At 41.4% G+C, this 72089-nt stretch overlaps 1 protein-coding gene across 1 annotated transcript; it reads right to left on the reverse strand.

Moving 5' to 3' along the window:
* Positions 1-1854: 1854 nt before the first annotated feature.
* Positions 1855-33203, reverse strand: ngfb (nerve growth factor b (beta polypeptide)). The gene is made up of 3 exons (XM_015958643.3): positions 33072-33203; positions 9024-9165; positions 1855-4362 (listed from the first exon to the last, which is right to left on the reverse strand). The coding sequence occupies exon 3, from the start codon at positions 4349-4351 to the stop codon at positions 3758-3760; it is 594 nt and encodes a 197-aa protein (XP_015814129.3). The 5' UTR covers positions 4352-4362; positions 9024-9165; positions 33072-33203; the 3' UTR covers positions 1855-3757.
* Between the last annotated feature and the right edge of the window lie 38886 nt (positions 33204-72089).

Here is a 72089-nt window from a genome sequence, read left to right on the forward strand (position 1 = left end):
TCCTTTTTAAATAAGGCGACCACCACCCCGGTCTGCCAGTCTAGTGGGACTGCCCCCAATGTCCACGCGATATTGCAGAGCCGCGTCAGCCAACACAGCCCCACAACATCCAGAGCCTTAAGGAACTCCGGGCGGATCTCATCTACCCCTGGAGCCTTGCCACAGAGAAGCGATTTATCCACCTCAGTGACCTCAGCACCAGAGATTTGAGAGGCCAACCCAAAGTCCCCAGACTCTGCTTCCTCACTGGAAGACGTGTTGGTGGGATTGAGGAGGTCTTTGAAGTATTCTGCCCACTGATCCACAGCGTCCTGAGTAGAGGTCAGCAGCACACTGTCCCCACTATAGATAGTGTTGGTAGTGCACAACCCCCCCCCCCCCCCTCCCCCGAGGCGCCGGATGGTGGACCAGAATCTCCTCAAAGCCGTACGGAAGTCTTGCTCCATGGTCTCACCAAACGCCTCCCATGCTCAGGTTTTGCCTCTGCGACCACCTGAGCCGCGTTCCGCTTGGACTGCCGGTACCCGTCAGCTGCCTCTGGAATCCCACAGGCCAAAAAGACCTGATAGGACTCTTTCTTCAGCTTGACAGCATCCCTAACCACCGGTGTCCACCAGCGGGTTTGGGGGTTGCCACCACGACAGGCACAGACAATCCTGCGACCCTCCAGTCGGCCTCCTCAGCAAAGGAGGCACAGAACAGGGTCCATTCAGACACAATGTCCCCCGCCTCCCCTGGAACATTTTGGAAGTTCTGTCGGAGGTGGGAATAGAAGTTCCTTCTGACAGGAGACTCTGCCAGAAGTTCCCAGCAGACCCTCGCGATACGTTTGGGCCTGCCTGGTCTTACCGGCATCCTCCCCCACCGTCTGAGCCAACTCACCACCAGGTAGTGGTCAGTTGACAGCTCCGCCCCTCTCTTCCCCTGAGTGTCCAAGACATGCGGCCACAGGTCAGATGAAACAACAAAGTCGATCATTGAGCTGCGGCCTAAGGTATCCTGGTGCCAAGAGCACATATGGACACCTTTATGTCTTCTTTCTATAAGTGAGAATTAAAGCAATTAGCTTTTCAAAGGCAAAGTGGATGCTATCATCAATTTTTGTTATGAACAAGCCCTCAGTGATAATTCATTAAAAGCAAAATGTTCTCTTGTTACAGCTGCAATAGCAAATTTGGAAAACATATTAAAACAGTCCTTTCAGGCTTCCTAACAATGCTCTGACATTCCATTATTTTTTTTTCTGCACACAGCATAATAAACATTTGTTTCTAACTTTTTGCTGACAAGTTTTGGCTAACTCTGCAGCCTTCCTCAGAGCAATGCTGATCGGTGTGCATAAAATAACTAAATAATGTAATGAGTGGTGTTTTAATAAGGTTCAATAGATCAAATAATGATAATTATGATCGCCACATGTCAGAAAAAGACTGCAGTTCCATAAATTCACCTTCAGCTAGCTGGGTTTACCACTCTGACTAAACCAAAACCATTGTGTTGAACCCAGTTACATGTGTCTGGTTTTAGGCTTTTAGAAACAGCGCTGATTGCTTGGATTCAAAGTGTCTAAAGAGATCCTAAGAGTTTGTTTTGTTTCTATGTGATCTTTATTTACAAAATAAAGCAAAACATAATGCTTGAATTAGCAGTTTAGGCTAGTCTAAGCCTAGCCAACTCGTGTCAAAGTCATATTTGTTGTTATTGGTGCTCCTGACAACATTTATTGTTCACAGACAAAAATGGAAGTGCTTGTTTTCTTTACCTTCGTCATGAAGTATTTTTTTTTATAAAAGATACAATATGCATGTAGTAAATTAGAAATAGCACCAGTATGATGTCATGCCACAATACTTTTTTAACTGTAGCACAGGCACAGTGAGTTTTTCCTTAAAACACATTGTTTCAGTGTGCATGTGTGCTGTAAAATTCTTGCAAGTTTTATTTTGAAGACATCGTGTATTCCAGCTTTTGTCCACTAGAGAGAGGTATTGCATTGTTCTTTAGAGTGCATCACTTCTGGTAACTTCAACGTTGAGCAAACAAATGTGTATGACAGGTAGACACAATATGTTGCATTTTAGTTAAAAAACACTTTTCAGAAACATAATCTTCATCATATGCTTGTTTCGTTCTTTTCTTTTTCTTCGTTTCAGTTCCAGCCTCATTGAGTCACACAGACAGCCTTGGAAAACAAGCTGTGATGCAAAACTGGGCTCTGAACCCAAAACAATCAACCAATGATGACTGAATGCCAGAGCAATTTGTTGTGTGCTGACAACAGTGAAATTCTACTGCCAAAACAAATAATACACCAAGCCATGATGTAATCAGTAAGTTAGTCACATTAATCACTGACAGTCTTTGTTTTAATGTCTGACTTTAACCATTTATTTCATGTTTGAGGTGGAACGAAGACCAGTAGAACAAATGCAATAAAAAAGCCAAATAAATTAAATTACTGACCACTAAAAGAGGCCCTATGTGCTTTATCCACATTTTTCCACACAGGCTGCAAATTTGTATTAAAAGTTGTGTAGGATTTCATTTGAGATGCAGAAACAAGGTCATAAAACACTCAGAATTTTTTAATATGTTTAATAAATAACATTATAAACATCAACATTCATAATAATATTAAACGTTTTGTTCCTAACAGTCCTGGGTCAAATTGTATTTACTGAGGCCTAGTCCACACGTAGCCGTTTAAAAAAAAAAAAAGAATATCCGCCCCTCCAAAAACTTGCATCCACACCACCGCGTTTTAATAAAAAACTCTGTCCACACGTACCCGGATAAATACGTTGTTAAGGACATGCCAGACCTGTAGGCGGCAGTACTTCCCCCGTTCTTAACCTCGTCCTTCGTCTGTGGTCTTCCGCAAGGAGCAGTAATTCCGCTTGCAAAAACAAACAAGCAAAAAGCGCTTGGACAATTGATAAAGCGAGCGCAGCTCTGAGAGCATCCATGCTGTCAGCTAGTGTAAACACAGGTCGCACACGTGATGTCAGCATTTTTTTGTCGCGGAAAGTGACGTTGCGGACCTTAAAACTCCGGTTTTGTCTGCCCACACACAGACACCCAAAACGGAGAAAACGCAGATCTTCACTTTGGCCGGAGTTTTTAAAAAGATCCGCTTTCGTGTGAAAAAACTCTGTTTTCGTGTGGATGACAGGCCAAAACGTAGAAAAATATCTACCCCGGCTACGTGTGGACAGGGCCAGAGTCTCTGGGACATATTTGTGTTTTTTTCCTGTGCTTTTGGGTGTAAAGTCTCTCGTTATCCTAATTAACGAAAAAGCATGGTAATGATGCAAGGGTGGTTTGGTTTAGGAACAACTTCCTATCCAGATGAGCCCATACCGGTACGTCCATGCAGTTATGCAAGCCTGTCTGCATCCAAAAGTGCAATCTCATGTCTGTTTTGTCTTCATCCGCCTTTATAGTGGTGTCTAGTGGTAAAATGAAAGATTTCAACCAACCGAATCAATGCAGGCAAAAAAAAAAAAAAAACCAAACAAAAACAACCAAGAGCAAAACAAACAAGACTAAACATTACACAAACCAAATGCAGATACTCTTTGACCCAGGTCTGGTGTGTATACTTTGACATATTCCAATAATTTAATCTGTGCAGAAGTCTTTGGTGATAAGTTATGTGCAGAAGGACACAGCTGTCTGGATGTTTCTGTGTCTTTGTGTTTGCTGTGGATCATTTGTGTGAGCCAGCACGTGTGTGTGTGTGTGTGAGACTCATTCTTCACTGTCGCCACGACTTGCGGCTGAGCACACACACACATGCCACATTGATGCGTATGAGCCTCCACGCCACCATGTCATTGAATGAAGTCAACGCTCGAACAAAAGTGTGTGAGTTGGTGCAGTAGGAGTTCCAGTGTCTCGCATCGATTCCTAAACAGCCCGAGCTGCCAGGTCGAGAACTGTGACACGTTGTCTCGAAGAAATACTGCTTCTTGTTGACATTGTTGATGTTCACATCGGGGAGCACCGTCACCTCATTGCCCGAGATGTCTGTGGCTTTGGTCTTGTTGCCCACCCAGACGCTAACACTTTCACACACAGAGTATACCCCGCGGTGCTGAGGTTGTCCTGCTCGCCTGCGGGTCCTTCTGCCGCCCCCTTGCGACCCTGCTGGTTCATCATCAGGAGGTTGAGAGCTGAAAAGCACCCTGGGGGAGAGATGGTGGCGCTTGATGAAGAGGCTTGGGTCCACAGAGGGGATGGAGTGGGCATTGATCTGCTGCAGTGTTGTGGGGCTGCTCGAGTCCCCTCTGATGTTGGCCACTACCTGGGCACTGAAGAAGAGGAACAGGACCAGCATGGATGACCTCATGGGCACACAATCTGAGATTATCAATGAGAACAGAAAAAACTTCTGTTAAAGCAGTTGGCTGACAACATTTATTTTATCTTTTATAAATTAGAAAACCAATTAGCTTTAATGTGCATTTATTGAGAAATTAATAGGGTTTATGCCTCGGACCCCTGGTTTCTGAATTTTAAGCCAGCTGAATAATCACTTCCGGGTTGCAGTGATGTTAGCGTTCTCTATGGAGGGGTCCATCGGCTAGCACACTGATGCTAACCACTGAAACATTCTCCCTCTCCTGATAATAACATTTTAGTCTCTTTGACATGGAATGTGCTACTACTAGTTTACCCATTTAATTGTAGATTCACTAGGAGAAATACAATAAAGTTTATCTCTTACTAAATAGAATATTTACTGAGAAATCACAACGTAACTATAGAAATACTACTTGTATATATGTTGTGTGTGTGTGTGTGTGTGTGTGTGTTTGTGTGTGTGTGTGTGTGTGTGTGTGTGTGTGTGTGTGTGTGTGTGTGTGTGTGTGTGTGTGTGTGTGTGTGTGTGTGTGTGTGTCTGCTCTGTCTTCTCCATCCCCAGTGAGTCGTGGTGGATGAATGCTTATAGTGAGCCAGGATCCTCTGGAGGTTTCTTCCTGTTAAAAGGGAGTTTTCGTCTCCACGGTCGCTGCATGCTTGCTTAGTATGAGGATTGCTGTGAAGACTCTGACACTAGTCAGTGACTTGATGCAACCTGCTGGGTTTCTTATATAGGAAACCTTTTACTGATTGGCTTAATGAACTGACCTGTATTGGAATGTTTACTTTGTCAAGTGCCGTGAGACGACTCTTGTTGTGATTTGGCGCTATATAAACTGAATATAATTGAATTGAATGTCTTTCCCCAAACCTTGAAAACAGATTTTAAAAACCGTACAGAGTGGGGTCACTCTTTTCAAAGCTTTGGACCCACCACAGAGAACACATCCACTATATATATTTATATATCCCCAAACTCCGACAATGTCAAAGGTCAGACTTTAATTATCAAGGAGATTAGAATTTCCTTTCTGCATGGGAAACATTTTGCACTTGACTTGAACCATAGAAGCAACATATTTTTCAAAGGCTCAAATAGTTTTACAAGAAAGTTTCCTTTACAAATCCTAATTAGGTAGGAAGGATACTGAACACTATTTCAGATGCCCAGAGGACATCCATGTCCCCAAACGGATTTATACACGTAAACAGGAAGAAGCAGAACGTTTGACATCTAATTTTTATAATCATGTGAAATTATTGTAGAAATTACAAGAGCAGAAACGGCACTGTGCTAACACGCACTCGTAGAAGGGCAGGCTTGGAATTGTCCATGGGCTTCACAGTGATACACTCTGATATTTAGCTTTATTTCACAGGAAAAAAATAACAAGTTTTACCTCATTTAATTAGTTTTAGGCTCAAGATGTTATTGTTTGGACCTGTGAGATGGGCCTGGCTGGGATCTTAACGCACTTTGCCACTGCCGGCACTCTTAACATTTGAATTGGAATAAGTTGGTCTGCCATTATGGCTTATAACTTCAAAAACATTGATTATCTTGCTAAAAGTTGCACGAGAAATATAGTTGGATACTTTGCATTACATAAATGTCCTATTCTTGGAGCTGATGTGTTTGAGTTGGTCTGCTCTGCAGCGGTTAGGATCCCTAATAGTGAAAACTGGCACAGGTTGAGGTCAGGGTACAGGTTAAGTGTTGGTTCCACGGAATTACAAATAGAATTGCTGAAAAAAGGTTTTGAGCAAAACATGTAACTATGAAAATGTTGGGGATGAAACTGTTATGGGGTGCCATTTGGAAAGTCAAACAGTCATAATTTAACAGCAGTAATTTAAGTTTTTTAGCCTATCACATGCAAAATATTTCATTTAGTGTCAAATATTATTTTTATAAACAAAATATTTAGGTCAGACCTAACTATTTTGTTTATAAAATAAATATTTAATTTATGAACTTAACATTTAAAAGTACAGCAGAGGATCTTTTTCTTCTGGGTGGATCATCTGAACCATTGGTCCTCATAGCTGTCATTCATTCAGGTGAACCATTCACGCAAGGCCATTGTCATAAGTGCTCATTGCTGGGTGGTTTCAACTTCCTTCGCTTTGCATCCTGTGCAAAGCGAAGGCTGGGCTCCCCACAGACTCCTCAGTCGCCAGTTTTGTGCTCGACAGGTAAGCTAAAGTTTGGTGTGCTATTTGCAGAAATTTATTTCAGATTACTGCTAGAAGAAGTTAGCTGCAAGGCCGGCAGTTACTTATAAACAGAGCATGCACAAGGATAACTTGGCGCTCTCTCTCATGCACACTTTTTTAAACCGTGGAGAGAGTTGTTCTTTCCTAAAATTCAAAAGCATCCTCGGCAACACCTTTAATTTGGAGCAAAAATTTAGTTTGTAAACTAAAATATTTAGCTCCAAATTAAATATTTGTCTTCCAAAATAAATATTAAGATCTCAGCTAAATTTTTATTTTCAAGCTAAACAATTTGTTTGCAAAATTAATACTTAGGTTTAGCCTCAAAATAAATATTTATTTTGTAAAATGCACATTTAATTTGGAGCTAAATATTTAGTTTGTAAACCAAATAATTCGCTTCAAATTAAATATTTTGTTAGTAAGTAAAATGTTTATTATACTAAACTAAATAATTAGGTCAGACCTAATATTTAGTTTTGTAAAATAAACATAACATTTACTAACTAATCCAATTATTTAGTTTGTAAAATAAATATTTGGTAAATGGCCTGTATTTGATATAGCGCCTTCTAGAATCCTGGAACCCCCCAAGGTGCTTTACAACACAATCAGTCATTCACCCATTCAAACACTGGTGGGGATGAGCTACGGTGTAGCCACGGCTGGCCTTGGGCGCACTGACAGAGGCAAGGCTGCCGAGCACTGGCGCCACCGGTCCCTCCGACCACCACCAGCAGGAAAGGTGGGTTAAGTGTCTTGCCCAAGGACACAACGACAGTGACAGACTGTGCGGGGCTCGAACCTGCAATCTCCCGATTAAGTGGCAAGCACTTAACTCTTGTGCCACCGTCGCCCACAACTCTAAACTAAATATTTAGCATGCAAACTATATATTTAGTTGGGAACTTTAGGATTTATAAATGTGTGACTAACATAGTGGAAATATGACTTTGAAAACAAAACTCCTATTTCTTTTCATTTATGATGGGCTAAATAACCCAAAATATTGCTGTTAAGTTTTACATGTTGGACTTTTACAAATAGCACCCCATAAACTGTGTGCCTGCATAGTGTGTGTGTCTGTGTGTGTGTGTGGTGGTGGTGGTGGTGGTGGTGGTGGTGGGGGGGGGGGGGGGGGGGGGGGGGGGGTTCTGACCCTTGACCAAAAAAGGTGCCATGAACACCAATCAGAAATGTGTTGTATATAGTCTGATAAACTTACCATCATCTTTAATATCTTTTTAAAAAGTGCTTACTCTATTATTTGAACAAATTCGTGAAAACAAAACATTTAAAGACAGATGTCAAAAGGGAACATATTTAATGCAGCACCACAGGAATCACAGGCATGTTAAAACCTGTGACGGCTCTAGCAGCTGGCTTCATCAGGTAGCTTTATTATATGCTACTTTTGCCTCGGGTGTCAGGATTAAAACTTTTGGCACAACACATCAAAGCCTGTATAACAGTACATAATGTGCACTATGATACACTAGTAAATACTTGTGAGGTCTGTCTAATTCATACAAGTATTTCTAACCACACCCCACAAAACTTCTGGTCTTATGTTAAGGGTACAACGTTTGAACGTGAAAACAAATGATCTTTATATTAATTATGGAACAATTTACATGTTTGCAAAACAGATGAGAGATTAGAATAACTCCCGTGATCTTTCATTTTCTGTCTTGTGCCTGTTTTTATTGCTGAAGGACACTTTGAGAGGTACCTACGGAAGTGTAGAGCTGCCACCTATGCAAAAATAAAATTTTGAGCTGCAGCTCTATATTGCCGAAGGTAGCTTCAGAACCAGAAAGAAGACTAAAAATCTCTGGATGAAATGCCAAAACTGCAAGAATTAAACAATAATTTGAATTTAAATTAGAATAGCATTTCCTCAGTTTGATGTCTTTTCATTTTATAACGCTTTTATGTGACAAATAAGTAAGAAGCAAGATTTTTCAGCGTACATTTTACTAAATTATGTATAGTTAAATAATGTTTTAGTTTGATAAGATTGATTCACCATTGCAAACAGTTTAGTTTAAATTCATCCTTATGGATTTTGAGGGTGCACAGGAGAAATATCCACATTCAAATGAAAAGAAATGAAACAGAAATACAACTTTTAAAACAAATTGTGAAGATAAAATAAAACAAAGTTTTTGAATTGTTGACGAAGTGAAGCTTTACGTTTTACAAAGTCATTCCAATAAATCTAAATGCTAGAGCTTATTGAGCTGTTAAATAAATATAAACACACACACACACACACACACACACACGCACACACACACACACACACACACACACACACACACACACACACACACACACACGCACGCACACACACACGCACGCACACACGCACGCACGCACACACACACACACACACACACACACACACACACACACACACACACACACACGGTCCATACCTTTCAGTGTCTCCACATGAACTGAATCACCTCGGAGGCTCCTAGAGGACGTTATTAGAACTCATTGAGTTTGGGGCCCCTCCAGCCATAAGGCCTGGCTGTGGCCCCCCATGCAGCACACCTCTGTCTCCAATCTTCAGCGCTGTTGAGAGACAAGTCGAGAAAGGGTCTCAGCCACCCCATAAACCCACTGTAAACACATTACTTCTCAAACTAATACAGGAAGGGAGGGTTCTTGTGTTTTCCCGCTCACCCGCTCGTCACATACTGAACATGCCAGAATAAAACAGCAGCCCTGCATGATGTTGATTATCTACACTGTAAACATTGTGCGTAGTTAACATTAACGTAGTAAAATTGTGTCAGTGGTTTTAATGGTGTGAGCTTTGACAGGTTTGTTGAGACTTATAAACACATCTGTGTCCTCTTGTTCACACCTTGACTTTGTTTTTACTCCTGATTTTGGTTACTATTGTTATCACTGCTATTGTTTTTATGATGTATTTATTGGTTTGAGGTATTTTGCCCTGATTTTACTCATGTTGTACAGCGCTTTGTGATTTATATCTGTGAAAGGCGCTATATAAATAAACTTTACTTACTTACTTAACTGGCAGGCCATCTGTTGATAAAGCTCATTTTAAAATAAAAACTATTTAACAAATGTTTTTTTAGATTCTTTGGTGTGAAAAATGTAACATCAGTACATCTCATTAATATTTCTTTGATACTTCTGTCTTTCATTTTATAGTGATGCTGATGACTAATTCCCATAACTAAAATGTTGCCTTTTTCTTTATTTAAAAGTCATAATTATAAGCATCCCATCAGTCCCCAATAAACAGGGTTTTATTACTTGCTTCCATTTTTTGTTTTGCTTACCAAGTGATGCAGTTTTCTAATTATTGTCAGTTAACAATATTTAAAAAGCACCAACAGATTAAAAACCTAGCATTCTCTAAAGGAACCAATATGCACTAAACTAAAGGATCATCTCACACTGAAACGTTGTCATCATGGTGACTCTGGTCAGAAACAACACAGTCTTGTGAAACATTTGCTATATTCTGTTCTTGTAATTTTAGTGTGTGTTGTGAATAACCATCAGCTATTTAGCTTCAGTTTTAGCTCTGGAAAGGCCTCAGCCTCACGATAAAAGTGCTACAACCAATGCGATTCTCTAATCTTGACCTTCGATTGCATCCTCTGTATATTCATGTTTGGATGCTAATCGTGCAATTATTGGACAAAGATGGCAGTATTGATTGCACCAACAGACCACCCAAGAAGTCTCAGTTTCATTTTTATCAGTAAGTTTAATTATATTTTTGTAGTTTATTTTGCTGATTGAACAGGGTAAAATGCTGTGGATTTAACCAAACACTGCTTGGTTAAAAATTGGTTGAAACATGACGTGCTGGTAGGAAATCATAGCTAACTGAGCTAACCAAAGCTAATGGAGGTCTGCAGGGAGTTTAACCAGGACAATGTTGTTGAGCCACTCTAATGTGAAGCATGCATCAACTCAATGAGCTGCAGGGTTTCATCTCCCTCAGAGAACTCCACAGCGACCTTGATCCGCAGCAATCAGACCTGGGCGACCAGGGCCAGACAGCTCCCTCTTGTAGATGCGTAGCTCTATTGATCAACGCTCTAGGCTGAAGTAAAAGATTTGTTTTGCTGTAGAAGCCAGGGGAGGGAGTTGGGTTAAATGTAAGTTATTAACCTTATTATTTACTTTATATTATAGAGCAAGTTCCGATGGTCACGTTTAAGCTGAACTAAATAGAACTATGCTTAAAATACTGAGTTTAGGACTTAAATTAAACTCTGCCGGCCTTTTGCATTTCTGCGATGGACACCGCCCTCTAAACTAAACTATGCGTCTGGAAACAGAACCACTCTGTTATTCTAACCAGTTTGTTTTCACGTGACTATTTTAAACGATAGGCAAGGAAGTAGTGTGTATGATGTGGTATGCTCGCAAAATGAAAGGAATGTAAGCTACATAAAAACAGAAGTCCATGGGCTATTAATCAAAATTACTGTGTTATATCCTAGAAACAAATCTGCACCAGCACAGGGACTGTTTAACAACACACCAGAGATGTTCCCTGGATTTCAGGGGACCCAAACGTGTGTGACAGCAGGCGAGCTGATTTTCATTTCTTTTTGTGCTTTAGCTTCTCAAATGTTCAAAGAAAACAATGTAAAGAAAATCATGTGCAAGAAAAGCTGGATAAGAACTGTGACTCACCAGGACTTAAACAAATATAGAAATAGAATTACAGATAGTTACCATATATTTATGATTTTATATATATAAATATGCAAATTCCCATCTCACCCTCCATGGGTGGTCTCATCCTTCCAAGCTCGGGTCCTCTACCAGAGGCCGGACAGCTTGAGGGTCCTGCAGTATCTTAGCGGTTCCTAGAACTGTACTTTTCTGGACTGAGATGGCTGATGTTTTTCCTGGGATCTTCCTTAGCCACTCCTCCAGTTTGGGGGTTACTGCCCTGATTGCCCTGACGACTACGAGCACCACCGATGTCTTCTCTGAGGCCCTGGTACTTCTGTGTTTATTTTTCCTGATGTTACCATCACTTGGTTTTGCCATATCAACCACAACAGCTGTTCTCTGTTGTTTGTCCACCACCACAATGTCCGGTTGGTTCACCATTACCATTTTGTTGGTCTGGATCTGGAAGTCCCTCAGGAGCTTGGCTTTCTCTCTCTCCAGTCAGTTGGTCGTGGTGTTTCATGTATGCTTTCTCTGCAAGCATCGTACACCCTGGAGTTATGTGGTGGATTGTCTCAGGGTTCTACACCTTGGGTCTTGTCTGGTGTGGTAGATCTTGTCCTCTGTTGCTCTGGAGTTCAGTACGTCACTGACCATGAGTGAAAAAAGTTTTTGTGTTTTCATTTATTTTCTTTGAGAAATGACCCAAAAGAAATCCGCCAGGGTGTGTAAATGTATCAGTACCACTATACATATACGTACATAGAATGATAGACTTGAAGCATAAGCAACATGTCTCTTTGGTTCTGGGATGCCTCGCGGTCGATGGAAATGCCCCATCCACTATAATGGCGGCTAATTGCTGCGTACATTTGGCGAACATCACCGAATGCTTACACGTCTAGAAAGGCGCTGTTAGGTTCTTTACAAGTACTGCAATTTGCCGGCTGGTGTCATATTCCAAATGCCGGCACTGCAGCGGCTGATGTTTGGCAACGACTTTGCAACTTTGTGGCCTCACAGATTGTAAACAGTAACTATGTCCCTCTTTGGCCATTTTGAAAGGAGGAAATTGACAAGCCCCCAGCCGGCTGACAAAAAAATCTGTTTGAATGTGACCTTCCCTCCAACATGACTGAGTCATAGACTGGTTTGTGATTATGTAACTATGAAATTATTACATATTGTTTCTTTAATTTGGCCACAAATCCAATCTGAATGCTGCAGTATGATGTGTTTCTGATGCAAACTGGAGTGAAAAACTGTCCGTTACTGTTTATAATCTGAGGCTAAAACTAAACTTTTAATAAGACAACCTAATGCATTGCACAAAAAAATAAAAAATAAAATAAACTCAGAACAGGCTTCTGGAAAACCCAATGTGGTCTGGCAGCAGTCTGCCTCTCAACTTCAGATCTGCCATGCAGCCTGACTGATCCTGAGTGATTCAAGAAGAACACAATATGAGACTCTTCCAAAGGAATGCTAACTTTGTTGAGTGACTCTAAAGGCAGACAGGAATGAATGACTGTAGGAAAACCTACACAGGATTACTGGAAATTACAATATTAAACAGAGAAGCAGATGAATTGAAGCAGCGCAAACTTTAGTAACCCTTTAGTCTGCTCCTTTCCCAGTTTCTGTTCTGTAAGTAAATACAGAAAACTATTACAAATACACATGTCTGTATTTAGTGTGTTTATTTAGAATTAAAGCTAAAGGAGCAGCTTAACATTTAAACAGGCAAACTAAATAATCTGGGTTCATTTAAATGTATGATCCAACTCCAGCCTTTTTATTTATTCTCTCAGTCATTTTCATTACCCTCTGGTTGCTGTGCAGTGTCACAAAGGGCTTTTGTGGTGTCTCTCCAGCATCAAACGCATCCGTTTAGCAGCACGGTTGATTAAATTCACCGACTTGATTCATTTAGAGGGTTTGTTTTGTTTTTATTTTGTTTAAAATAACCTGTGGATTATTTCAGATGTAATAAAAAGTAAAAAGCAGTATAACATAAAGCTGCAGCTCTCACACACATCCTCACCTGTAAGATACAGTACAATAAACTCAACAACAACAATAGAAACAACAACAACAACAACAACAGGGGAGTATTTCCTGAAAAACAAACTGATTTTTTTCTTTTGTTTAACTGGTGTTATTATGGATTATATTTATGTTTATGTTTATTCATTTAGCAGACGCTTTTATCCAAAGCGACTTACAATTTATAACCTATAGGGCATGTTGTGATCTGTGGGGGAAACCGGAGTACCCGGAGGAAACCCACGCATGCATGGGGAGAACACGAAACTCCACGCAGAAAGGCCGCAGCCGAGTTTTGAGCCTGCGAACCTGCGACCCTGGTGCTGCGAGGCAACAGTGCTAACAACTGCGCCACCATGCAGCCATATTTAAGGTCCACCTCCAACTCTGAATCCACATTAAAGCACTGAGGTGGGTGGTTTCAGTTGATAACTCAGTTCAGAACCCACCGAATATACTCGCACCACATTCATGTGTGGTATTTTGTGCTTTGATCTTATAGGATTTTCTTTTCTTATTGGATATTATTAGGTAACAAAGACATGCAGCTCTCTTTCTATAAAGTGAGAAAGAAAGAAATCAGCGGCCCAGTCAGTTATGTGGTCTGTTAGTCCTGAATGATGAGGCCACCCATAACCACCGACCTACAACACATTAGCTCTAATGGAGTGGGTTTAATGAACCCTGGCCGGGTTGACTGACAAGCAGCTTGGCACACAATCCTGGCTGAAAGACCCGGAACAATCCATCTCCCTCTGGAAAAAATAGCCGTGCCTTTATTCCGAAGGTAAAAGTCACAGACCCCCCCACAGGTAACCTGATCCACAAAGCTGGCTCTCATTCAAAGAGAAAGGAAGGTGCAGGTGACTTTGTCTGAAAGCCACCCGCTGGCTTTGAATGACATGCTGCTCATTACGCTGCTGAGGTCGTCCGTGCAAAACTTATCAGCAGGTTTGAAGATAAGCCGTCCAGGGAGCAATGCAGCTGGCTTTGGCTGCTTGTCTTTCTTTCCTAGTGATGAGTTTAACCCTCTCAGGCTCAAAATAAGTTTTGATAAAAGGACAAACAACTAAGTCCTTCAGGGGTACTTCTGAGTTAAAAAATGCTCATGAAATACGTGTGTGGAGTAACCAGGTAGGTAGGTAGGTTTTAACGTTGCAAATCTGCAACGCCTGCCTCCAGAGGGTTAAACTTGCATATGTGTGTGTATATATGCCCCAACCAGATGGACAGCTCCCCCTGCTGGCCTCCAGCCCCGGGCAGCCAAACGAGAACAGAGGTGTGATAAGACCTCTAGTTTCCCTCCGCCTGCTCCAGTGTGGTGTTGATGCCTGTTGTTAAAGTGCGTTCTGTGGTTGGGAGGGGGAGGGTAGTGCAGGCATCATCTAAACTACACCATCTGGCGCCAGCACACAACCACAACTCCCCCCAGAACCCTCAGTGTCTCTCAGTGTCTAGGTGCGGATGAAAATTGGAAGTGGGCACCAGCACTTGAGGTGAGGCTGAAAGATCCCCCTGCCAGGTGCCGTTGAGTGTGCTCACCCCCAAGGCCCTAAGGGTGCATTTGTGTGGAATGTCGGTGGAAGTGTTTAATGTGAAAATAAAACTGGGGTGTAGGCTGCCACAGGGCTGCGGAAATGGGAACCATACCTGCACCCCTTGACTTATTCACACCCCAAGGCCCTACAAAAATGCTTTCACTAACTATTTAATTGTTTTTCTTGCCACAAGTCCATAAATACAGTTAAAATCCCATTAGTCATCACACACTGGCGTGGCCTGTATTTGTACAGTTGCTTCACGACACAAGCAGTCTTTCACCCATTCACACCCAGGTGGGGATGAGCTACGATGTAGCCACAGCTGCCTTGGGGCGCACTGACAGAGGCGAGACCTGCCAAACGCTGGCGCCACTGGTCCCTCCGATCACCACCCGCATCATCTCTGCATTTGACCCATCCCCATGGCGCCAATCGAGCACCTTAATGCTGAGTGTCAAGCAGGGAAGCATTGGGTCCCGTTTTTAAAGTCTTTGGTGTGACCCGACCAGGAATTGAACCCCGATCTCCTCGTCTCAAGGTCATACCACCAGACCACTGAGAAGGTACATGAATTCACTCAAAGGCTGCGTGAATATTTAATGTCTGATTTCTAAGTAAACACATGTAACAGTTAACTTTTGAAAAAAGCTTTGTTGCTTTGGATTCAGTAAAAGTGTATGTGTAAATATCACTTGCAGCTGCAAAATGCACCCACCCTTTATGAAATATTTGCATTTGAATGGAGCTTTTTAAATCTGCAGCATCTTGCTTTGGATGTGGGTAGGTTGCAGCTTACGCCCACAAACAGATGAAAAATTGTCTTTCAGTTAAATTATAGTTTTGCACAGTGAGTTTTTTCACGGCTCAGACTTAATTGCAGAAACAATCAAGTTTTGGAGAGCTTTATAACTATGTTTTTTGTGCAAACGTTCAAACATTTTAACACTATTTAGCAAGCATGTTGCTCCATCCTGGTGCTTGCCAAACCACAGTCTGAGAAACCACAGTAGTTTTTTTTTATCCAAGCATTACAGTCTGCATCACTTCAGTATTTCCTTTTTTTTTTTCAGACACACATTCAAATTGACGAATGGGAATCTTTTAATTGACGGTTTCTCCTGTTCTGCAGTGGCGGTTTTATGGCTGCAGCGCTGACAGGATCTAAACATCACTCTGGTTGTCTGTCAGAGGTAAACAGAGCTGGGTTTTGTTGCTATGGAAACTGTACAGTAAGTTTCTTCTTGACGCGTTTCGGTACATGTCCTGGAGTGTAACTGCACAGGAAGGAGTCACGATCACATTTTGTTAACGGCCATCAATGTCATGAATTCACCCTTGTTGAAAAACTCCCAGTTTTAATACCTGGATTACGGCAGAGTCAAAGAAGGCTTTCAAACACAGATTCAGATGACTTCAACTTGTAAAAAATGTTTTTGTTAAGTTTTGAGCCAAAAAATTGATGGATTTTCTTTTGATGCCCCATTTGAAAAAGTGGTTGCTCTCTTAGAACACAGACCTTGCATCAAGCCGCCCACTGTGTATTTAATTTAGACTTTTTTAGAGAAAGCCCAGCACACCCACACGAACATAGCAGCAAGGGATGGCTGGCAGCATGCTAACGACAGCAAGAGGCTGTATCAAATTTGTTTCCAGAATGATCGCGGAGATCTGTTTTACCTGGCATTTGCATGTATGAATTCATTTAAAGCTTCATAGTGATTAATCTCCAAACATATTAGAGTCTTGTTGCTACAAACAACTGCATTATTGGGCAATTAGCTCAACAACAGATGGTCGCTTTGGTTCAGAGGGAGGTTAAATAATGACAGCTGAAATCTTTTTTGGAAAAGCTCTGTAAACACAATCTTTCCTGGAACAATTGGAAGAAATGTCCTTTTTGTGCAAGAGCATCAAACTATTTCAGTTATGTTAAAGTTGTTATTTTTAGTCAAAATGACTAAAGAGCTGGCTGCAGGGGGGGAATTGAGAAAGTTTTAAACTTCATTTTTAGTGATATGATCAAAACTTACCCTCACATGAGCTGAGAAGATGAATACGTTGGCGTTTAACCTTTTTTTAAACTGTATTTTCCTCAATTAGCCTGCAGAAATGCTTTCCAGTCTTGGTAATATGCCTTGGCTTGTCCACGAGTTGTAGGGAAGTGAAATCCTTCCACAAGTAAAATTTAACCTGCACTGGTTACTTCATTTTAATATTACTACTCACTTTTTTTAGATATATTTATATTTAGTCATCTATACTTACTTATCTATTTAGTAAGCTTTTACTTTTAGCAAGACTCTCTAATATTGTGCTTTTACTGTATTATACCTTGTTCTTTTTTTCTATTGTATTATGCTGCTGAGAGACCGCTGCTCGTCAAACACATTTCATTGCAATGTTGACCCTGTGCTAACTTGCATATGACAAATAAACTAAACTAAACTAAACTAAACTAAAATGTCATATTTTACTTTTGGCAAATAGTCAGAGAAAACATGCAAAACATGCAATTGAACCTGATGAATTGCAACTCCACCTAAATGTTGCCCTATTGCGTCAGCCCCCCCGACCCCTTCTACTGATATCAGATGACTGCAGGAAACAGTTTCAAACACATCCTCTAGTTGAGTAACGTCAGCTCGGCTGGCAGTCAGCTGTGATCTAAGGCAGATGTGTGGACGTCTCGTTGACACAGACAACCTGAGACTCCTTCAAGTCCAAGTCAACACCAAACTGTGTCAAAGCAAACAGCACATCAAAGTCAGGATCAGTCCGTCTGCAAGTGCTGAAAACTAGGATCCTGATTAAAGTGATGAGAGGAACTTTAATCATGCTGATGAAAGAGTCTGATCGTAGCGTTTGATGACGGCAAATTACTTTTTATGTTCATGCTAAAAGATAAACAGCATTTTCTCGTGAAAAGCCCAGATAAACTGGTCACACAGGAAGCGCTGATGTAGCACAAATCTACAAATCGACATAATAATCTACCATAAGAGTATTTTATATTCTAGAAGGCAGAAAATATAAAGAATTCAATGAAAATTGCTAAATGAAAGCAGTTCTCTGCACTGAGAGGTGACCCCGGAATCTTTATACAGCAGAACTAAACACGACTGCAGCAAGACACAATCTGCTTCAGTTCAAACGTGCTCTTAAAGCAGTGAGTCAGGAGGGTTGAGGTATGCCTTGTTTTCATCATCCAGTGGCTCACAATCAACAATAGACTTTTGTTTTGAGTTGAAACTGAGCAGATGTTGGTCGTCTCAGGCGGACCGTCTCATCATCATCATCATCATCATCATCCTCATCATCCTCATCCTCATCCTCATCCTCATCATCATCATCATCATCATCATCATCAAAGTCTCCCTGTGACAACTCATCAAAGCAGGAGTTGTTTTCTCACTGATAAAACAGGCATTAAATCCAATATGATTATTGGAGAATAAAAAATTTCAGATGTTGCTTTTAGTTCTTGGACTGATTTATTTATTTTTTTGTTCTTAGGAAATTGTTTGGCCAGACCTTTACATCCTCCTATGTCCCCACTTGGCCCATGTTGATTCTGTCATAATAAAAATCACAGCCTTTAACAAACTGTTTGCCAGACAGATTTTTTACATTTAGGATTTTTGATGAAAAACACTGACTGTTGTTTTGTATGTTGGGTTAAATCTCCTGTTACTCTGCTGCCTTGGGTGCAGGATTTGTCCGAACATGTTAATTATCAGCAGTTTTCGATCTATTTTCTCTAAATATTGATTATGCTGCAAAGCAACTGTTTTGGCTTAATAAATAAAGAAAACGTCTTTATTATTGGCAACTAGAGACAATACTTGGTCAGTTTGTTAGCTTGCTTTGATTGAATTTTTTATTTAATACTTAGCAGTGCTCAGAATTAAGATTCGAGAGTTGGTTAAATTTAGTTGATTCAGGGAGAAATGTGCATCTGCTGTTGTTACTGGTTAGCCTGGCCTCTGTTTAATTCTACACAGAGAACAAGTCTGGTTACTCACAGGCAGAGAGGCACATGAGGGGTGGGACTAGCCAGGTCAAAAATAACCAATCAGAAAAAAAGGCGGAAATGCCGACTCTACCGCGCAATGGTGGAGTTTTTTAGCTGTAGTCAAAAATGGCATCAGGCGACGGCCAGGCTGATGTAGAAGTCTCTCCGTTCTCAAGTTAATCCATGACTGGACCCCCAGTTTGCCATTGCACCTACATCCATCTAGATAAGCCTTGGGGCTTCATGAGCATTATGTTTTTTTATTTAATTTAATGTTTTTATTTGTCCTGTACATTAAACACCGTCCAGCCTTTGTTGCTGGGGGAGAAGTTAAGAAACATGCAAGTTGGTACACTAACTCTTGGGACTACCTCACTGACCACCCCTGTGTCTGCCTGTCGAACTGTGTGTCTGGCACAGGCGCTCCACAGGGAACTGTTCGGCTCCCTTCCTTTTTATATTTTACACCTCTGACTTCATGTACATCTCAGAGTCCTGTAATCTTCAGATGTTCTCTGATGCCTCTGCAGTTGTGGATTGTATCCAGGGGGTGACAGTACTAGAGAGTGGTGGACAGCTTTGTTAAAATACACGAATAATCAAATCAGAAAATCTTCAAGAAAGCACAGAGCAGTTTATGCTTCTTGAGGAGGCTTGGGTCTTTCAACATCTGCAGCTATATGCTGTAGGTATGTTGTGACTCGGTGGATGCCAGTGCCATTGTTTCTGCTGTGGTCTGCTGGGGCCATGGACTTAGTTTTGACTTTAGAAGTGTGTGTGTGTGGGGGGGTGGGTGGTGGTGGTGGTGGGGGGGGGGGGGGGGTGTAAAACATTACAGTAAGTATACAGAAATGATGTAATGGGAAACTGGCTTCAACACAAGCAGGTTTTTTGGTCCTATTCTTGGTCTTAGTGCTCGTGTCTATTTAATATAGCGTAATATTGTTTTTGGATGGTAAAAAGTGTAGGGGACAAATTTGACTTTGGAAAAAGTGGGTGGGACATATACCCCCGTCCCTCCCAAAACTACGTCCGTGGCCTGGGCAGCAACATGAGGGTAGCAGACACGGGGCTGGCCTTGCTCTGGGGTTACGGCTGAACCCCTAAATGCTGCAGCGGATAAGCCAGAGTGATTATGTTTATGTTTATGTATTTAGCAGATGCTTTTGTCCAAAGCGACTTACAAGTGATAATCGGCATGTTGCCCTTGAGGCTAACAACACCAATAACAACAACTTGACATCAATCATGGAGAGGAGGGAACAAAGGAGTGGATGGTAGAGAGGGGGGACGGGTGCAGGGAAGGTGCTAGTTAAGAAGATGCTCTCTGAAGAGCAGGGTCTTCAGGAGTTTCTTGAAAATTGAAAAGGAAGCCGCAGTTCTGGTAGTGCTTGGAAGGTCATTCTACATTTGTGAAACGATGCATGAGAAGAGTCTGGATTGTCCTGAGCGTGGTGTAGGCACTGCTAGCCGACGATCCTGTGATGACTGGAGCGGCCGGGCCGAGACGTACGCCTTTGCAAGAGGATTCAGGTAGATGGGAGCCGTACCATCTCGGACTTTGTATGCTAGTGTTAGCAATTTGAATTTGATGCGTGCTGCTAGCGGTAGCCAGTGGAGCTCAATGAACAGAGGGGTGATGTGTGCTCTTTTTGGGTGATTGAAGACCAGACGCGCCGCTGCGTTCTGGACCATTTGAAGAGGTCTCACAGTATAGGCTGGAAGACCAGTTAGAAGGGCGTTGCAGTAATTGAGGCAGGAGATGACAGCAGATTGCACCAGGAGCTGGGTGGCATGTTGTGTTAGGTATGGTCTGATCTTTCATATGTTATACAGCGCAAAGCAGCATGAACGAACAGAGGTAACATGATCTTTAAAGGTCAGGTGTTCATCAATCACAACACCCAGAACTGCCTTTGAAGGAGCCAGAGATAGGAAGTCATTTTGGATTGAGACATTGTGCTGTATGGATGGTTTTGCTGGGATGACAAGTAATTCAGTTTTAGAGAGGTTGAGTTGGAGATGGTGGGATTTCATCCATTTTGATATTTCAGAGAGACAGTTTGATATTCATGCAGAGATAGTGTGGGCGATCGGTGGAAATGACAGATAGAGCTGGGTGTCATCTGTATAGCAGTGGTAGGAGAAGCCATGTGATCAAATGATCTCACCCAGTGAGGTGGTGTATGTGGCAAAGAGAAGAGGTCCTAGTACTGAGCCCTGGGGACTCCTGTGGCAAGATGGTGCACGGTAGAGGACTGTGCAAGCCAAGATACACTGAATGATCATCCTGTGAGGTATGATTCAAACCAGGCGTGTGCTTTCTCCGTGATGCTCATGCTAGAGAGTGTGGACAAAAGGAAGCCATGGTTGACAGTGTCAAATGCTGCCGATAAGTCGAGCAGGATAAGCACTGAGGATTTGGCAGTTGCTCTAGCTTCTTTTAAGGATTCTGTCACTGCTAACAGAGCAGTTTCAGTGGAGTGGCCCTTTTTGAACCCAGATTGGTAAGGGTCAAGCAGACAGTTTTGTGAGAGGTATTCTGTGATCTGCTTGAAAGCCACCCTTTCAATGATTTTGGACATAAAAGGGAGGAGAGAGATAGGTCGGTAGTTCTCCACATGATTTGGAGGAAGAGATGTTTTTTTTTTTTTGCAGCGGTTTAACCTGAGCATGCTTGAGAGAGGTGAGAAATGTACTGGATGTCAGTGAAGTGTGTCACACGTGCCGGCGAATGGAGCGGAGAAGATGTGAGGATCCAACGCGGGTGAGGAAACCAGGCAGACAGCTAAGAACCTTTGACAACACTTTAATCAGAGGCACGCAGGACAATGAAACAATGATCCAACAAACAACAGAGAACAGAAGGGGTTTAAATACACGAGGGCAGGGAGTTAAGGCGATTAGGAAACGAGAGGTAGGTGGGAGCAATAAACGGAGACACAAGGCTGAACCAAACGGGGAGACAGGACAGGGTGTGACAGTACTCCCCCCCCCCCCTCTTGTGGAGGCAACAAGAGAGGAGAAGTGGTTGGGTGCCAGATTGCAGAGGTTGCGGCGGATTGAGACCATTGGGGAGGAAGCAGTGGACCTCCCTTGTAAAGTCGTGCTGAAATGGATGAAGTAATGATCGGAAAGTTGCAGCAGTTTGACAGAGATTGTGTCTATGACACAGTTTCTGGTGAAAATGAGGTCAAGTGCTTTTCCAGCTTTGTGAGTTGGAGGGTTTTGTACTAGTTTTAAATCAAATGATGACATTAGTGACAGGAAGCCTGATGAGCTTGGATTGTCCAGGTGAATATTCATGTCTCCAAGGACCATTGTGGGACAGTCGTGCTCAGGAATGGAGCAGAGCAGGGTGTCGAGTTCATCAAGAAAGTCTACGAGTTGACCTGGTTGGCGATATATGACAACCCAAAAGAATTTTTTCTGTACAGTTACCTGGATGGCATGGTATTCAAAGGAGTTGTATTTAGTGATGGGTAGCAACTGACTGTATATCCATTTATTGGAAATTAACATGCCCGTTCCACCACCTCGGCCAGATGCACGAGAAATGTGGAAGAAAGTGTGGTTAATAGAGAGAGCAGATGGGGTAGCATCGTCACATGGTTTGATCCAGGTCTTAGTGAGAGCCAGTGCATTGAGTGACAGGTGGTTTGCGTATGCGGTAATGAAGTCTGCTTTGTTTACAGCTGATTGGCAGTTCCAAAGTCCCATAGACAGGTGGATGTCTTCGGGGGGAGCTGGTTTTAACGAGCGGAGGTTTTGAAGGTTGTGAAAGCGGTTTGCTGTCTGTGACCTTCCTCAAGCCAGTGATCACGGTATAGGACAATGGCACATTTTGCAAGGTGTCGATGGAGCAGCGTCTGGGTCAAGCTTTTTTGCTCTGTGTACCTGCTCTGCGGACACGCGCAGGTAGACACGTATGTCTTTACCCCGAAGTGTCTTCACACCGGAGGGACAGTTGTTGTTTTCAGTTGGCCCATCAGGTACCCCACTTAGTGTCAGTTTCTCCCCGTGGCTGTTAAACTGTCCCTATCTGTTCAGGTGAGAAGTGTTGGTCTGTCACTCAAACAGTTGGAACGTCATCTGTACATCTCAGCTGGACCATCTGTGATTCTGACCTTTGCTTTCTGCTCTGCATCATCTACATTTATAACACATTGAGTATTTAGATTTATTGGTGGTTTGACTTTGAACGGCCTTGTCCCTTCATATTGGAAGTTTTATACTGGTCTTTATTTTGCATTGAATGTTTTAATTGGTGTTGTATTTTTTTCTTTTCTTTTGTAATGTGATCTGGTGTAACAAAGGCAAAAATAATATACCCCTGAGGTAATAAATTCTTTTGAATTGAGCTGAATGGAATTTTACTTAGTCTCTTGCATTTACGTAACTCAACAGTCATGGTTATTTTATTTTCTAATCACAGTTGATGTTTTGGCATCATTTGGTTCTGGGAAGGACTTGTGCAACCATGCTGAGCTCATCAATGAAATCAGGCTGGACTTTAAAGTTTCAAAGACTCACATTTTGTGCAGTGGTTTCTAAAACTAATAACCGCGGCGCAGAGAGACATCTTCAGGCTGCAGACTGGATGAACTTTATTCTCCATTATTCTGCCAAAGACATCTAAGTTCTGCTGCAACTTCAAAATAATTACATCAGTTTGTGTTTGGAGTGAAAAAAGACAATTGTTACTTTCATTAAACTATTTAAAGAAAGCGCAGATGTTCAAATATCTCCATCCATCCATCCATCCATCCATCCATCAATGAGGCAGTGAGGCTCATCACCATTTATCTGTTCTCTGGAGCTTTCTGATTTGGAGTGATTTTCTCATTTGGTTATTCATTTATTTTAAGAAGATCTATTTAATAAGTTTCCTTCATCCCTCATTTCTATCATACTGCTAAACAACAGTTTTACTTAAATCTGAAACTTAAGTAACAGATTATGACGTTAAACTTTAAATGATGAGTTTCTAAACAGTGACTGTTTTTTCATCTTCAGGGAAAAGAGAACTCCTTTTTGCATGTTTGACTTTTGTTTCCGTCTTTGCTTTTACTTGGTGTGATGAACTTTTCCACAGCCGCTGTTTAAAGTCTCGGCTCACAGAGTGAGTTACGTCGACAGCTTACTGACCCACCGGATTTCATCAGACACCTTTGCGGCTCTTTTGCTGAAACAGCTGATTTTGACACTGCAATTTACTGCATCCTTCTATTATGGTTCCTCTTTTTCCAAATAAAGTCATTGCTGCTGTTATAGAAAGCCAACAAAGCATCTGTACGAAAGCAGCAGTGTGCATGTTGGGATGCATATGTGGCGCTCTGTTTGACGTCTGCTTTTTATAGCAGGGTCACTGTTTGCATGCTGTTGGTTTAGTGGTCCTTTGAGCTTTTGACTCATTTGCTTTTACAGCCTCACATCAAAATATATTTTACTCGGTTTGTCTAAATTTGGATTCTGAAAACAACCCAACGTTTTGAAAGAAGTAAAAATGCAAGCCAGAGAAAATGAATTATAAAGTCAGTGTATCTCTCCAATGTTTGCTGCAAAACGTTTATTATCAGTGTCAGTTAATTTCCTTAAATATGAATGACTAAATATCCTAAAAAATATCAATAATTAAAATTCTGTCAATAATTCTTTCTCAGTGATGTGTTAGTGAACCTGATCAGGAGTTCTCACTGTTGTAACGCTCACAGATTCCCGTTTATAAAGCTTTTTAATCATCTATCGCTCTTGACTTCCACTAAAAGGCTGAGTTAGGATCAGCTGATTCCATTGAAAGTTATGTGATCCCAAAGTGGAGAACCTACCCAGAGCCTGTAGGTTTTAAACTACACTACACTTCTCTGTGTGTTTGAGTTGATATCTAGCTCACTGAACTCTGCCCGAGGCTGCCAAAGAGGATCTGACATGTCCTCATGGAAGGAAAGATGTTGCTGCAATTATGTGTGAAAGGTGGACAATCAAGATTGATGCCGATGAGGGGAGGTGGAACAGAGTCCTTTGAAATGGAAAAGTAGATAATTACAGTCAGGCTTGTTTAAAGGAAAGCTAAAGGGGAGGAGAATGATCAAAATATGTGCCTTGACATGGAGGGAGATACAAGACCAGAGAGTACACCAAACACAAAAAATATCAGTGGTGGAAGAAGTACTTGATTACTTCACTTTAAGTACATGTACAGATGAATGAGTGAAAAAAAAATACTTGCATAAAAGTTAAATGGTAGATGATATAGCGTCTTCTAGAGTCCTAGAACCCCCAAGGGCACTATACAACACAATCAGTCATTCACCCATACACACACACACACACACACACATTCACACCCTGGTCATAGCTACAGCTGCTCTGGGGCATACCAGCACAGGCACCAGTGGATGTATCCAAGGATATTTGGACTTGCGTCTTAGTACTAAAGTATGCTAATTCAAATGTACTTAAAAGTAAACAAGTAAAAGTACTCTATTAACATGAGAAGGAAGGCAAAGCTCTCAATTTACCAGTCGATCTACGTTCCTACCCTCACCTATGGTCAAAAGCTTTGGGTAGTGACCAAAAGAACAAGATCGTGGACACAAGCAGCCAAAATGAGTTTTCTCAGCAGGGCGGCTGGACTCTCCCTCAGAGATAGGGTGAGAAGCTCGGTCATCCGGGAGGGGCCTGGAGTAGATCCGCTGCTCCTTTACATCAAGAGGAGCCAGTTAAGGTGGCTCGGGCATCTAGCCAGGATGCCTCCTGGATGCTTCCTGGATGAGGTTTCCCAAGTACGTCTGACCAGGAAAAGGCCTAAAGGAAGACCCAGGACACGCTGGAGAGTTAATGCCTCTCGTCTGGCCAGGGAACACCTTGGGATTCCCCCGGAAGAACTGGCCCAAGTGGCTGGTTAGAGGGAAGTCTGGGCCTCTCGACTTAGACTGCTGTCCCCGTGACCCGACTCTGGATAAGCGGAAGAGAATGGATTGATGGATGGATTCTACTAACATTAAAAAATGTGTTGTGTGTGCAAAAAAAGTACCATTCCCTTTGGAGCTGCAGCCTAGCATAGACAAGGAAGCTTGCTGCTGGTCTCCAAAGAACCGACGGTGGGGTAGGGGCTAGAAATAACACTAATTAAAGTACTTTCACTTCTGAAACTGTTTAGAGGAATGTAGTGGAGTAGAAAGTACAGATGAAGGCTTTAAACTGTAAGGGAGTAAATGCAAAACAAAGGCCTCAAGAAAAGGATTTAAGTAAAGAACCGATCCAAAACAATTAAGTACAGCTACAAAGTACTTGTGTTTTGTTACATTCATTACTGAAGAATATATAGTAATCCTGCAATCTTTGTTGAAGATGAACACCTTTTGACAAAAATTTACCTTTTTTTCCCATAATCTAAAAAAAAGTGACTGTCCAGCTTTGTATCTCATTTGAATTGTAGTTTTCCTAAAGGAAGCATGTAGCTTTGGTTTATGTTTTCTGTATTAGACACAGACTAGGGATACAGTTAAAGTTAAAGTCCCATTAGTCATCACACACTAGTGAAATTCATCTTCGCATTTGGTCCGTTGCTGTGGGGAGCGGTGAGCTGCAGCTGTAGCAGCACTTGGGTGGGTTAACCCCCCAATCCAACTCCTTAAAGCTGAGCATCAAGTAGGAAGGCTTTGCATCCCATTTTAAAAGTCATTCTTCATATCAAAAAGATTGTGACACTGAGGAGAAATGACTTTTTTCAGTGGTCCATGCTTGGGTTCATTTTTTTGTTACACAAGAAACATTTAAACTCTGATTCTCTTTTGAACAAATCACACAATATCTGTAACTTGTCATGTTAACAAGTACTAATTTTCCAAATCCCATTCAATCACCTGTGTAATGCATTGTTCATCAGAGGAAAAGACAGCTGGTATCTTAGGAAAAATGTGATATTTTTCAGCAAATGAAAAAAAAAAAACCAACATCTGCTATACGTACAATCTTGTGTAATTCAACACAAAACCAATACTTTAAACAAAGGAAGGACCCCTTCTGGTCGGCTCCATGGGGCCCCTGAATGGGCCTATAAAAGTTATTTTCTGATCTGCTTTGCCCTATGCAAATGATAAACTTTTATGTGCGTTTTGGCTAGGCCTGTTACGTAGGTGGAGATTTGTTAGCTTGTAAAAATTTGTAATTACTATCAACAAATCCATCAATTTTCATCCACTTATAAGGAAGAGCCCAGACACCCTGTGGTCACTTGATCTCATTCTTTTGGTCACTACCCAAAGCTCATGACCATAGGTGAGGGTAGGAACGCAGATCGATGTCACGCTGGGGGGAAGTTTAGGACCCAAATATGCAGATTACCCAGGATGACTCGAGGCAGGAGTTGGTAAAAGTAAAAATCCTTTTATTTAGGAAGAACAAAAATAAATCCAAATGGCAGCGAGCCAAGAATCCAAAAGTCCTGGAGCACAGGTCACCGAAAGCTCTCTTAGAGCACCTAAAACCTGGAGACAAAAAGCTCACTAAGAGCAGGAAGACCTGGAGACGAAAAGCTCAGAACGAGCATGAACAAACGCTTACAACAATACAATAGACCGACACCAAACAGAGACAAGACAGGGCTTAAATACACAGGGAGAACAATCAAGGAAACAGGAAGCAGGTGTGTGGAGTGAGGGCTGGAGGGAAGGCAGGTGACAATGATTACCTAAATGGGAAAACAGAACCAAAGGAGGACAGATAAACCTAAAACTATAAACACAAAACTAAACCTAAAGACTGAGGGAAGGACTCACACACACACACACACACACACACACACACACACACACACACACACACACACACACACACACACACACACACACACACACACACACACACACACACACACACACACACACACACACACACACACACACACACACACACACACACACACACTAACACATACACTGAGCTGGGGAATGACACACACACCGAGCTGGGGACAAAGAGGCTGGAGCTACAACTGGAGGGGCTGAGGCTGACCAAATGAACACCGGACCTGAGGGAAGGATATGAAGGTCTACAAACAGAAGACACATAAATGAGACGCAGACAAAGGACACATGAGGGCGCTATGAGACACAGAAGGGAATCTAGAGAGGGATGGAGAAACATCAGGAGACACATGAAGGAAGACGCAGACGCAGACCATGACAATTGACCAGTAAATCGAGAGCTTTGCCTTTCACATCACCTGCACCACTGCAGACGCAGCACCAATCCACCTATCGATCTCTCGCTCCATCTTTCCCTCACTCATGAACAAGACCCTGAGAAACTTAAACTCGTCCACTTGAAGCAGAACCTCATCCCTGACGTGGGGAAGGCATTCTATCTTTTTCCCACTCAAGACTATCGTCTCAGATTTAGAGAAGCTGATTCCATCACAGCTGCTTCACACCTGGCTGTGAACTGCTCCAGTGAGTGCCGGAGATCATGTTCTGTTGAAGCCAACAGGACCACATCATCTGCAAAAAGCAGAAACCTGATCCTCAGGCCACCAAAACGGATCCTCTCAACACCTTGGCTGCGCCTAGAAATCCTGTCCATAAAAGTTATGAACAGAATCGGCGACAAAGAGCAGCCTTGGCATCAAACTGTCACCGAAAATGAGCCTGACTTCATTTTTTTTATTTAACTTATATTTTGTGAGGATAGAAACCGCTTGAGATGTGGCATCTCATTTTTGAGCAGGTCCTCAGATCATACAACCAAAAATAACAAAAAAGACAGCAGAGTCAACATACTGCCGGCAAGGTGGACCAAGCTGACACCGGTCGTGCAGAGACCTAACAAATCGACAAATCAGATGTTGCATATATGACATCACTGCAGAACTTCTTTCCCACAAGTGTAGCTGCTGCTTTCCACATGGCCAACTTTATAGTGACTTAGAGAACATTTTCAAACATCTCAGCATAAAGACAAACTACACTTTAATCTTTTTAGACTGAATATTGTGTATTTTTCATCCATGCTCTTCAGTCTTCACAGCAAGACGTATAAAACATAATACATGTGGCTTTATGTGAGTCCCGGATAGTAAATCAAACGAGTAGTAAAATTTCTTTGGTACGTTCTTTCTGTGTTTGGCTTCTAATTCCATTTTTGGTTATTTTTTAAAACACAGGAAATGTTTCCCTTTACCTTGCTGACAGTTTCGTTTGCGTCTGCAAACATCCTCAGAGTTGACGCTGATGGTGGCGGAGATAAACGGAGTAGGAAGTGACGCCACCATCAGCGTCTACTCTGAGGATGTTTGCAGACGCAAACGAAACTGTCAGCAAGGTAAAGGGAAACCTTTCCTGTGTTTTAAAAAGAACCAAAAATGGAATTAGAAGCCAAACACAGAAAGAACGTACCAAAGATGTTTAAAGAAAAATAAGGACGATAAGGAACAAAGGACTTCGGCCGTTTGGAACGTTTACACCAAAAATGTGTACGTCTAAGGAAGCACCTTCGCTTAAATTTAAGATGCCAGAACGAAAACATCACGCCAACAAGCCTACAGCTGAAAACACCGATCCGGACCAAGACAGCACAGAACATAATGGAACGAACACAGAAAGCGCTACTCAAAGAAAGGATAAGAAATGTCGCAACCAAACAGAAGCAAGTGGATAACGAACTGGAAAGAAGACACCTGGACTTAGAAAGGAATTACAAACTTGATGAAAAAACAGAGGAACAAATTTAAGGACCAATGATGGAAAAACAGGAAAAAGAGTTCATAAAAGTAAAAGAAGGACACAAAGAAGTTAAACAAACTCATCAACAAGAAAAAGAGAAAAGAAACACAAGATAACACCACACAAAGCTCATGGGCATGTGACCTTTCACAATATGAACTAACAGAGCAGAAGAAAGCATACTAAAAAAAGGTTTAAACTTTGCAGTAACACCAAAGAAAATACCATATGATGAATTTATTGTAGCAACAGAAATAGCATGTCAACAGATCACAGATGAGGGAAAGAAAGCAGAACTCAGAAATAATGTAGTTGGGATATTAAAGAACAGCAACATTCAACACAGCAATATTACAAAAGAAGAACAATCAGCCATGACAGCATTATCCAAAAATGAACAGATAATTATTCTACCGGCAGACAAAGGAAGAACCACAGTGGTAATGGACAAAGAAAAATACAAACGGCAAATATAAAAGGCAAAATAACAGAAAAAAATGTACAAACACTGGATTCCTACAGCAACCATAATATCAAGAATATTCCGAACTCCAAAAATACACAAACACAACACCCCACTTAGACCAATAGTAGACAGCATAGGTACACCAACATACAACATGGCAAAAGAAATCAGCAAAATCATGAGCCCGTTATTAGGTAACACAGACCAACACTGCAAAAATAGCATAGAACTGGCAAAAGAACTAAAAAAGATTACAATAAAAGATAACGATATACTCATCTCACATGATGTCACATCCCTGTTCACAAAAACACCAACCCAAAGAACCATAGACATAGTAGTTAACAGAATCAGACAGGACAAAACTTTACACAAAAGAACAAACCTCACAGCAGATGACATAGCACAACTGATAGGACTGGTAGCTAACTCCACTTACTTCACATACGATGACACAATATACAAACAACTGGAAGGCTTCGCCATGGGCAACCCGTTATCAGCCAACCTGTGCGAGTTTTTCATGGAAGACCTAGAACAAAAAGCCATAGCCACCGCCCCCCAAACTGCAAAATAAAACTATGGAAACGCGATGTAGACGGCATACTGGAAATCATACCAAAAGGACTAACGGAAACACTAACACAACACTTAAATAACATTGACGACACAGGCAACATAAAGTTCCCATATGACTCAGACACAGAAGGCAGTATAGCATTTATGGATATGAAAATAACCAGGCAGACCGACGGGACCCTAAACATAATCACATATAGGAAACCAACACACACAGACCAATACTTATTATGGACATCAGAACACCCCACCATACACAAAATGTCAGTAATCAGAACATTATATCACCGAGCAAACATGGTAACAGAAGAAAGAGACCGTAAACAAGAGGACAAACACATACAACACGCTTTAAAGACCTGTGGATACTCGACATGGGCAATAAACAAAAGAAAACAACAAACAACAACAGAAAGAAAAGAACAACCAAAGCAAAGAACCAGAAACCCGGAAAGACAAGAACCAAAACCAGTGATAACCTTACCATTCATTAAAGGCATAACAGAAAAAATAAGAGCAACAATTAAAAAACACAACATAAACACACCAACAAAAGCATACACAACAGTTAGAAACAGACTAGTACACCCAGAAGACAAGATACCAGCTGGACGTAAATGTGGAGTCATTTACAAAATCCCATGCAAACTCTGCAATAAAACATACATAGGAGAAACTGGACCCCAACTCAACACACGAACAATAGAACATAGAAAGGAGTGCGAGAAAGAAACATGTCAAAAACACACAAGAGCAGCGAAACAAGAAGCAGAAAGCACAATAAAGAAGTCAGCCGTAACAGATCATTGCACAAGAGAAAGTCTTATAATGGACTGGGACAACACAAGGATCATAAACACTGAACAACAGAAATACAAAAGATGGATAAAGGCAGCTATCGAGATAAGGAGACGTGGATGTGGGACCATGAACAGAGACGATGGGGTCTATACATTGGATCGCGCATGGGACTGCATCATTGGAGAGGGGAGAGCGGGCAGCAGAGGGCGACAACGTCCTCTGCTGCCCACGGATAAACGGAGTAGGAAGTGACGCCACCATCAGCGTCAGCTCTGCGGATGTTTGCAGACGCAAACGAACCTGTCAGCAAGGTAAAGAGAAACTTTCCTGTGTTTTAAAAAAGAACCAAAAATGGAAGTGTAGTAAAATTCGTCTGAAGATCAAAACATATCACATACTTAGCATACTTGAGATTGCTCTGAGGATATTGAGTTTCTCACCAGGCAATGCACCAACTTTTGCCCGTTTGGTTTTGCAAGTGGAGCTTTGAACTTGTTTTCATTTATTGTGTTTTTCTATGATGCAAAGCCAGACATCAAGAAATCATTTAAGCTGCCAATGCTCCAGTTTATTTGTTGAGTCAGCGTACGTTCGACCACAACTATGTGCTTAATTGCATGAGAAAAACTTAAACGGCACTGCGAGTTTTCCGTTAAAAAGCATTGGCCACCAACTATGGACTTGTTGCTCCAAAGATCCTTCAAGAGACAAGAAAGAACAAAAATCTGCTCTTCGTGGCAGAAAATTAAGCTTGAATGAAAATAAAAGTTTGATTAAATTTTAAAAAACAAAAATAAACAATTTAAAAACCTGCTTCAGTGAAAGTCCAACATCCTACCTGCAGCCCACCCCCTCTGATGTGGCTCTTTTTGTCATTGGAAACTGACTACTGCCTCTATTGTCTGTGTGCAGAGAAGCTTTCCTTTCAGCTGTGCATTTTCTTTCTTGTTCCAGTTAACAGAAAATGAGTCTGGTGCATGACTGATTTTTTTCTTTTCATTTATCAGTCTCACTTTCTTTCTGCAAAGTTACTTCATGCAAAAACAAATCAACTGCAGCAGGAATTTTGTAGTCCAGAGGCATTTAAGGTTACCGAACCGAGGCGTGAGAATGGTTAAAAGTACGTTCTGAGTGTTTTCAAACATGATAATTGGCTTTAATGTCAGGAACTCAATAATCTTGTTGTACATAATTTGAGAAGACACCCCTGCAGCTAATACCTTGTTTACAACCTAACATACCATCCTAATGCACAAACAGGAGCGCCCAAGATCATTGCTCCAGCAGATTTTGTGCATGTTTGAGCTGAACTTTTGTAATTGGTGAGAAAAAGCTTCAACAGTTTCCTAAAGGATGGAACAGATGAACTCTGTTTTATTTACAAGCTAAAAATTTAAATAAATATAAGCAAAAACAATCTTTTTAAACTTCATTTTCATAAGTGCAAAACAAGAGAACAAAAATGAATCTTACATGAGTTTAATCACCCCCTGTAAGTTGTGGCTACAAATATACGACTCTTTAGGATCCAAATACATCATCTTCAGAGTTTCTTTCCATAAAAAATAAAATACTTTCTAGCTGTTGGCTTTTTAAACTAGCAGTTTGCAGTAGATACATACACAAAAGTCTTCTACCTTTAAGGAAGTGCTGCCTCCTTTCCCTGATGTCAGATTATATTATATTCCTGTTTACGTCCAAATCCAGAGGATCCCACATCAGGGAGCATGCATTTATTCCAAACAGTCCTCTCTGATTCTTGCACTTGTTTGAAAATTGTTCAGAAAGAAAGTGAGAAGCGTCTCAGATGCTGTAAGATCTGTGTGTCTGCAGAAAGCTGCAGGTCCTAGTGCCTGCCTCTTAGCTTCTCTGGATGGAAAGCTGCTTGAATGTTTGTGTGAACGCTAGACAACCACCAGCGGGTGTTTGATGAGCCATTGCCACAGTTATCAGGCAGTATATCCCATCAGTATATTAAGAAAATAGAGTAAATCTACGTAGATATTTTATTTTGGTGACTCCTTTTAAATTAATTCTTTCTTTTCCTTCCATTTTTATTTTGCTTTCATTTGATTGTTTTGTTTCTCATTTATTTGTCACACCTGAGTTTGATTTGCAGGTATTACACCTGCTACTTTATCTATGTGTGTTTACTGAAATTATGAATCACAATTAATTTTGTTATCATTTAGTGGAAAACTCACAATTATTCTGAACCACCACACCGTGCTGGTCTTTGCTGCTATATTTGTTTTACTTTTATCTTTTCCTTTTTGAGTTGGTGGACAAAGCACTTCCTTCTGGATTGTCTTGTACCTCTACATGTGTCATCCCTAACATCTTCATCGTTTCATTTTCATTAGAGACAGTTTTGTGAGCACCATAGGTCAGCTGTTGGTCCTTGGGAAAGACAAACTGTAACCATCTCTGGTGGTAGTCAGTCTGCCCCAGGGCAGCTCATCACCATCAGCGTGTGAACGTGTGATTGACTGAGTGTAGTGTCAAGTGCTTTTGGAAATTAGAAAAAAAGTTGTGTTATGAACTCTAGGCACATTGTAAGCTCACACTGAGCTGTTGTACTGCAGAAGAAGACAGTCTGGCCCAGTCCCAGTACTCGTACTTCCACCCTCGTGCCCTTCAATTGCACTTCCACCAGCCAGGGGTGCAAGTGCGTAGCGTTTCTTGATGCTCAAGTCCAGAAGATAACCACACCCCTTTTGCACCCTTGATCTAAGCCTGCATTGATCCGCACTTTGCGGCCGAGGGTTTTAACCACAGTCCATTGCTGCATGGGAATTTTGAGAAGAAAGCAGAGCAACGGCTCATGGGCCTTTTCAGAAAATATGTATTTTCAAATGAAAGAAGTTCATTTAAGACAATTATTGATGTTTATATATGCTCTGAGTGTTTTAGACCAAAATTCAATGTAGACAGCAATTCTCCATAGCACATTCCGTGAAGCTCTGACAAAATTACCTTGATGTCTGGATACGTGGAAACACGCCTTTCAATTTCTGTTTCAGGAACTTTTCAGCAGCTTACCAACTCAACAGCATTTACCCGCTGTCACCTCAGCTGTTGTGCAGGCTGTCTGTGCTGAAGTCCAGCCTGAAGATAATATAAACAACATAGCTGCAGCTGGATAACCTGAATCCAAACTATCTGTTTAAAACTGTCCAGTTGATGCACGTCAGAAACATAAATGCCTGTACTGCTGTATCCACTGTTGGCTCTTTAACTAAAACACTTAGTATGCTATAATGTTGTCATTTAATTCAGCTTGTGATAAATATTAACACACTGCTGTAATCTAAAGACCCAAACTACTCAGATTGGCCCGTGTTGTGTTTATAAATGCACATTTCCCCCTCCTGTCTTTTTCTGAATTCCCACAGGTTTTAGTGAAGCCAGTTTCTGATTTGAGTTTCTTTGTGTCGTGGACCAACAGCAGATGTTGAACAGAGACAGCACATGTCATAGTCATCTTTGTGTAATCAGTTTTGCTGGTCAGAACGTTTCCAAGGGCTCTCCAATACAAATGTGCAAATGGCCCGGTGGAAAACTGTTGAACATTTGAACTCTGAAGCTGCTGCACATATTTTATTTATCCACCAGTCCATGAGAGGGAAAATCCTTGATAACTCTGTGAATTCATGATGTGTTTTGTTTTTCTACAAGGTGAATGGCTTTGCTCTTGTTCCTCCAAAAAGGTAAAATAGCTCAGCTTCTTTTAAGCTGACGTAATTGCCGACGTGAGCTGTAACAAAGGATAGAGTTACAGCGTGTTTGAACCACTGAGAGAGTATCAGAGCTAACGGTTCAAAAGAGAACAGAGCGAAGACGTGAGGCAGCATAAACTAACCCAGGTGCAATAAAAGTGTGTGTGTGTGTGTGTGTGTGTGTGTGTGTGTGTGTGTGTGTGTGTGTGTGTGTGTGTGTGTGTGTGTGTGTGTGTGTGTGTGTGTGTGTCTTTGAAATTGTGAGCCTTAAGTTTCTCATCTCAGCCAGGCAGGTTTAAGTCAGGGTCACTTCTTCAACTGTTGCACTAAATTAGATAATGGTTAAAGATTTTTTTTAAATAAGGAGTTCAGCATGTTTGCATTTGTCACCACCAGCTTCACACATCTGGACCTCAATAGGAACTCATGGAAGCGGAATCAGCTTACCATATTACACCCAGATCACACTCTTGCTTTGACTATTGCTCTAAACTCCCCATGACATGGATGGTAAAGGTAGTCGATGTTTCTAAAAAGCCGGAGAAAGTTTCAGTCGGTACCTTCTCAGCTTCAGTATACTCCATAATGAATTTAACCCAGTTTGTGGCTTCATTTCTTCAGCCTTGTACAGAATTTTATATTGCTCTCTTTCTCTCCTCAAGCTGACTTTGCATGTACACACTGAACACCTCATGATCGTATTCATTTTCATCATAATACCAGAGCTTACGGGAATTAGTGGCAAGCTTGTTAAACAAGCAGGTATTTTCTTTAGTGTTGATGAGATTACAGGGTTACTGGTGATGTGAGTATCTGTTTTCTAATAATATCAACAAAGAGACGAGGTAAGAAAAGTAGTAGAGTGCATACCGCCAACATCCTCAGGAAATCCAACAACTCCAATGCACTGGGGTCAGGTCTGCCATCTTCGACTTTGGCTGGAAATGGTTGGAGAATTGAGTCATAAGCTGCTCCAAACGTTGTTCAAATTCACGGTAAAGCTTTGGCTTCATTGAGCGGAATGGTCTGGGTCAGAACGGGTCAGAGTGGGCCGTGTGGGGTTAAACCTAAATGTGTACCATCTTGTATGTGGTTATCGACGACAATAGCAAAAAATGTAGTTCTGAAGCCGACCAAACCTTGCTACTAAATGTTAGCATGATCTAACATCCATGTACAAATAACAACACAAGCAAGAGCACTCTGTTTATTTTGCTTGTCATAAGCAGCCATAGCCATACAGCTCCATTGTTCTATGGACCTACAATTGAAGGGGGGCCGTGAATGGTGCTGTCCGGGTCGGTTTTATGGCATGTTTTTATAACAGAAACAAACCAAATAGCGTTCCAACCCATCCTGACCTGTCTCTTAATGAAACAGGAACTTAAGTGGACTCAAGAAAACCAGTACATCCACCTTCGCCAACTGTTGCAGAATGGATGCTGTCAAACTTGGAAGAGATGTTTCAGTACAAAGTTTCTGCCACAGTTACAGGTGTCACACATCAGCCTCAGATTCTACTTTGAATTTGACATCTTGCAGTATTAGAATGGTCATAGGGATGCAACATGTCTAGGAGTGGGAATCTAAAATGGTTAGGGGATTTTTACAGTAAAACTTGAACGGTGCAGCTTAACATGCCTGAGAACATACGTATCCGCTTACAGGGTACTGAAGTCCCAAGTTGGTATTTGCAGCCAAACCATCTCAAAATTGGAATTGATAACTATGATGTTGTTGGGCGTTGGGGTGTTGAAACGTGGCGTCTCTCTCATTTGCTGTGAAATTCATTTGCTGGAACCTGTTTAGTTACTCAGGCCAGAACGGACTTCACTGCTGCTTATCAAAAAAAAGTTAGACTTTCAGATGTGGCCTGACGCGAACTTAAATGATGAGGAGACACAGGCAGAAATGACTGGGACTGGAGAAGAAACAAGTTAGTTTTCACATATCAAATTTTCCATTGATCAGAATTCACAACTCTGAGAGATCAGAAGAAAACACAAGGAAATACGTTTCATCCAAATATGTGCCTGAGTCACATCTTGAGATTTTGGCTTTTTAATCAGACAGTAGCATGTGGGGATAGAAAAAATGTTTAACTGAAATAAATTAGCTGGGTATAGAGTGTAGTTTGCATTATTATTTAAAGGAGCAATATGGAAGAATTCTACAGTGAAATAATCGCAAAACAGTCCAACGTCTCAATCATGCTGAAATGGTGTTACTGAAACAGATTTCATTCTTAGCTGTCCGTGGGTTGTCAGTTTTTCTCCTTTCAAAAAACTCAAAGTGGGACGTAGTTACGGTTTACATCAGTGGGTTTACATGGACATCAGAAAACTGAACTATTTCCCTAAAAAGACTCATGTCAGTTTTTTCAATTGCATGTAAACATGTTAGTGTGACTGAAGGCGGACTGATTTTAATTTAGCTTAAGCACCCATATAATGCAGTAGCAATCTGATTACAATCTATTTGTAAACGGGTTAGCCGAGCTGAACCGCTAAGACGCTCGCACTCCAGAAGTGACGAGATCGCGGAAGGGGTGTTCTGACAAGACCATCATCACAAAGCAACACATGTAATACAATTAAACTGGACAGTACATACCAAAGCTGTGCCGCTGCGTTGTTGTACATTCCTTTAGCCATTGTGCATATCCTGTTTAAATTCCATCTGCTTCCGTCTGTTTACTGCTTGTGTTGCTATAAGCTAACTGGAAGAAATCTGACATGAAAAGCGGTATGTCGCCACCTACTGTACCGGAGTGGAACAAACTTGAGCATGTAAACTAGGATAAAGACTCCCAACTAGCTACAATAAGATTGATTTGGATCAACTTAGATGTCGGTCGCGTGTACGTAACCGCACTGAGTCTGTGAGATTGCAGAGTCTGTGCCGAGCTAATGCTGCAGCACCAGTATTTATAATTTGACACCGGATGGCAAAAAGCTCCAGAGTTGTTTAAAGAACCAAAGCCAGTAAACAGGAGTTACCCAGAAGTTATTTCTTGTACCCCTAAGAAGTCACAACATCTTTTTGTTTTACTCTAATATATGGTGAAACCGGCTAAAAGCTAACTTTGAGCTAATAATGCTAATGGTGAATTAGAAGCTAATAGTTTCCTTTAAAAATATCTCGAGCTACCTTTTCAATTACCAACAACTTGATATTACAGTGACATGCACGTGTGAAGCGAATAATGAGTCCGTCGTGGTGTTTTACTTCTTTAAATAAGTCATTCAGAACTATAACAGAAGCTAGCAGCAAAATGGCAAGCTACTACACTGCCTGTAATATTGAAGGCATAGTACCATAGAAAGTGTGGTAAGTACTTCCTACCATAAAACACCCAAGAGTGCTGACACCAAATATGACAATGTATTTATCTACTAATCAACTTACTGTGTATAACTCCTCTTTCCGTGTCATCTAGAATCTTTTGGCACTGATTTGTGTCTGGCAAGAGCCTTGAAACAAGAGTGAGAAAGGGACTTTTTGTCTGGAAAAATGGGCTGCAGTAGCTACGTTTGACCACTAGGACTTAGGTTTTTTATTTCATTCTTACATATTGCACCTTTAAACCTGAGATGAATTTGTTTTGGGAATTAAGAAATTGTACTGCGGTGAATTTATTTGAGAACAGTTCATGTTTATGTTGTCTGGTTTGTGGCAAAATTGACCTGTTTCTTCTTTCATTCACTTTCTTATTATTAACCAATAACTTCATGAATAAACTCATTTGACAAGCACTAATCTGACAACTTCAGAGTCTATTTACTGATTTTCCTAATACAAATATGACGTTACTCAATATTTGTTCTGCAAAATATTCCCAATGAAGTGCATCCAGGAGACATTGATGGTATTTGAGCTTCAGATTGGTGTGTCTGCTTGTAAAGCAACACTCTGAATTTCTGAAAAGGAAGAAAATGTGTGTGCATAGACGATCCACATCTGGCCTTCATCAGCCACATCAACCTAAACCCAGCGTTTGAAAAGACAGCTGACTTTGTGGAACGGAGCAGGAAGTAAGAGCTTATTCTTCATTCTATGAAACATTCAGATTTAATTACCACTAAGACATAGCAGTGCACAGCATAGCACAGGTCATCTTTCCCCAGTCAGCATTAGTTTTTCTTGGTCAAGAACGTCCTTGTGGAATCACAGAGAATCATATTCAGATTGCAGCTTTGTGTGGAGGAAATAAAGAGCAGATCACTTACAATTAGCAGTTTTAAGGTCCTTAAAATGTTAATAAAAAAGAAATACGAGCTCCGTGAAGCTAACTAAATCTGTTTCATCCTGCAGGAATGTTTTATTTATAAGTGCTAGGGAAAGAAAGAATTCCCTGACAATGATTCCAGCTATTTTGTCAGATTTTCTGAAAAATAAAACAAGCACCTGACCTGAGCAGTGATCTGATGGATCTGACCTCAGATCAGACCAAACCAGGCTAAGCATTTGGCCCGTGACCTCCACTCAGCCCAGGCCAAATTAGCTTGGGGCCAGTGGGCAGATAGCCTTTCAAGAAAAGCTCCCTAAACTCCAAGGACAATGGTTGTTTTGTCTGTGGCAGAAGGAACCACGTCTGCATTAGATTACATTTTTTACAAAAGAGAGGAATTCAAAAAATCCTCTTCTATGTAATTTCACGTCAGGCAAACTGAGATCTGACTGTCTACTGCTTGTCGGATACATAACATGTCCTAAACATCCCATATCAGCTGTGACATAGATGTTCAAAACCCTGGTTTTCTTTTATTTTGAAGGAAACCGTTTCATATCTTCTTACAGGCTCCATTAGTCCTCACATGTCTTTGTCATGTGTCCAGAGCCTATTGAATTTCCTTCTCAGCCTTGCCTGTTTCTGTCATTTGATATGATTCTTAGGATATCTGTGTTTACAGCTGTGAGATGTGGATCGAGGCATGTATTCTGTCTTGTTACTGTTTGTTTATAAGATGTTTTGGTGTGTGTGGCCTTTGGGAGATTAGATCTCTCTAAGAAAAATGACTGCCGACAGATGAGCTCTCATTTATTTCTCATGTCACAATAATGTTTGGACTCTTCCAACTGCCTCACAAGTGTCTCAGTTTTACTCACAGATTTATTTTCTGATGGGGAGTAATTATTGCATCCGTAGAGACTACATTTGAGAGGCGAGCCTCGTGTGGAGGAATTTGAGCATATTTATTCCTTGTTCATAGGTGATGGTGCATTAGAAGGGCTGACATAAAACAAAGCTCTTGTTTTACTGGTCTGTCTCTGCTCTAATTCCTCTTTGTTGCTATTTGAATCATGGCCTAATGAAAATTGTCCCAGATGCAAACAGCTGTAATGAGTGTCCTTCATCGAGTGACCTGCTCCTTCACAACAAAATGAGTCACCTGAGGTGGTCATCTGACTGACTAAAATGACTCCTGCTCATATGTTTTGGAAGGTTTTTATGGGAATGTCCCATTGAGATCAGGGTAGCAGTGGTAGCAAAAAGTTGACATAGGGGCAATTAAATCTTTGAGGTGGCACACCAGTTATGTCCCTGTGGTCACTTTGGTAGGGTTTAGCCTTTAGCTGTGCATTGCATTGCTCTATCATACTTTTTCCTTTAAAAAACAATTAACTTCTGCATATCTCAATTTTCCAAACCACGAACATTTCAGGAAAAAGCCAAAATTTCAAACAGTTATCTCAGTTTTTTTTTTCAAATTATAGTTTTTTAGAATTTTAAAACAGTTTAATTTGCATGTTGCTGTTTAAACAAAAATATCATGTTTTCTCCACAGGATGGCTGGGCTCTCCCTTAGAGATAGGTTGAGAAGCTCGGTCATGCGGAAGGGGCTCGGAGTAGACCCGCTGCTCCTCCACATTGAGAGATGCCAGTTGAGGTGGCTCGAGCATCTGGTGAGGATGCCTCCTGGATGCCTCCCTGGGCGTCACACTGGGAGGAGATCCAAGGGAAGACCCAGGACACGCTGGACAGACTGGAAGACACAGGACACGCTGGACAGACTATGTCTCTCAGCTGACCAGAGACACCTTGGGATTCCCCCGCAAGAGCTGGTCCAAGTGGCTGGGGAGAGGGAAGTCTGGACCACCCTGTTTAGGTTGCTGCCCCCCTGACCTGACCCCAGAGAAGCTTCTGAAAATGGATAAATGGATGGATGGATCCACAGAAACTATTAGGAATTTATACTTTCATTTTAAAAATGGTGACCCACAATGACGTATGAATTTGCATTAATTAAATCAATCAATCAATCAATCAATCAATCAATCAATCATCAATCAATCAATCAATCAATCAATCAATCAATCAATCAATCAACACTTTATTAATCCCAAAGGGAAATTAGAGTTTCAGTACACACAATTCAGAGATCAAACATACATGGGCAAGACACATGACAAGAATTGGTGACTGTGGTCATTCGCAACCCAAGTTGCGCTACCTTAATAGAGATAAGACGGTAACATGAGGATTGGTTCAGGTGGAGGGAAAAAAGGCACTTCACAGTTACCCTCCCACCAGGAGGGCAGCTTTGCTCTGCAAAAAACACCTCAACAAATATGCAACAGACTTCAGACAACACAACATAACATGAGACTCCAATGGGAAGGCGGCGTGGGGGATGGGGGTGGGGGTGGGGGGGAGGGATGGGATCATGTTTCCCCCAGCGAGACCAGCAGCCATCTACGGCGCTCATCTACTGTCAGTGTTGGGCAAGTTACTTCAAAACTGTAATGCATTATGTATTACTTGTTACCCTCAATTTAAAGTAATTCATTACATTACAATATTACTGATTTTAAAATGTAAGGCATTACGCTACTTTTGCATTACTTTAAGTTACTTTCACCAATACAACTTCAACATGAATCTGGTAATATGACGCTCAGTGAGCTCATGACATATATGTGGAAAGTGATGTGGTATCTGAGCTAGGGTTGCTGTTAAAAACAGTCAGATATAATAACAGTGCTTTAAAATGATTGTTTGTTAAATAAAAGCAACAACAATCTGTACTCTCAGCATGCTGAGAGTACAGATTGTTGTTGCACATACCACATACCAGCCTCTGTATATTTTATATCTCTTATCTTATTGTTTACTTTATTGATTGGTATATTTAGATTAGCCATTTTTATATTTTACTTGTTTTTACATTACTGTATTTTTGCACAGCTCTGTTGCTGTGAAGCTTGCACACAAGAATTTCACTCGCATGTACTGTACCAGTGTACCTGCACATGTGACGTGACAATAAAAGTGATTTGATTTGATTTGATTTGATTTGCTGCCATCTTATATTAACTGAGCAGGGAGTGAGGTGGTGGGGGCTCCAAGCCTATATTTACCTTGGTCCTCAAATGCCTTGATACGGCCCTGGATGTGGGACTGACTTCTGGGGTGATCTGATTCTATCACATGTATAAATATTAAATGCTTATATATTCTTGCTTTTCACTGGTAAAAATGTGTATTGGGGATAAATCTACCTACTTTTTTTTTCAAGCACTTTGTTTTGTTTTCTTGATTTTATTTGAATAATTTCCTGCCCTTTCTCTCTCCAACCTTCCTGCATGCTGCATGTTTTCTCCGTCTTCCAGAAAAACTGTTTCCTAGATTTCCTACTTTCTAACTAATCAGCCAAAGGGATCTACCGAACGCAAAAAAATAAAAATGCTTCATATGTGCTGCGCTCCAGCAGCAATGAGTTGAAATCACCGGGGCACAGATTATGAACTCAGCTGAAAAGTACATGAAGTACCAGAGAATATGGGCTGATATAAACGATCACAAACGAATGACTTTGTTTTGGTAGAGCGATTTTGTGAACATAACAGCGGCAGCGCGCAGGACGCAGCTGGAGTATTTGAGCCATTGCCGCTGCGTCCTCTCAGCTCTGTCACGTTGCGGGGATGGTTAGGACCCAAAATGCAGATTACCCAGACGACAAGAGGCAGGAGTAGATATGAAGTAAAAATCCTTTTATTGCAGGATGAACAAAAGTAAATCCAAAAGGCAGCGAGCCAAAAATCCAAAAGTCCTGAGATCCAGGACACCGAAAGCTCACATGGAGCACAAAAGCTGAGAACTAGAACTAGAACTAAAGCTCACTTAGAGCACAAAAACCTGGGACAAGACACAAAGCTCACACAGAGCACCAAAAACAACGCTGACAAACAACAATGGACCGACAAGACACTGAGACAAGACAGGGCTTAAATAAACTGGGGCAATATGGGAGGCAGATGAGCTGCAGGTGTGTGGGGAGATGAGCAGGTGAAAGCAATGACTAATCAGGGAAGAAACTAACATGACCTAAGAGTAAAACCTAAGAAAAGAAATCACATAACTAATATTCTAAAGGGATTTAAAACTATAAACACTGCAGAGGGGTGACTGGAGAAGACTAAAGGAACACAGGACCTGAGAGATATATCTGGAGGGCTGAAGACCAGGGGACACATGAGGAACACAAAGAGACACAGACACAGACCATGACATGCTCATGGAATGCCCGCAAAGCTGAGTCCATAAATGACGTCATATATGTGGATACTGGATCTTTTTTCAGGCTTCCCTCAATTTGAATTTTTAGGAAACCCACATCTTGATTCTGGGTTTAAAAATGCATTGTAATTACCGCGTTACTGACAATTGTACCGAGTAAATATTACCATTTTCTTTCCCTGTAATGCCTTACATTACCACATTACAGCAAAAAGCAATGAATTACAATAATTAATTACTTTTGTACCACGTTACTCCCAACACTGTCTACTGTACAGTCACAGGTGGGAGGGAGATCTTGGGAGAAGCGAAGAGCACATTGACTCCTGCAGACTGATGACCTCGCCAGGCTGAAGTCCACCAATCCGAAGGTGGGGGGGGGGGGGGGGGGGGAGTCTGGTTTTCACAGCATCTGTCTGCATTCCTTCGTGGGGGTTTGTTGCTTGCCGCTCAAGGCTACCAGGGCGTCAGATTCAGATAACAAGAATTTGTTTGGGTCAGGCTGAGATAATTTTCCTCTCTGCCTTCAGTCTTTAAACTGATCATTCCAGTCCTTCAGTGAAGCCAATTTTGGGATCCTACTGTCAGTGCGTTTACATACAGCCAGTAACCCTTTTAAAACCCGAATATTCACAATAACCCGGTTCCGCAGGTCCTTGTAAACACCGCCAAAAACCCGGATATGCTCATAACCGGGTTTTTAAAAACCCAGTTACTACACCTGGGGTAACCCTTTTCTAACCCAAATGTTTGGTTGTGTAAACGCATACCGGGATATCCCCATCAAAGTGTGTGTTCTGCGCATGCTCTGTTCGCAAAGAATCTTGGTCTTTTGAGTAGCGAGACGTCTTGTATGCGCCAGAACACCGGAAGTAAACAACAAGTTGGGGGCAACATGGCGAGTCGCGGCACAGCACCACACTTTGAGTGACGAGGAAACTAAAGCGCAAACAAACGCGGTCGCTATCTCTTCCGAACTGGGAAACATGTTGTTTTCACGGATACTGGAACCAGAAGAACCGGAAATGACGCATATTGCGTCTGGACGTAGTACACACGTCCTGACGCTACCCCAACGTCCGCATTTAAATCGGGTTATGCAACTTAGGGGTAACTCTTTCTATTTATGCTTGTAAACGGGTTATTCTGATCAACTCAGAAACCCGAATACCGACCTTAACCCGATAATAACCCGGATATTGGCTGCATGTAAACGTACTCTGTGTGTGGCAGGGTGAGTGTCCTGTCACTGAATCCTGATTGATCATGTGCCCTGGCTACTTGGCTATGAGGATATCCCTTTGACTGACTGGTAAGCGCGTGTGACTCTCCCTTGGGAGTCTGGGGATTAAATCCCACCTGGAACCTCGTCTCTCCACCTTATGCATCATTTTAATATTTATTTTTTATTTTGTTGTGGTGTGGACTGCATGTGGAATTTTTCCTAAATAATAAATGCTAAAGTCAAGTCAAGTTTAGTGACAAAGTGAACCTAACTGCACATATTGTCAGAATGGAATGCATTGGCCCTAATGTAAGCAGAGCCACTGGTTTATGTGGATGATTTACGTCAAAGCGAGTGGCATTCTGCAACAATAAGGGTTTGTGATGTAGTCTGCTGTTCTTTACAGCATGCTATATCCCGGGCTTGGCTCGCTGCCCTTCTCTAATGCCCTGCAGCAGTGATTCACTGCCACTGCCAGTGATTTTGTGCTGCAGGGTGACATACAGAATAAATGGAAACCAGTCGGACACAAAAGTCTCCTGTCATATTCACCAAGACTTTTTCCATGGATTTTTGCCATCCATTTGGAATTTTCCCTCTATCACATCCTTGGTATTTTGTTAAGTAATGATTTTTATTCAGTGCAGTTTCCTCAGATGAATACAAACTTGTGTTGCTAAAGTGACAGTGTCTATTTTCCCTGGTGATGGGGGTAGTTCATACTAAAATGATTGTGATCAAGTGGTATTTTTGTGTTCGAGTAAGACCTTACCAGCGGATGGCCATTAGGGTCAAAAATCCAGGCGCGCAGATATGGTGGGGGACGGGGGGAATCTGTCTCCCCCCCCAGATTCAGATGAATCCCGATCTGTCCCCCGCACTAAGGCAAGAAAGAAAACAAATTGGAGGTCATAAGCACTTGAAGCTCCTTTTTCCAATTACAATGAATGCAGCATGATGTAAAAAAACACAAACTCCAGAGGCGCCAAAGTGGTTGCTGCTGGGATGCAGGATGAAGCAACAAAGGCAAGCAACGATTACTGCGTATTTAAAAAAGACCAACAGTGTAAGTGGGCGGGACCGATCTGTCTGTTTATGCGTGTTGGTTATAGATTCAGTACGTTGTTGTCAGTGCTGGGACTTACTCGTTAAATGCGACAAAGCATCCTTGCTGACTTTAACAAGTCTCATCTACAAATACGATCCCTCATGAAGTTTCTACTTTACACTAGAAGATAGTGGAGATGTGCAATCTTCAGGCTGAGCAAAGTTTTGGAGTCTTTAGAGCTTGATAAACGCCTCCCGCCGAGAGGCTTCCAGTCGGAAAGAGGAAGAGATGCGTGCAACATGAAGTGCGCAAATATTAGATAAAACGTATAATTGCTGGCAGGTCTGGTCTTTGTTGACTGATCACTTTGTCTGGAACTGACTCTGATTATGAAGCAGAGTATTGACTCTGATGAAGAAATTCACTCATCCAGCCGGGAAGATTGACGCTGCTGCAGCATCAGACAGCTGGTGCTGCATGAGTGGTGTGTGGAGTTTACAAGCTCCAAACGTTGGGTTTGATGTTGGTTTAACCTTCTCTGGGACGTGATGGATGTAGAAATGATGGTAAAACACCACTAATGTGATAGACGTAGCGACAATGGGCAAAAAAAGCCGTAAAAAAGAGGAGATGCCGATGCGTTAGATATGGAAGTCAAAGTGTGCCACATAATCATAAAAAAGTAAAATATAACATTTAAAAAGAGCTTTATATATTTATATATAAATTAAAACTTTCCAAATATAATGAAAATTTCTGAAGAACGTAAAAATAAGAAGGAACATCTGTTGGTCAGAGGCTGAAAAGTTTAGGAACCACTGCTTTAAGTGACAAGTGAATATAGTTTTTTAAATATATTTTACGTGCAGTTTTTTAGGGCTTTTATGTTCTCCGTAAATATTGGTTTGCTGAAAATCATTTAATGTTTTGCATAAAGCATGAGGTTTTGGTTAGTAATCGATTGGGAGAATAACAAATGACTGAATTGAATAGTGTTGATCAGGCAGAGCTTTGTTGCCAGCATTCCATTGCATAATGGCTTCTAACACGTATATAATAGTGTTAGTTTTTTTCGTAAACCATTGGAGGAAACTACACAAACTGACCGAGCTCTAGTTAAGGCTCTTGCAATGGTTTGTGTATGTGTACGTGCGGTTCCGGATCGGTCTCAGGTTACAACTCCAGCGCTCAGCCCTGCAGTACCACATTAAAGCGGAACCACTTGGTAAATGTAGAGGACACTCACTTTGACAGATTTTGATGCTGCGCTGGTGCCGGCGTTAAAAAAACAAAACTACATTCCACTATAATCGATTAAGGCGTACTCTTCTACGATGCAGAATCGTTTATGTCCGCATCCCGATGCGTCGATTATTTGATCATTTTCCTCAGCTCTAACGTGCGTGCGTGTGTGTGTATGTGTTTGGGGGAGGGTACATTGGAACTTTGTCTCACCCCAGTTTGAAAATCCTATCTGCGCCCCTGCAAAAATCCCTGGGAGCGCAACCTCCAGAAAAAAATAGCAAGAACATCACTGGCAACGAGTGAAGAGGTAAATGTTAAAACAATGTTTATTAAAAGTTTTGCAACCATTTGTTACTAATCAGTAAATGTGTTTTGTCCTCACGGGCTTCCGTAGAAGAAAACATGGCATCCAATATGGCGTCGCTCAGAGACTTAGACCTGCTCCCAGGTATTTTAGAAGAGAGTTTTATGGTTATATGTTATGAAACTGCCAATATGTATTTATTTTTTCTGTGTCCTGTCCGCCAATATTTTTCAACAACTGGGTATCTTTGAATTAATTTACAACAACATTTTGATGGATATTTCCAGAGATAATGGTGAAAAATACACATTATCGCTTTAAGTAAGAAAATAGATAAAACATTATATTTCTGTCTCTTTGAACCCTTGGATGTGATTAAACCTTTTAGCTCTGCCAGTAGGAAAAACAAAGCTGGAGTGAGTTTTTTTTCTAATCATGAAGATGATTAAGAAAACTTAAGGTTTATGGTCATCAAAGGGTCCATGTGGTTTAATGTTTTTCTTAAATTGTTGAGGACGCTTCAGAAATTAAGTGAAGAAAAGATGTTTTTAGGGGTTATAATGACTAAGGCCAACTTGGAGTTGTGTCCCTCTTATTATTATGAGCTATGAATACATGAAATCTAATCAATAATGTGTGTGACTGCCAAAAGATGACTTGTTTCTTTCCAGACTGATTGATGTCTAATACATTTTATTTAAGATGAATGAAATGATGCCTGTAGAAATTGATGCTAAGGCAGGTTTACAGGTGCTGGCCAGTAAATTAGAATATCATCAAAAGGTTGAAAATATTTCAGTAATTCCATTCAAAACGTGAAAGTTGTACATTATATTCATGCAATGCACACAGACCAATGTATTTCCGATGTTTATTACGTTTAATTTTGATATTTATAGGTGACAACCAATGAAAACATCAAATCTGGTATCTCAGAAAATTAGAATATTCTAAAGGCCAATGAAAAAATGTTTGTTTCTCTAATGTTGGCCAACTGAAAAGAATGAACATGAAAAGAATGTGCATGTATAGCACTCAATACTTAGTCGGGGCTCCTTTTGCCTCAATAACTGCAGTAATGCGGCGTGGCATGGACTCGATCAGTCTGTGGCACTGCTCAGGTGTTATGAGAGCCCAGGTTGCTCTGATAGTCGTCTTCAGCTCCTCTGCATTGTTGGGTCTAGCGTATTGCATCCTCCGCTTCACAATACCCCATAGATTTTCTATGGGGTTAAGGTCAGGCGAGTTTGCTGGCCAATCAAGGACAGGGATACCATGGTCCTTGAACCAGGTGCTGGTGGTTTTGGCACTGTGTGCAGGTGCCAAGTCCTGTTGAAAGGTGAAGTCTGCATCCCCATAAAGTTGGTCAGCAGCAGGAAGCATGAAGTGCTCTAAAACTTCCTGGTAGACGGCTGCATTGACCCTGGACCTCAGGAAACAGAGTGGGCCAACACCGGCAGATGACATGGCACCCCACACCATCACTGACGGTGGAAACTTTACACTGGACCTCATGCAACGTGGATTCTGTGCTTCTCCGCTCTTCCTCCAGACTCTGGGTCCTTGATTTCCAAAGGAAATGCAGAACTTGCTTTCATCAGAAAACATAACTTTGGACCACTCAGCATCAGTCCAGTCCTTTTTGTCCTTGGCCCAGGCGAGACGCTTCTTGCGCTGTTTCTTGTTCAAGAGTGGCTTGACACACGGAATGCGACACCTGAATCCCATGTCTTTCATGAGTCTCCTCGTGGTGGTTCTTGAAGCGCTGACTCCAGCTGCAGTCCACTCTTTGTGGATCTCCCCCACATTTTTGAATGGGTTTGTCGTCACAATTCTCTGCAGGGTGCGGTTATCCCTAGAGCTTGTACACTTTTTTCTACCACATTTTTTCCGTCCCTTCGCCTGTCTGTTAATGTGCTTGGACACAGAGCTCTGCGAACAGCCAGCTTCTTTAGCAATCACCTTTTGTGTCTTGCCCTCCTTGTGCAAGGTGTCAATGATTGTCTTTTGGACAGCTGTTAAGTCAGAAGTCTTCCCCATGATTGTGGTGCCTTCAAAACAAGACTGAGGGACCTTTTAAAGGCCTTTGCAGGTGTTTTGAGTAAATCAGCTGATTAGAGTGGCAGCAGGTGTCTTCTATATTCAGCCTTTTCAGAATATTCTAATTTTTTGAGATACCAAATTTGGAGTTTTCATTAGTTGTCACTTATGAATATCAAATTTAAATGTAATGAACATTGGAAATACATTGGTCTGTGTGCATTGCATGAATATAATGTACAAGTTTCACGTTTTGAATGGAATTACTGAAATATTTTCAACCTTTTGATGATATTCTAATTTACTGGCCAGCACCTGTATGTGGTGTCTTGAGAACCAGAGATAATGCCATTTAAAGATACATAAGCTGTGATTGTTTGAAACAGCCACTGGCACAAGCAAGGATGAATGAGACTTATTTTATTGTTGAAAAGTGAAGCCATTGTATCCTATTTCAGAAGGTAAGTTTGGAGTCAGCCTGCTGTTTCACAGTGAATCATGTTTTATTCAAACATCAATAACTAATTGTCACTAAATATTTTAGAAAAATCAACACTTGAAGATACAATAGCATGAGTCTCAATGTTTGGAAAAAATATCTTGGGTGTGTGTTTATTTTGTAGTCAGGACTGTGTCCCATTCCTTTACATGGAGATTCGGGGCACAAATTCATACTGCAGCCTACCATGAGGGGGCGTTTTTGTTCTTTTTAGTGTTAACTTCAGCATTAGATTCAACTGTCTGGTCAGTTTTTTCCAACATATCAATTTTGTCACTATTTTTAATGACTTTTCAAACTCCAAAACAACAAAAGGCAGCTGGCGACATTTCTAATGACTCTTAAGCCTAATTTATGCTTCTAGGTCAGCTCAACAAAGGAGAGACGTTCATGCATTGATTGAGACGGTTTGCCTTCAAACTCCTCTGCTTGCTGGGGAGTTTTGCAAAGCAATTCCCTGCCAGGACATCAGAGGACGTAGTGCTTTTCTGGGGTATCCTGCTACCATTACAGTCGTGTATCTGGGTTAGGGACTCCTCCGCCAGGCGCACGGGTGGCGCCCGGTCCGCGTAGCACAAAAAATTCTCAAAGCGGCTGGATAAACTGGACCCCGACCAGCGCGATGGGGGCATATTCGCAGCAGCTGGTCATCTCTGTGCGCTCCCCCACTCCTGGAAGGCGGAGTCTGTTCGCCAGATCGCCTCCTCCACCGCGGATGCCCAACTCCACCGACGTCCAACTCCACTGACGCTGTATCGCCCAGGTCACCACCCACCCCCATCTTCTACAGCACACCAGCTTCTCAGGTTGATCACTGACCCGTTATAAACCTTGATCTCACCCACTCACAAAACAAGCTGACGAATAAACAAAACAAGTTTAGGAAACAGTGAGCCACATCCAGTAAATGAACACTGCCATGAGACACCAATGCGGCGTGACATGCTGACATTGTCAAAATGAAAATTGGCAACTGTCATCATCTGGCAACATCCAGTGATCTTCTGGATCAAGTCTGGCAACTTTCTGGTGGAAACATGTCAATGAAAACAATGAAATCCAAGGAGACCGTGACTATACAGTATGTGGAGGATTTGGTCTCCAACACCAGGAAAACAGGACGACTCACCTTTTTAGCTTAGCTTTTAACTGATAACTGTTTTTAGCTGCATTCTGCCCTCCCTTACTGGGTGCCCTGGGTTGGTGCCTTGGCTGGTGCCGTTGATCAACCACTGCCGAGGCCTGATGGTGTTTCATTCATTACCTAACCCATCTGAACTCAGCCTAGTGTTTACTTATGTTGTTTACTTACGCTGTTTTTTTAGGTTATGTGTGTGTGTGTGTGTGTGTGGTGGTGGTGGTGGGGGGTATGGGTGTGAGTGCGTGTGCCTGGCAAATGGGTTGTGGGATTGGGGGTGTAACTGTCACAATTGTTTTTATATTTGTGGGGATGGGATGGGAATATGGGTTATATTGGGTCATTTTAATATGCTTTTTGAGCTGCATTTTCTTTTGTATGAAAAGTGCTACGCAAATAATGTAGTAGTAGTAGCCTTTATTGCAGACTCACGGTCCAAAAAATACATAGAAAAATATACAAAGGTGACTTTAAAAAGAAAACAACAAACTCGTTAAACGAAGAACAGGATCCTACAAGACACAGCCATACCAGTGCTTCCATAGTTTAGAGGTGTAGCGTACAGCACTATATCTGGTATCAGTCAGAGTTAGGATGACACTGTTCTTGGACATTTTAAGAATTTAATACATAAAGTTAATTAATTTATACATAAAATTTCTTAAAACAGCTTTCAATGTGCTGACCCTGACAGAAACAAACAATTCACTAGCACTGGTCCATTTGGGCTTTTTTTACCAGAAGTCTTAATGCATTGTTGTAAGCCACCTGCAGTCTCTGGATACTGGCTGTATTATAGTTCCAACATAAATGTGCTGTGCACAATGAGGTGGTACAGTAAGCTCTGAACAAGTTAAGTTTGACGTTAACAGAACAATATCCAAATTTACGACACAGTACATTAGCTTTTGCATACAACATTTGGCACTGACGATAAATGTCCTCATCATCTGACAGGTTGCTTGTCAACACATGACCCAGATATTTCACTTCATTTGAGACACTTAAAATAGAGCCAGATAGCCTGAAGTCAGGAAATCTGATCCATTTGTCCTCTTTAGTTTGACTGATCATGATTATACTTTTCGCAGGATTAAATTTAACATCATGCTGTTCACCAAACTCAGAACACACATTAAGAAGCTCCTGAAGACCAGCTAAACTTGGGCTAAATACAACTATGTCATCAGCATACATCAGAAGATTTATTACTGTACCTCCTGCCATACACCCAGTTCTACAATGAATTAAAGTTTGATTGATTGATTGATTGATTGGTTGATTGATTGATTGATTGATTGATTGATTGAACATTCATCACAAATTTACATAAAAATCATAATTTTTATGTTTGGCAATGCTATTTTTATTGCCATAGAACTGAATCTTAACCTGTTTTTTATGCATCTATAAGTTTCAATTAAAACAAAATTTTTATGTGAATTTCAACTGACACAACTACGTCGTCACTGAGCGGAAGGTGATTTTTATTCCTCCAGAAGCCTTTGTATGACGTGTTTGCATGATTACGCCCCTTTAATTGTATTTCACTCTTCACTGGTCCTGGATTCAGTGGTTTTCATAATTCTCTGTTCTTACTGGTTATTTTCAGATGTGGCTTTTGTGGCCCATTTCCTGCCATCTGATGGCTCCCCGTCTTGTGATGACCAGAGATTTTCATTCAGCACGCCTCGTTGAGCTGACGCTTCCTGTCTTCGGTAGTACTACTCACTGACGGGCTCATAATTATGAATAGAAAAATACACAATCTTCTCATGAATTACCCAACGGAGCCACTAAAATCCCTGGAAAACCACAAACCCTCCTTCACAGTGACAGCTCAGCTAAGTAATAATTCTTAGTTTTGCTACTTTCTATAAAATGTATGAATTAGAAATAAAAACTATGACTTGACAGATGCTTTCTGTGTTAATAGCATGGACATGAATATGTTGACGCCCCATTGGGTGCTGCATGGAGAGCATAACAGCGTTGCCGCCATAATGGTGGGGTTCCTCACTCCAAACCTGTCAATGCAGAGTGAGCCACTGTGCCTATTTTTTGTGCAGCCTATGTTTGCAACAACCAGCACAACAGATCATGTGGGATTATTATAAAATTTCAAACCTACCTTTTGGGATTGTATGTTTTAATTTATTTTCTTTAGTTATATTTATATTTTAAGTATCATGCCATAACATATGTGTAGGTTTTTGAAACAGCATAATAAAATGTGTTTTTGGATTGGGTAAACACCACAGTGGAAATAAATTCACTGGGCCCTTTTTCGTTACATATGTGCGAAAAGGGGGTTTTCCCTTTTCTGACTGCAGATCCCAATGCAGCGTAAAACTGACGCGATGGGATATCCGCTGATGCGGCACAGAACCAGCTCATTTAACTGCACCTATACCTTAATGTTTTGCTATCTATAAGCTTCCCCTCACCCTCATCCTAACCTTAACCCTCTTGCTACCTAAAACGTTGCTTTCACTGTGATCAAGCGTTTGCTTCCCATGCATTCTGACTGTGAATTTTCGTATTTGCCGCCCAAGGGGAAAGTTAGAACATACCAGCTGGCGAGGGGGAGGTTACACATACCCTCTACTTTTAACCTCCACCATGGTAGTTGAATCCTCCCCCTCGCGTTGCCTCGGTCCAAACCCGACCAACGGCGAGGTGGCTCCCACCGTTCACTTCATAGAGCCGGCTTTTAGGGCGACCGACACATCACCAACATGTTAGCTAGCAAGATGGTTAAGGTTAGGATAGGGGTGGGAGAAGGTTAAATAACAAGAGGATAAGGTTAAGGTGAGGTACAATGAGCTTGTTTGGTGCCCTGGCTGCGGACATCCTATCGCGTCAGTTTTACGCTGCATTGGGATCTGCAGTCAGAAAAGGGAAACCCCCCTTTTCGCACATAAGTGACTAAAAAGGGCACTTTTGGCATCAGGGGTCTGACGCGGAGGGTGGCTGACCAAGCATTTGTTTTTGACGTGCTGGGAGTGAGAATGTGTTGAAAAATCTGAGCTACTCAAATTATTCTTTTGACATATTACTACTAAATCCTTATTTTGCTGCCAATTTACTTTATTTTCTCTGGACAAATAATCAAAACCCTTCATGCCTAGTATCTGCTGATTCTTTCATTCTCACCTGAGCTGCAAAATAGACTTATATCATGAAAATGAAATGCACAAGAAGCCTCCTGAATATCTGACAATCTGGACACCAGATGTTTCTAGTGCGTGTTGCTGCTCCCAGCACAGCGTGAAATTTACTTTCTCCAAAGGCTGAAGAGTAGATAATTTATGAGGAATCATTATTACCGTGTAAGGAATTTTAAGTATCCCAGTAGCTGTAGATGTGAATGGAGCTTGAGTGTGTCTCTGGTCTTGTCACTGCACAGAGATGATGCTCATTCTTCAACTTTTGGATCTGAAAGATGAGTTTAATGTTTCTCAAACAACACATCTGTTTTTGGACTTGTAAGGTGTTGCAGCGATTTCCTGATGTTTTGGTTCAAACTCCTTCAATCTGAGGCTGGTGGCCACATGCAGGGGTCAGGAAACCCATCGTTACTAAGCTTTTGCGGTCATTCTCAGTTAATCAGCCTGTTTTAGTTCAGCAATGCTGCTGCTGATTGAAACAAGATGGTTAAAACACCTCACTTGTGTACCAGGAGTCAGAGCAGTTGTGAAGGAGTGAAGTCTATCTGCTGCCCTCTTGTGGTAGAAGCGTCCAGGTTTTTTCCACGTTTTATCATCAGCTTTCTAAATTATCACAACAAATTCTTAAATTATTCATCCCTATTTTTGTTAGGATACTTTTTGATCCAGACAATTGTCTGATTGTTTTTTTTTTGTCAGTTTTAACCCTTTAACTGTTACCTCAGCCACACATGCACATATTATTCCCTATACCTTTTCAATGTATTCCCTATGTCACAAATAAACATACAATAATATATATATATAATAACAATAAAACGAAAAAATAATAAATACAATAATAATAATAATAATAATAATATTTTACACTTTGTGGAAGTGAAACTATATCCAAAAAGGCATTTAACATTTAGATTCCAAAAATCTAAATGTTATTTTCACACCTTTCTCTCTTCATTATCCTTGCTGAAGACATATAGCATAATACATGTTGTTTTTAAATGCCTTTAGTCCCAGAGGAGCTGCAGCAGGGCAGGTATGTCAGTCCAACTGCTCATTAGAAGGAGTAAATTAGTTCTCCCAGGGATCACATGATTGGCTAAGAACAACAACAGACGCACAGGTCGCCTGTTCCTGGAAAACCCTAAATTATTTGTTAATTAGACTCTCCTTGTCAGGGAAGCACTGCCCAGACGAAATGAGGGCAGCTGCAGCGGACTGAGTCAAAACCCTCAAGGCTCGAGGGACTGTTCAAAACTGTGGAGCGGGTTTGTTTGGACGAGTCTACGTAGTGTGGGGCTGTATCAGAGTGTCATTGCTTCACATACTTCTACTTTTCAATGAATGTTTTATGCCTGCTCATGTATAGGATGGCCTTGTATAAAAATTAGACACCATATATGGACAGTGTGTGCAGAGAGGGGCGTGGTGTTGTGTAGAATGCGGTGTGTGGGATCATGCAACAATAAACAATACGTTAGGATTCTGTCAGTTTGTTGTGATATTGTTTCAGCTGATAAAACGAGAATCTCCGCTGATCAAAAGGAACATTGCTGCTGTCGGTTTTGTGTTTTCAAAGGTTTCTTTAAACTTGGCGCTTGCTGAGAGCGAGTATCATTTCTGGATATCTGAAGGACACATTTTATTAGTTTACTATTTCTTTTCTCTGTAGCCATGTGTGATATGGATTATTTGGGTTTTTTATGATTTTTTATGGATGTCCATGTTTTCTGCCTCCTTCGAGCTGAGTGGTGCAAGTGAAATTCAGATTGATTTAGAAAACTAACGGCTGAAGTCAGATGTGTGGGCCAACTCAGAGCTGATGCACTATAAAACACACGTCAAAACCTTTCAAACATGTCTGCTATTAGAAGAATGTTACACCAACTTGCCCACACACTAAGGTCATTAATTCATGGTGAAGTACAAATGGTTCACAGTGGAAGCTAATGATCAATAATAAAACAATATTTTAGCTTTGCCACATTCTCAGATTCTCAGTCATTCAGGACATAGCAATCCTGATAGTTAAAAAAAACTACCATCGCCATTAGTTTCTACTGCTGTTTTTATGGGCAAACAATCTGAGATTATCAATGAGAACAGCACTACACCCTCTGTTGTCCTGGCAGGGAATTGCTTTGTAGCACATCCCAGGCAACAGAGAAGTCTGAAGGGAAAACATCTGTCAATGTGCGTGTGCATGACTCCACACCTGAGCTGACAAGGATGTATAAATTATTATTATCCTTTGATATAAAGTTTGCACAGGCTCAGTTTTTTCCAAAGCCCACCCCACCCTAAGATAGATCTATCTATCTATCTATCTATCTATCTATCTATCTATCTATCTATCTATCTATCTATCTATCTATCTATCTATCTATCTATCTATCTATCTATCTATCTATCTATCTATCTATCTATCTATCTATCTATCTATCTATCTATCTATCTATCTATCTATCTATCATCTATCTATCTATCTATCTATCTATCATCTATCTATCTATCTATCTATCATCTATCTATCTATCTATCTACCAGTGTCCAGCTGTCTATCGATATATAAAATTCCCATCTCACCTTCCATGGGTGGTCTCATCCTTCCAAGCTCACATCCTCTACCAGAGGCGTGGGAGCTTGAGGGTTCTGCAGTATCTTAGCTGTTCCTAGAGCTGCACTTGTCTAGACTGAGATATCTGATGTTTTTCTGGCATCTGCTTTAGCCACTCCTCCAGACTGGGGGTTACTGCCCCGAGTGCTCCCATGACCACGGGCACGACCGATGTCTTCACTCTCCAGGCTTTCTCGGGTTCTTCTTTGTGGCCCTGGTACTTCTCTAGTTTCTTGTCTCCTGATTTCTGCTTTAAGAAAACAAGTCATATTATGTTAGCCTCACAAGCCATCCTATATTAACATATAGTTCTGACAACCAAGAGCGTTAGGGTTAGGTTCTCTCCTTGAGTCCTAACTCCGTAACGCACATGGCCAGTGTGATTGGCTGCACATGCTGTCCCGCGAGACTCGCGTGAGGCAAACTACGGCGGTTGTTAGCAGCACCAAAGCTTGAAGGAAAACATTCCAGACGTATGCAAGTCTCCTGTGTTTGCAATGTGATGTGACACACACAAAAGCGAGTGAGTTTAACCAAGGGTCCTGAGAGGATGACGCTAACTGCATAAAACCTGCACACGAAGAGAGGAAGATGGTTTGACTACTGATGGTCTAGATTTCCAGGCAAAAAATATGTTCATTTAACAACAAAAAAATGAAAATGTACAGGTGCTGGCCAGTAAATTAGAATATCATCAAAAGGTTGAAAATATTTCAGTAATTCCATTCAAAACGTGAAACTTGTACATTATATTCATGCAATGCACACAGACCAATGTATTTCCAATGTTTATTACATTTAAATTTGATATTTATAGGTGACAACCAATGAAAACATCAAATCTGGTATCTCAGAAAATTAGAATATTCTAAAGGCCAATGAAAAAATGTTTGTTTCTCTAATGTTGGCCAACTGAAAAGAATGAACATGAAAAGAATGTGCATGTATAGCACTCAATACTTAGTCGGGGCTCCTTTTGCCTCAATAACTGCAGTAATGCGGCGTGGCATGGACTCGATCAGTCTGTGGCACTGCTCAGGTGTTATGAGAGCCCAGGCTGCTCTGATAGTCGTCTTCAGCTCCTCTGCATTGTTGGGTCTAGCGTATTGCATCCTCCGCTTCACAATACCCCATAGATTTTCTATGGGGTTAAGGTCAGGCGAGTTTGCTGGCCAATCAAGGACAGGGATACCATGGTCCTTGAACCAGGTGCTGGTGGTTTTGGCACTGTGTGCAGGTGCCAAGTCCTGTTGAAAGGTGAAGTCTGCATCCCCATAAAGTTGGTCAGCAGCAGGAAGCATGAAGTGCTCTAAAACTTCCTGGTAGACGGCTGCATTGACCCTGGACCTCAGGAAACAGAGTGGGCCAACACCGGCAGATGACATGGCACCCCACACCATCACTGACGGTGGAAACTTTACACTGGACCTCATGCAACGTGGATTCTGTGCTTCTCCGCTCTTCCTCCAGACTCTGGGTCCTTGATTTCCAAAGGAAATGCAGAACTTGCTTTCATCAGAAAACATAACTTTGGACCACTCAGCATCAGTCCAGTCCTTTTTGTCCTTGGCCCAGGCGAGACGCTTCTTGCGCTGTTTCTTGTTCAAGAGTGGCTTGACACACGGAATGCGACACCTGAATCCCATGTCTTTCATGAGTCTCCTCGTGGTGGTTCTTGAAGCGCTGACTCCAGCTGCAGTCCACTCTTTGTGGATCTCCCCCACATTTTTGAATGGGTTTGTCGTCACAATTCTCTGCAGGGTGCGGTTATCCCTAGAGCTTGTACACTTTTTTCTACCACATTTTTTCCGTCCCTTCGCCTGTCTGTTAATGTGCTTGGACACAGAGCTCTGCGAACAGCCAGCTTCTTTAGCAATCACCTTTTGTGTCTTGCCCTCCTTGTGCAAGGTGTCAATGATTGTCTTTTGGACAGCTGTTAAGTCAGAAGTCTTCCCCATGATTGTGGTGCCTTCAAAACAAGACTGAGGGACCTTTTAAAGGCCTTTGCAGGTGTTTTGAGTAAATCAGCTGATTAGAGTGGCAGCAGGTGTCTTCTATATTCAGCCTTTTCAGAATATTCTAATTTTTTGAGATACCAAATTTGGAGTTTTCATTAGTTGTCACTTATGAATATCAAATTTAAATGTAATGAACATTGGAAATACATTGGTCTGTGTGCATTGCATGAATATAATGTACATGTTTCACGTTTTGAATGTAATTACTGAAATATTTTCAACCTTTTGATGATATTCTAATTTACTGGCCAGCACCTGTATGCAGCTTTTTTAAAATCCAGTCAAATGAAACTAGATGTTTCTCTAAGTTATGAGACTCTCAATGTGAAGCAATGTAGTTACAGTTTTTCTCAGTCGCTTTGGTGCGTTTCTCAGAACACTATTAACATTTGCACAGCAGTTAGTGCATTTCTCAAAACAATTAGTGCAAACTGCAAAACCTAGTGGATAGCCTGCAAAAGCACGTCACATGCTCAAAATTGATAATCCATTCCTCAAAAGCAATGTCAATGAAACTGTCAGTGCCATCAAAATGTAGTCTTGACACCATCTTTATGAACAAGATAGTCAAATGGCTTTGTCATGTTTTCACTATGACAGTTTATAATTTCAGTGTTTTCCATTGCAAGAATATTTGGTGACACCAGAAAATGCTCAAGACAGCACTATGCCCTACTTGTACAGCCATTTGAAATGTGCAGTAAAGTTACTGTAGATGTTATGGGAGATTTGGGAGTAACTGAGACACTGAATACGTACGTTTTACATTTTTACTGTATAGAAGTGTTTGTAATTCTACAGCATTGTGCAAAAGAAAAATATGCTACAGTCACTTGTTTACTGTAGAATACATGTAAACATAAAATCACCCTTTTGGTAGAGCTGTGCACAAATGTGAACAATATACAGTACATGTAACAGTACATACAGTATTGCACAGTACTGTAACATACAGGTACAGTAAATCATTCTGGCACATCCAGACTTCCTGTCTGTCTGGCCACATATTTTCATCTACATCACAATGGATGTCGTCCCTCGCTATGCAGCGAGGAAAGTCTCTCCTGGAGTGGAGAATCCATCCTCTGCAGGACTCTGCTGTGATGTTGTCACATGCTGCATCCATGGCTGCTAGCAGGGCCATTTGCTCATGTGGATGCCGGTCATAAACTTTCCACCTCCAGGCAGAGAAAAACTCCTCTATTGGATTAAGGAATGGGGAATATGGAGGGAGATATTCAACCAGCATTCTTTCATGTGCTGCAAATCACTCTTTGACCAGATGGGAGTGGTGAAAACTGACATTATCCCAGACAACAACATATTTGCTGAGTTGGCCTCCACCCCTCATTCTCAGGGACTAGGTCCCTGTAAAGAGTGTCTAAAAATGTCAGGAGATGTTGGGTATTGTATAGACCAAGAAGGGGGATATGGGTTAGGACGCCGTTGTCTGAGATGGCTGCACACATGGTAATTGTCCCTCCGCACTGACCAGGGACTTCAGTGGTTGCTCTCTGTCCAATGCGATTTCTTTATTTTATTTAATTTTTTTAAACCGTGTCCTGTCTGGCTGTGAAGCAAACAGAATTGATGTCTGAATGCTGGTGACAAGCCTTACAGATTTACTCTCAGGTGGAGCATCAAAGCGTCTGCTTTTAATGTCACACCTGATACTTAAAACTTTATTGTTATTGTTTTTGAATGCTTTGTAATTCTGACCAGACACAGAGACAGAGGTGAAAGAGAAATGAAGAGACAAAAGGTGGAAACAGAGGGGGGAAGGGGGTGGGGGGGTTCCACAAAAATAAACAATGAATAAGAGTCTGCTTCTAGACCTGCACAAAGAGAAAGAGCAGAAAAAAATGGGACACACAACAATACATCAGGAGCAAGCTATAGCTTGCTCCTGATGTATCACTGCGTCAACCTGATGATGAAATATAAAATCAACATTGAAAGAAAAGCGTCTGGACTTCTTTGAGTTGCTTGAAGACGTTTCAGAACTGAAGAAGCCTCTCGGATGAGAGGTGAAACATCTTCAAGCAACTCAAAGAAGTCCAGACGCTTTTCTTTCAAAGCTCATTAGACTACAATGACCTGGAAGACTGAGAACCTTCACAGACATAAAATCAACATTGTTTAACTGAACAATCACACGATAATAAATCATATTGCATTTAGTGGCAACGACAGCCTTAAGACAAGTGTTGAACGTGCCCAAGCTCATACTTTTGAGAGCACCATGTGAGCACCTGTGTGTGTACACACGCTTGTTTATGTAAGGTTTCTCTAAAGGAGCGTCCAATAGAGAGTGTGAGGGACCACAGATCTGCCCCCCAAAGATGTGTAGGAGACGGGAGGGAGCTCCAAGTCCCAGAGATCCAGGCGCTACCCCAGAACACAGGAACCCCAAGGAGACTGCAACCAGAAAGGCCCCCGCCCCCCTCGAGAGGCACAGAGGATTGTCCCAGGCGACCACCCCCGCCGGGGACCCAGCAGAGCCCAGGGACCCAGACCCCACCAGGCAGCCACCGGGATTGATCAGGCAGGTGCCAAAGATCTTAAACCCCCTGACCCGGGAGCCACGAACACTCAGGCAGATCAAGGCACCACACCACACACCAGGTGTGGCAGGGGGAGGGGAGACGAAGATCTATATCGTCAAAAGAAGTCCCAGGAGAAGGGAGGAGTCAAAGGCCCCACCTGACATACACAGTCATACACAAACACAGTTACACACTCCCTCCCTCATGCTCACACATTCACATACAACCAAAGACTTACAAAAATGCAATTTCTTCCACGCCTTCTGCCTTTGGCCGGATTGAAACCTGCCTCATCAACATATATGAATGTGTGCAGCGGTTCCCTGGCTTCCAGCTCCAGTGCACACTTGAGAGAGAGACAGAAATGCAATTTCACAATTGTCCTGTGTACAGTAACAAACAGTAATGCATGCATTTGGTAAAACACATTGTAGAGTATGTTTTACAGTGCTGAACATAGAAGACCTGCTTCACCTGCACATACTGGTGACGGACCTCCTTCACCCTTTCACAGTTTCGTTCGAATGGCACTTTATACAATTGCTTCATGCGGATTTCTTTTTTTTTTTTTGAGAACTCTGTCGATTGTTGAAATTGAAAGAGATTCAATATTGCCAAATACCGTGTTATTCTCTATGACAGTGCTTTGTATTTCTCTCAACTTTATTGCATTGTTTGCAATGACCATTGCACAAATGGCTTCCTCTTGCTGTGGGGTAAAAAGGGGCCCTCTTCCACCTCTGCGAGGTTGTCTTTCAATCCTATGTGGTGCAGAGTAAAATTACAGTAAAATTACAAATACAGTACAGTAACATGAGAAATGTATGAGATGGTACAGTACAGTACGGTAAATTACTGTATGCATACCTGTTTTCCCTACGGAATGTTTGAATGATTGAACTGACAGTAGTTCTTCCAATATTGGGTTGCACCCTTCGACCAGCCTTCTCCATGGTGAGGCCGTGATTGACAACATGGTCCACAATTGTAGCCCTAATTTCATTAGGAATGTGCCTATCTGCCTCTTCTCCCTCTTCCCCTTCCCCTTCCTCCCTCCATCCTCACCCCTCTTCCACGATGCTGACCTTCCACTTTGTGTCACAGAAGTGTAGAAATGGTACACACTAGCTCCTGCTCAGTTCATATATGCTTGCCATTTGAGGATTCACCTCCTCATGAGTGACAGCTGAAATCCACCTGTGATCAATTGTTCAATTCAGGAGACATTTCCAGGAAAAAATGATAAAGAAAGGTATAGAATTTGCTTGACAGATGACTAATATTTGGCATTTGATAACTAGTTCAACAATTTTGTGTGTAATGACTCAAGCAATGAAAGTAAGACTATTGCTTTATTGAGAGTGACTATTCAGCATCCATAAGTATAATTAATTTTGACTGACATGACATAAGCAAATGGAAATGTCAAAAAAAAGCAGAGAAATGTATGAAAGCAACTGATATGAAATGTCCAAAATCATTTGCAGTTTGTTCAGAGAAAGGAGAAATTGCTACTATGATGTGCACAAATGACTAAATGTTGTGGAGGTTGAACTAATAGTTATGAGAATTTTAATTTTGATCTGAGAAACGCACCAAAGCGACTGAGAAATACTGTAACTAAAAATGACCGTTTTGCATTTTGTACAAGGACACCAATCTACAGAGATGAAAGTTAGATAGACCCCCTTGTGTTGTTCCAGCCATCCAGATGATCTACTGGTTTCTGAAACCCCCACCTCGTAACAACCTTCCCATCTGATTTTACAGCCCAAGCTGATGTAGGATTGGTGTCAAAATCAATGGCACGGTGTAATGGTCATTTTGCTTTTGAAGGGTTTTCCATCGTGAAAATTGCCTTTAATTCTCCAGGGAGATGTCAGAAGAAGAAAGAGGGATGCACTGATGTTTTGGTTAGGCAATCTGCTGCCTGGATCATGTGTTGGATGTAAACAATCGCGCCTTTTCCTGGGTTGCTTCTCCAACAGCAAAATCACACACTGAGTAACAATAACATGACACACCATTAACCTATAAGGATGAAAATCCATTAATCAGCAGGAAAAAACCAAGTAATTTGAAATTACAAATATTAATCAGACATTAAATATTTATTTTGGTCAGTCTTCTGAATTCAATCTTGTTATCTTTTTCCTCCCAATCTTCTAAGCTCTTTATTGAGATCACCTGACATGTTAGCAGCAGAGGTTTCCTTGCGACCGGTCAGAATATTTATATCTGTGCCCCATCTGTGCGCGGATTGTTCTGCTTTTCATAAATCATTGAGCTAAGGCAATTGCACCGACAGGAAGAAGTGAGACCTCCCTTTGGTGTGGAATGAGCTGTGTCCAATACTCCCTTGTTTGTTAAGTCAGATGGGCTGAGGGAACAAATGTGAGCAGAATCAAACTTGACACATTTAAATCCTGCACAAATGTTTTAGGGGAAAATTGTGTCATTTTTCTTTTGTTTGGTTTGTGTGCAGCTCATTTTTCTCAAGTAAGTGAGCCTAACAGCTAATAAAAAAGCACTTGAAGCTTATGCTTCCTCAGCACAATACCGTGGAAAATGTTAGCAAAACTGACATTATATTGCAAAAATTATCTTATTTTCTTGTTTGCTGTTTTTTTGTGGAACTTAAAGGTGTAATTTGTAAGAATAAATTAAGAATGACACCCGCTTTTATAAACCAAAAGTGACTTTCTCACTGACTTTCTGTGAGTTTCATGGCTGTTGAAGAAGAAGAAAATATCATTTCTATAGCGCCTCTCAAGATAAAAATCACGAGGCGCTTCACAAAAACAACAAATGTAAGAATTATAAAAAATAATTTAGAAAATGGTTAAAATATATTTTAAATGAGCAAAAAATAGACAATTGTGATAAAAAAATGTTAAGAAAGAGAGAGTGACTAGGAAAGAGGGAAATCTGTGGATCCTGAGGAAGGTGGAATAGGTGGGGAGAGCAGAATAAAGAGAGAGTGGTGAAGAAGATCATACAAAAGCCAGCTTGAACAAGTGAGTCTTCAGCTGCTTTTTAAAGGAGACCACTGAGTCCACTGATCTCAGGCTCAGGGGAAGAGAGGTCCAGAGTCTGGGGGCCACAGCAGCAAATGATCTGTCACCTTTGGTCTTTAGCCTGGTGCGTTACACAACCAGTAAGCTTTGATCACTGGACCTCAGGAACCTGCTGGGGGTGTAGGGACTAAGAAGATCACCAATGTAAGATGGTGCTTGTCCATGTAAGGCCCTATAGACCAGAACCAGGATCTTGAAATGAACCCTGAAGTTGACTGGCAGCCAATGAAGCTGGAGGAGAAGCGGGGTGATGTGGGTGTATTTGGAGGACTTGGTCAGAAGCCGAGCACAGGCATTCTGAACCACCTGTAGACGGTTCAGGGAGGTTCTGCTCAGACACGTGAAAATAGAGTTACAGTAGTCTAAGCATGAGGAGATGAAGGTGTGGATAACTGTCTCAAGTTCAGAGCGAGACAGAATGGGACTCAGCTTAGCAATGTTCCTGAGATGGAAGAAGGAAGAGCGAACAAGAGAACTGACATGAGAATCCAGCATCAACATACATATATGGACAAAGGGTTTCCATAGGCTCCAATAACACGTTTTGGAAGAAAAATGAGAGGTGGCCACCACCGCCATTTTGACCGTGTCACAGGTTCCATCAAGCCCAGACAATTCCACAAAAGGGAAGAGAGGTGGAGCTGAGGGTGGGGCTGTAAGGCTGGGATCAAATGACGGCACCCGGTTGAAATAGCTACAAGCTAACCTGAAGCTAATCCAAAGCTAACGCGGAGGTGGGAGCTAAGCTAATGGAGGTAGCTACCTAGCTACAACCGGAGCTAACTCTGTGGAACACCAGTGACCTGAAGCTCACACAGAGTTTGTGTGGAGGTTTGCAGCGCTTTTTCATGAAAACTATCTTTCTGTGAATAAAAAAGTATTAAATCGGTAAGTTTATAAGTTATTCCTTAATGAAAATATATTTTGCTTTGAGCAAGTTTTCAATATTTTTAACGTACCGTATTTTCCAGACTATAAGTCACTCCGGAGTATAAGTCGCACCAGCCATAAAAGTATAATGAAGAAGAAAAAAAACATACATAAGTTGCACTGGACTATAAGTCGCATTTTGGGGGAAATTTTATTATTTTTCTTACAAAATCAACAAAAAAAAACAAGAAGAAGCGCTAAAAGCTTTTTTTCTAAAGAAATGTTTGTGTCGTCGCCAGATGCCATCTTTGACTACAGCTAAAAAACTACAGCATGGCGCAATACAGTCTGCATTTTCACCTATTTTCTGATTGGTTAATTTGAGCTGGCTAGTCCCGCCCCTCATGTGCCTCTCTGCCTGTGAGTAACCAGACTAGTTCGCTGTGTAGAACAGAGGACGAGTCTGGCAGGCCAGGCAAGACAGACATAACTTTGGGTTGCTCCTGTTGGCTGTGGTTCTTTAACCAAATTTGGAGCGTTCCAGCCAGTGTCAAATAAAAAATACCTGTACTGCAGTGTTAGCTCGCCATGGATTTGGTGACCTCACGAACTCTAAGAGTGTAAACTGTAACTCTAGTTTTTTTTTTTGAAGGAGATAGACTGACAACCCCCAGCTAGCTGAGAAGGAGATCTGTTTCAGTATACCCTTCCTTCCAACATGATTGAGAAATTAGACTCTTTTGTTATTATCTCGCTGTGGAATACATGTTGCTGCTTTAAAGAGGTAAAGACTTTCATTTTCAGTGCCTTACATTTAACAGGTAGAGTACCACATAAATCACCTTGATGCTGAATAACGATATGTACACGCTCAGATCTGCTAAACATCCATTTAGGTTTGTTGTTATTTGAAAAGGGAATAAACTACTAAATGATTTAGATGGAGCTTTATATTTTTACTGTTTGTGTTGGAATGATTTATTTGTTATTCTTGTGTCTAACTCAGCTGACAAAGCAGTCAGAGATTTTTAATGTAGATGTACTCTCACATTTACTCCGAGGCACTTCACAAAAGGCAAAACATCCTGAATTATTGCTTGAGAATAAATAAAAATGCTTTTACCGTGAAAACATTAAATGCATAGCTTTAAACGTATGCAATCATGCTTTCAAAGATAAAAGTGCTTTAATAGAAAACATGAAAAGGTTTAAACTCAATTGTCACGACAAGGCTGCAGTCATTTCTTGTTTCAAATAGGCGTAACCATGCTCACTGTCCACAGTCTCTGACTGTTGGGAGGAATTGTTGCTCAATTCTCTTTAAAACACTGCTTCACTTTTTTGATTTGCATTTTGTTTATTTTGTTTTATTTTCATTTTGTTTATGGATAATCCTCATAAATACCAACAATCCCACAATCTGACCTCAGAATGATCGTGCTGGGATGTCCGCTCCAGGAAAGATTAGCAGCCGTCTTAAGTGTTTTCCACTTGTGAAAACATCTCTCTCACCATGAACTGACAACCTTTCAATTGTGAGGAAATGAGCTTAAACCCATATTTGATGAGCGGCAACAGTAGCTTGAGGTAATGGCTGATGTTATCTTGAAGTGTGTTAACACACACCTGTATGCTCTAGATGAGCCAACTTCCCAAAATCTGTTTTTCATTGAGGTGACTGTCCTGATGATGATCCTTTAGATGTGGCTGATGAACAGCTCATCGCTCGTTTTTTATTTACACTTTCTGTGTTTATTAGTATGTTCTGTTTTTTTCAGCTGTTAACTTTATGTTTTCTCTATAAGTGTTTTTCTCTCCTTCTGTCGCCAAGGATCAGATCACCAAGGTCCCCCGCCTTCCTCACATATCTTCACGAGATCTGGGTAGTGACCAAAGAACGAGATTGCAGGTACAAGCAGCTGAAATGAGTTTTCTCCGCAGGGCGGCTGGGCTCTTCCTTAGAGGTAGGGTCATCAATTCAAATATATTTTCCTATGACTTGATAGATAAAACTCTAAAACTGAAAGTGAATACACTTTCTTTTTACCATTGCTATTCTGTAAAAGAGTCAGGCATTTGCCCCAGAAGTTTAAAAAATAATTAACCATAAGTTTAGAAGAAAAGTTATTTAAGGAAAATGAAAGTTTCTGAATTATAATTTAATGCTTTTGAACCATGAATCGTACAGTTTACTTATCCAGTTAACAGAAAAAGACAGAATTATAAAAAAAGAAATACGTAAAAAGATAAACTGATTTTCCTGTTGGTCTATGTCTTCAGAATCAAAAGTTTTTTTCAACACAAATGTGGAGTCAAAGCAACAGACCGGCACGAAACTGAACTCTTACCACTGCAGTGTTTGTCAGCTGCTCTGATTTCTGGTGAAAAGCATTGCACTGGTCAGTTAAAGCACTCTACATTTATATGTTCAAAGGCAGAAAACAATATTTTCTGTTAATGTGCCCATAACTACAGCAACCCCGAAGGGATCTGAAAACAACAATGGAGCGTCGACGGAGATCCATCTGTTATTTTACACCACTGAGAGCTTGTGCTTCAAAGACATGGCTTGTCTAATGAGGACTCGTGCTTTGAAGCTTTCAGCTTTGTTTGCTTTTGTTTGGAGTTTTAGAAAAGATGAATTGCTCATCCATTAGCATTAAACATAAATCAGTGGCAGCCGTGTTTCTTTGTTGGATGACTGAATGTGATTGGGATGGGATTTTAATTGATATAACTCATTAGATTACACAGTGTTATTCATTGAGAATGGCAGCTCCTTTTTCTCCGTCTGCTCTCTGCTCAAAGAGGAGACACTTTAGAAATCAAATAATCAACGAACACGACTGTTTTACATGTCTGTATTTTACTGCTATATAAAGTAATTACACTACTGCTGTAATTAGGCAGTTGTAAGACTCCAAATGATGCTGATTACATCTGAAAGCGCTGTAACACTTTATAATCCTTTTGTGCCTGTGAGATTTCACCGGATGTGTTGTCCTTTGGGTCTTTTCCCACAGCTGTGCCAAGCTGCCGTCATCTCCACTGACCTGGATCATTACCTCAGCCAGCCCGTTGCAGCGCTATCAGTAAATATTTCAATGCTAACTGATGCTGGGGAGGGTAAGCGGTCCAGTGACATGGAGCAATGTGAGGATGTTGCCGCTGTCATCATCAATATGTGGTTGCAGCGTCATAGCTGTCGACCCACATAGGAGTGCTGAAGGAGGGCAACTGTTATGAGCACACTCATTGTCGTGGATAAAATCACTCTATTAAATTATTTCACAACATTTGTGTGCATCTCTTTGAGTATTTCTAGGATATAAATGTAATTGGAGTAATGTGCTTTGTAAAACCATCGCTGTGTGTGATTGTGTTCTGTTTATAGTGTTTTCCACATGACAGCATCTGTGTGAACTCTAATTTTAGTCCTGCCAGCGAGCACCCGTGTGTGCCATTTATTTTCATTTCAGCCAGATAAACAGGATACCTCTAATCCCGCTTTTCATGGCTTCTTACATATGTGTGTGTGTGTGTGTGTGTGTGTGTGTGTGTGTGTGTGTGTGTGTGTGTGTGTGTGTGTGTGTGTGTGTGTGTGTGTGTGTGTGTGTGTGTGTGTGTGTGTGTGTGTACATGTGGGGGTGTAGTCAAGCAGCGGGTATTGAGAGAAAGCTTTGAAATTTAATCTCAGGGTGTTAATTTCACAGCCTAAAATACAGGGAAACCAAATTCCCATTGCATCACCAAGGAGCAGGGATCCCCCGTTCTCACCGTGGTTACCATGGTTACAACAAGGCATGTCGAAATACCATCATAGCAATGCCACCATCTGTCTGCATGCTGATATTAGTTTTACTTGACACTGCAGCCTTGCAGCTCTGCTGAGTTCTTCACAGACTAAATTTTAATTGTTGCTTTGGTGAAAATGTTCTCTTTCATTTATTTATTTTTTGTCCAAAAAACAACAGCAATTCTACAACTAAATGGTTTAAGCAAACTGGAAACCAATAATGGATGAATAGATAGATAGATAATTGAATGGATGGATGGATGGATGGATGAATGGATGGATGGATGGATGGATGGATGGATGGATTACCAGCTCAGTGGCCGAGTGGTAGAGTGTCTGCCCTGGGACTGGGAGATCAAGTTTCCATTCCCAGTCGGGTCACACCAAAGACTTGGAAAAGAAAATAGGATCCAATGCCTCCCTGCTTGACCCTCAGCTTTAAGGGGTTGGATTGAGAAGTTAAACACTGAATAGTTCCCGAGCACAGCCACTGCTGCAGCTCACCGCTCCTCTCCTCTCCATGAGCATGGGTCAAATGCGGGGATGAATTTCATCAGCGTGTGATGATGACTATGGGACTTAAACTTTAACTTTAATAAATGGATAATTGAAGGGATGGATGAAGTCGTTGGATGGATGATTGGATGGTTGGTGAATGGATAGGGTGGATGGGGTGGATGGATGGATGGATGGATGGATGGATGGATGGATGGATGGATGGATGGATGGATGGATGGCTGGCTGGCTGGCTGGCTGGATGGATGGATGGATGGATGGATGGATGGGTGGATGGATGGATGGATGGATGGATGGATAAATGAATGGATGGATGAGGTGAATAAATAGATGGATGATTGAATAGATGGATGGGGTAGATGGATGTATGGGGAGGATGAATAGATAGATGGATGGATGAAGAGGTTGGATGGATGATTGGATGGATGAGGTGAATAAATAGATGGATGATTGAATAGATGGATGGTGTAGATGGATGTATGGGGAGGATGAATAGATAGATGGATGGATGAAGTGGTTGGATGGATGATTGGATGGATGGTGAATGGATAGGGTGGATGGGATGGATGGATGGATGGATTGATAATTGAATGGATGGATGGGGTGGACAAGGAGATGGATGATTGGATAGATGGAAGGGGCAGGTGGATGTATGGATGATTGGATAGATGGATGGATGGGAGGATGGCTTGATGGATGGATAATTGAATGAATGGATGGATGATAGAATGGATGGATGGATAGATGATGGAATGGATAGATGGTTGAATGGATGGATGGATGGATGGATGGATGGATGGATAAATGAATGGATGGATGAGGTGAATAAATAGATGGATGATTGAATAGATGGATGGGGTGGATGGATGTATGGGGAGGATGAATAGATAGATGGATGGATGAAGTGGTTGGATGGATGATTGGATGGATGGTGAATGGATAGGGTGGATGGATGGATGGATGGATGGATGGATGGATGGATGGATAATTGAATGGATGGATGGGGTGGACAAGGAAATGGATGATTGAATAGATGGAAGGGGTAGGTGGATGTATGGATGATTGGATAGATGGATGGATGGGGAGGATGACTTGATGGATTATAGATAGGATGGATGGATGGATGATGGAATGGATAGATGGTTAAATGGATGGGTGGATAGATGGATAAAGTATTTGTTAGATTGCAGTCTTGGAATTTTTTCAGCTTGTCAAAAGCTGTTTTAAGACCGAATTTTTATTTAACAGATGTAAATGAAACAGACCTACACATAATTTCAAACTCCTGAATAATCTGGATTTGAGCTTGTAGAGAATTATAAGCATTGTCAAATGATCAGATAAACAAGGGCCCCAGAAACCGAGAGGACACAAATGAACCAGGCATACGTCTGGTATTTTTGTTTTGTGGTAACAATTTCAGCCAATTCCTTTTTCCTCTCACTTCTGGTGATCTCTGCTGCTGTGTTCTACATTCACTCATGAGCCATTCTTCCATCTTTCACTGTGATTTGGCAGCCAGATCCACACAGAACCAGTCAAGAGTTCGTCAGGCCATCTGCTCCTTGCAAACTGTGGTTCGCACTTCAAAGATGTCTCTCACACCGGATTCTGCATGGAAGTGCAAGCCTGATACTTTACAGAAATACTACGTCAAGATGGTTTAACCAAAGTCATAAAATTTCAGCCTGGGGAATTCTATTTGAAGTTACACTTGAGTGTGCACATGTAAACTTCACCATGGCCTTTTTAAAACTATAATTTAGTTTTTTATGTTGTGAAATGATTTATTTAAAAATTTGGATGGATGGATTTAGAGTATGCGTTTAATATGTTTCCTAAATTTGACATTTAATGAACATTGACCTGTCGCAGCAGGTTAAAATCACAGTAAAGCCTCGTTCACACACAATGTGGGATGGATGCGGTCCTGTTCTGGTACAACTTCAGCAAAAACAAAAAATAATTGCGTCCAGTCAGAGCTTTCACACTGGCTATGCTCTCGATCCGGATGCGGAGCAACAGAGAGTTTGAGCATGGGGTCTATTTTCTTCCAGACCCACATGTGGATTGTCCTGAAGTTAAAGAAATCACAGGAGCCATATAGGAAGTGAAACGTACGTGAAGTACATCCGGTAAATTTCAAAATAAAACTTGTGTTGCTTTTTTTTTATTTATTATATAGTTCACGTTATTTTTACAGGTATATTCATTAACATTTTGTGTTTTCTGTTTAGTATTCTCTAATCATTTGGTGCTCTTGGGGGAGCAGATAATCGGGAGCTGTTCAGAACACAAACTGCAGT

Source organism: Nothobranchius furzeri, chromosome 3, assembly GCF_043380555.1.
Source record: "Nothobranchius furzeri strain GRZ-AD chromosome 3, NfurGRZ-RIMD1, whole genome shotgun sequence".
Lineage (NCBI taxonomy): Eukaryota > Metazoa > Chordata > Actinopteri > Cyprinodontiformes > Nothobranchiidae > Nothobranchius > Nothobranchius furzeri.

Bases quoted from the DNA above. Each gene is read 5' to 3' on its own strand.
- ngfb (XM_015958643.3), bottom strand. From the start codon at position 4,351: ATGAGGTCATCCATGCTGGTCCTGTTCCTCTTCTTCAGTGCCCAGGTA.